Genomic DNA, 72,089 nt, shown 5'->3' on the forward strand with positions numbered 1-72,089 from the left:
AAAGAATAATACAAAATTCACAAAATTATTGCCAGTGGGAAAATAAAGAAACATGAAAATTTATTTTCTGAGGTCAGATTTACCCTGACATCAGTATGAATGGCTAGATAAGAATGGGTAAAGACCAGTGTGCCTCATTAACAGAGACAGATCCTAAGAAACCATTTCAAATTGAATCTAGCAATTTATGTAAAGGATACCACAAAGCAACCAAGAAAAATTGTCCCAGGAATACAAAGATATTTAAGTATTAGAAAATTATTCTAAGAGGTTAGTAAGGAGAACAGGTTAAAAAAAAGAAAAATTATATGATCATCTGTATAAATGAAGCAAACACATTTTAGAAAATTAATCACTTAATAAACCCTCTCACATAATAAACTCTCTCAACAAACTAGGAATAAGGGGAAACCTATATAATCCTGTAAACAGCAACAACAAAAATCCAACCTGGCCACCACACATAATGGTGACAAAATGAATATTTTCACCCTGTGGTGGGGAACAGACAGAGACGTCTCCTCCCATCAGTCCTCCTTGACCCTGTACTAAAAGTTCAGCTTGCTCAGTTTGGAAATAAAATGAAAGAAAGAGCACAAAGTTTAAACAAGGAAGAAGTAGAAGTGTTCCTATCTTCAGATGATTTGAGTGTTTATGGAGAAAAGCCTGAATACATCTAAAACAATCTTTTAAAAGCTTTTTGAAATAATAAGTGAGTTTAGCAAAATTGTAAGGTATAAGATCAATATTCAAAGTCAACTTTATCTCCAATATATAAAAAGAACTCGAAGATGAAAGTCAAAAACGTATCACTTACAATAGTAACAAAAACATGAAATACATAGGTATATGTCTAATGAAATATATACAAAACATGTATGTTAAAAACAATAAACTAATAGTATATCCTGAAAAATGTAAAACATTGATGACACAAATTTAAAAATATATAAAGAAATCACAGCAGTATATAATTTGTACCACCCATAACCTGATTAAAATTTTCATGGAAGGGCAAAATAAATAGACTAACACTTTGGAAAAGAAGAGCAGAGGTGAAGAAAGCTCAATACTCATCCTGAAGAATTCACTAAAAAGCTGCAGTAACTCTGACAGTATAGAATTGACAACATAAATACACAGATTGGTGGAATACCATATTCTTCAGGAACTGGTTTTTCATATAAGAGTCAATTGACAGTTGAAAAATGTGCAAAGGCAAATTGATAAAGGAATCATCCCTTTAACAAGTGGCTATGGAAAAATTAGATATCCACATACAAATGTTCCTTGACTTATGGTGAGCATATGTCCTAATAAGCCCCTCTGACTACAAGTCAGAAATTAGTTGGGTTTAAATTATTGTGGGATCTGCCAAGTGTTTCTCTGCCCTTCATATTGTGAAAATAAGTTTCCCAAAGTAAAGTAAAAGTAAAAGTTAATTTGCTTAAATTTAAGTGATAAAGTGAAATTTTTAGGTTTGTTGAAAGGCAACATATCTTAAGCCAAAGTTAGGTGTCATTCGGGCAAAAATGAAGCAAGCTTATGGTACAACACAGAACTCTGTGCATCCTGAACATTTTTTTCTCAATGGTGATCTCCTTGGAACCACATACCACAGATATAGCCAGAGTCTACTGTATGAGGTTGATTGGTTATTGTAGCTTGTTGGACTACCTATCATTGAAACAGTATTTTTTAAAAAGAATATTTTACCACACATTCATAGCCCAGGAAAAGATCAAACTTCTAGGTATAGTTTCTACAGACTGGGTATTGATCTACAACATAACAAAGTTGAAAATAGCAAATCAAATCATCTTAAATTGGAGCAGTTATAAAAGTATTAAGTATTTGACCATTGATCTGACCACCACATAATATACAGATGTTATCTCAAAATGGATAGACCTAACTCTAAACTACAAAACTGTAAAATTCCTAAAAAAACACATAGCACAAAATATTTGTGACTTTGGGTTAAGATTTCTTACATATAATGTGATCACAACCTCACAAATGTTGTTTCATAAAAATTAAAACATTATGGTCTTGAAACCCATGCGGAGAACAGACAAGTCCCAGACTAAGTGAGAGTAGAATGTCTAACAATGGATTTGTACCTGAACCCAGAATGTACAAAGAACAGACTCTTAAACACTTAAGTTATAAGAAAACATATAGAGACAATTTTGAGAAATAGAGAAAGTACTGAAAGAGGATCCATAACATGTCCTCTTGTACTTGGTGTTTAGAATGAAAAATGGCATGACCACTTTGTGAAATAGTTTACCAATTTCTCACAAAGGCAAACATACCCCTACCATATGTCTCAGCAATTATAGGCATTTATCCAAGAGATAGGAAAAGTTACTTAAACATAAAATCTTCTACAAAAAATATTTATAGTACCATTATTCATAACCATCCCCAAATGGAAATCTCAAGTATGTTTCATCTGTCAAGTGCATAAACAAAACAAATATTCATATATCTGGATATGGAATATTATTTGGTGTTTGAACTAGTGAACTAGTGACAATAAGAATGATTTATAAATGCTTATCATTAAATGAAAGAAGTTATTCTCTGTAGCTTTTATACTGTGTGATTACATTTATGTGTCATTCTACAAATGAAAACAGGTCAGTAGTCCCAATCAAATGGGACTAGGACAAAATTCTAGCGGAACTTTTAAAGTTGATGGAAGTACTTTATATCTTGATTTTGGTTGCTGTTATCTGAAAATGCATGCTTACAAAATTCATAAAAGTTTATTTTGCCCTACATATAATAGCATAGAAAAATTGAAAGCTAAAACTGGGTGTGGTAGAATGTAATTATAATGCAAGCAATCAGAAGGCTGAGATAAGAGTTCTATGAGTTCATAGCTGTGCCTCATAGTGAGAACTTAACCTAAACTAACAAACAAAAACCCAAAGCTATTTGTTTTCAAGCATTATAATCCAAATGATATAAAATAGCATTATAACTTTTAAAATTCCATTGCATTTAAGTAAAATAATTGTCTTTACCCACTAGTAAATCCCAAATCAAAATAATTTGCTGTTTCTATAATGCTATTTAGTTAACAGAGTACTTCTTTAGCTTTCTATTGATTTGTTTCTAATTGCTATATGCACAGTGATTTAAAAAACACAACATGTTAATTCATGGTGTTTTAATGTTCTTCATGTCTAGATGAAGTAAAAATATTAGTAAGGTTGAGTCTCCTGTAGATAATATGGGAGAGTAAAACCGACTTCCAAGTTCCCTTTATCTTCAGAGCTCATATTCTTATCATTTTAAAGCTATAGTTTTATTTATCTCATCAAATTACTTCTATGATTTAATGAAAGCATATTTGTGATAAAAAGGTATCTATTGTGGTAGGAAGAATTCTAAGACAACTGTCATTATCTCTATGCCAATGTTACTTGTGAATACTTATTTGGCAAAAGACATTTTCTACATGTAATTAGGGACCCTAAAGTTTTGACCCAAAATAAGGAGTTTAACTTTCTTGTGCTTACCCTAATCAGGAAAGCTCTTTTACACTGTGCTTTCTTTTGGTATTGGTAAAAGAGGAGGTCAGAAGGTTAGTGTAAAGATGCTATTTCTGGCTTAAAATGGAAAGAGCCAGGGATGAAAGTGACTTCTTAGAACTAAGACTAGCCCCCATTATTTCTTTCCTTCTGTGTATCCTAATGTTTTTGCTTGGAAGCATCTTTTGAGAGTGGTATCAACTCTTTCCCTTCAGCAGTGTTTGAGCAATGGTGAGAATGGTGATTTATTTCTCCTTTCTGGTCCAGCCTCCCAAACGCTGAACAAGTAACAACTCTGTTTTTCACCCTAAGTGGTACACTGGGGAGTTCTGTTTTTTCCTCCAGTTCTGTCTCTCCACTCTTTCCCCCTGTGTCTCACTGTATTGCTGCTTTCTGTATATGATCACCATGTACTAGAAAAATACTCATAAAAAGTCACAGGTGGTAGAGTCAATCTGTGGCCAGTCTCTTGTGTTCTAATATACCATAATAGCTGACACAAAACCATACAGTATTTAATATAAATTCAACTAGTTTTTTGTTTGTTTGTCTTGTTTTTCCTTATTTCAAAATCTAGCATATTCTTTTTTTTTTTTTTTTTTCTTGCTTTCCCAGTGAAGATAACAGAAGCAGATGTCTTATGTCCTGGAGTTTTATTCAGGGAGCATTGCAGTACTTGTTTCCTGTACCATTGTAAAGATTTTCTTTTTTAGTTATTCTGCTGTTTCTTCTTTTCATTGGAAAATATAACAGGTTTTATTTCTTTTTCTGTATTTATAAATTCTAACCAGTGTACATAGTCTATTCTTAGGCAAGGCAAAAAAATATTGCTTCTCAGGGAGACTGAATTCTCATTGCCACTAAATGAAGTTAGGATAAATTAGGAATGATAGTCTCCATATTTTGAATGCCTACTACATGTAAACCACTATTATAAGCATCTATGTTGTCTTGTCCAAGTCTCATAATAGCCATCAAATGAGGAAAAATATTAAATATTGTCTCTCACTCTTCCAAGTTCTGCAAGTTGAACACATGCAGTCTAATTCCTAAAAGCAATTTACCTCCAAAAATCAGCTTGACCAAAATATGCAAGTTTAAATAGGAAATGCATGCTACAGTCAAATGTCTGCCACTGATGTGTGTTTACTTCTTTAAAAAATAATTATGAAAGTAATATGTGTCACTTAAAACATCTAATATTATGAAAGAAATGTGTTAGTGAAAAACATCTAAAACCAGTCTCAGCTAAATACACTATCATGAGTTTATGATTCTGACTTTTTAAAGTTAAGTAAATATTTGCAAAGCTTAAAATTTATCAATAGTCAAGAGAAATCCAGTAAAGTAATTTTGGATAATATTTCCAACATGTTAGGCAGGTAGTCTACCACTTAAGCCATGACTGCAGTCCTTTTTTGTCTTGCTTTTTGCCTAGACAGGCTTGGACCACAGTCTTGCTATTACATGTTTCCTGTCATAGTTAGGATGACAAATCTGCATCACAACATCCAGCTTTTTTCCATTGAGATTATTCTTGCAAACTATTTTGCCTAGTCTGGCCTAAAATGTGATTCTCCCAATCTTAGTTTCAGGCAAGAGTAAAACAATAAAATATTTAATTCTATCAGAATGATTCGGTGTATAAAAAGCCACAAATTTGTTATTTTTAAAGTTTCTCTTAATTCTTCCCTAAGATCATGTAATTTTGTACCTGTTGTGTTTTTCTCTTCCATCTATCATTTTGAATAATTCAGTGATACATGATTCTAATTGGGTTCAAATGGAATCCTCTAGATTAAATGGAATTCATCTTGATTATTTATCTTCTTTGGTGCAAACTTCAAGTTTAAAGCATTCAGTCAGTTATTTTATTATAACTATTACTCTTGTAAATAAGATAATTTATTTTGATAACTTTGATAATTATATTTTACAACTCAGTTAATTAGACCAAAATTACTTATTCTTTAATAGATCCAGCTGAATACTGTTTGTGTAGATTTAAGGAGTGGTTTGCAGATAATTCCCTGGATAAAACTCTCTGCCAAAGTGATGACTGGTGGTTGAAATAGAGTCTTTGTTCTACTGCTAAACCATGAACCTGATACATACCAGATTGAACTATTGTGATTTAATTAACTCAAAATTCATATCGTTAGGGAAAATTGTTTATAATGCATGTGGTAGGCAGAATAATTATCTTCCCAAAGGAGGGACATCCCAAAGATGTCCACCAAGAAATGTGTTTGTTATCTTGCATGCAACAAAAGACTTTGCATATAGACTTTAGGTTGCTAATCAACTGACTTTTAAATAGAAAAACATCCTCATTAATCTAGATGGACCCAATCTAATTACAAAGGCCTTTAAGAAAAGAAGCAGAGCAGAGGTTGAGGGAGATTTGACTTTAAAATGAGGGAACTCAGAGATGAAACATTGCTGATTTGACAATGGAGGTAGAAGATTAAAAGCCAAAGAATGTGGGAAGCTAGTAGGAGTTAGAAAAGTAGAGAGACAGGTAGGCACTTTTTTTTCAGTTTTGGAGTTTGAACTCAGGGCTTGCTTGAGCTTGCTAAGCAGGTGCTCTACCACCTGAACCATTCCACCAGCCCTGGAGGGTGGAGGGTGAATGAATGAGATTAGGGTGAGGGTATATGGTTGATGAACTTCATATACTTATGAAATAAAATAAAGAAATCTCTTGCAATTGCTTCAAGTTGGGCAAGGGAGAGGTCAAGAGGGAGAGACTGTAGTAGTTATCTAACCATTGTGCAATATAAGCCTATTTGGAATTGTTAGAATGAATCCCAACAATACGACAAATATATCTTAATTAAAAGTTTAAAAAAGAAAAGTAGAGAGATGAATTCTTCCCAAAGTCTCCAAATGAGAATGTAGTCTTGAGAAAATACTTTGATTTTAACTCAGTCAGACCTCCTTTAGATTTCTGGTCTTCAAAACAATATAATGATAAATGTATGATTCTTAAAGCCTCCAAATTTTTGGTAATTTGCTATAGCAGCAGTAGAAGATCAATGCAATGCATCCATAATTATTAATGCTTTTATTTTTATGAGTCATACTTGCTAGAGTGGTATTACTGAACTAGAAAGTCTTTATAATTTCTTGATTAATTATGTAGACTTTGCTTTTAAAAACTTTCAGAATATTTGGTAAAGAAATTTGTTAGAAGAATCAGAATGTCACATGACCTTTTGTCATTATAAAACAAGGTTCAGTAGATTTGAGATTGATGCTTTATGATTTGAATAAGAATTCCAAACAAAAATACCTTTTCTCAAAAACAGAGAACAGGAAGGTAATACAGTTCCTGTCAGAGGGTTGGTACCAGTGGGAAGGGAGAGGATATATGGGAAAAGTGGAGGAGGATGAATGTAGATTAAATATTATGTACACATGAATTTAATTGGAAAATGAGACCTGTTGAAACTGTGTATGCCAGGAACAGAAGGGATAAAAGAGAGTAATTGAGGGGATAAATTTAAATATGATATATTGTAAGAGTTTTTGATAATGTCACAAGGTACCCCCAGTACAACAATAACATATTAAAAAAAATAAAGAATTCCCCTTCTTAGCTTCCTTAGATTCACCAACATGTTAGGCCTGAGAGAATTTGTAATGTTTCCGGAGAGCACAATTTCATGATTCTATGGTATTTGTAAACTCAATGAACACATTTTAAACAAAGTTTAAATGACAGGTATTAGTAACTTTTGAGATGATACAAATTTTAAGAAACTTGAACCTCAGATTTTTAACCTTAAATAGTGAAAATCTCTCTCTCTCTCTCTCTCTCTCTCTCTCTCTCTCTCTCTCTCTCTCTCTTTCTCTCTGAAGCACTGGGGTTTGATCTCAGGGCCTCACACTTGCTAGACAGGGACTTTTACTGAAAATATCTCAATTACCAAAATTTTTGTTGTGTTTTACAGTTGTGCTATTATTAATGAGAAAAACTGGAGACATCAGACTTTCTGACTTCAAAATATAGTACAAAACAATAATAATCAAAATAGTATTTCATGACATTAATACAGATTCACATTGAACAAAGGCATAGGATTTGAAGCCCAGAAATGAACTAACACACTATAGTCATTTGATTTTTGTCAAAGGGGCCAAGACACACAATGGGGAAAAAGGGAAAAAGATAATGTCTTCAATAAGTGGAGGTGAGAAAATGAGACAGCCAAAATGCAGAACTAAATCTGAGCCTTCTCTTGTGCTAGGCACAAAAACCAACTCAAAATGGATGAAAGACATAAGTCTAAGATCTTAAACCATAATGCATCTAGAACAAAATATAAGGAAAAATTCTTTGCATTAGTTTTGGCAATGATTGTTTTGGAAATAACACCAAAAGTATAGGCAACCAAGGAAAATTATACAAGCGGGATTATATCAAATTTAACATGTAGAAGATTGAAACTAGATCCCTGTCTTTCATCCTGTACCAAAAATCAACTCAAAGTGGATCAAAGATGTTAACTTAAGGCCTGAAACTTTGAAACAACTCCAGGAAGTACTAGGAAATACACAGGAGTATATGGGTATAGGGAATGATTTCCTAAATAGAACTCAAAAGGCTCAGCATTGAAGAGAAATAATGAACAAATAGAACTGCATCAAGCTAAAGATCTGCACTGCAAAAGAAAGAGTCACTAGACTCAAGAGAATGGGAAAAATTCTTTGCCAGCTATTCCTCTGATAAGAGACTAATATCAAGAATCTACAGGGAACTAAAAAAAATCTCAATCCCCAAAGAATCGATATTCCAATGAAGAAATGGGCATATGAATTAGAGAATGGCATTCTCAAAGGAAGAGGTATAAGTGGCCAGTAAATAAATACATGAAGAAGTGTTGCATTTTCCTGGTAAAAAAGCCATGTAAATCAAAACAACACTTAGATTTCATTTCACCCTGGTTAGAATGGCCATATTCAAGAACAATAACAAGAACAAATGCTAGTGAAGATACAGGGAAACAGGAACTCTCATGCACTGTTGGTGGGAATGCAAATTAGTACAACTACTATGAAAAGCTGTATGGATATTCCTCAAAAAGTTAATGTAGAACTGCCAAATGATCCAGTGATACCACCCCTGGGTATTCACCCAATGAAATGTAAATTAGACTACAATAGAGATACCTGTTCACTGATGTTCATCACAGCACTATACACAATAGCCAAGCTATAGAAACAACCAAGATGCTATACAACTGATGAATGGATCAAGAAATTGTGGTATATATACACAATGGAGTTCTATCAGTCATAAGGAATAATGATATGTGGTTTGAAAGTAAGTGGAGACAATTAGAAGACATCATGTTAAGTGAAGTAAGCCAGGCTCTAAAAGACAAAGGTTGAATGTTTTCTCTCACATGTGGTAGATCCAAAAGACCAGTATATACACAAAAACAAGCATGAACATACAAAAACTCATATGTAGAATATATTTGCAACAATGGAACTATTCTTTGGAACTTGGGGAAAGAGGGAAAGGAAAAGAGAATGGTAAAGCATCAGTAATATCACAAAAAATATCATCTGTGAAGATAGACGATGTGTTGAAAAATGGGAGGTGAGAGGTGAAGGGGTAAGGGAGACTAATGGGTTAAATGGATGAAAAAAAAGCATGGTTACAGTGGGGATACATTGAGAAATCCCTTGAAAATCAAATTAAATATTAATAATGAAAGACAGGACTATAAAACAGGTACAGTGTGAGTGGAAGGTGAATGAAGGAGATTTAGGTGAGTGTATAGAGTTGATGAACTTCATATACCTATGTGAAAAAGAACAAACTTTTTGCAATTGCTTTAATAGGGTTGGAAGGGGGTTGAGGGTGAGAGATGATGAGGGTAATGTAACAAATTTACAATATAAGCCTATTCAGAATTGTTACTATGAATCCCCCCATGTAATGTATATACGCTGATAAAAACTTATTATAAAAAAAGTGTATACACAGCAAAGGAGAAAATCAACAGGCCAAAAAGGCAACCAAGGATATTGGAAAACAATATTCACACAGCATGTATCTGACAAATGGTTACTATATACAATAAATAGGGAACTCAAACAGCTCAATAATGAAGTAAAAACAACCATTATCATCATCATCACCATTTGCCATATCCCATTCAGGCTGTGATAACAAAGTAGCAAATACTGGTGACTTTTAAACTGCAGTTTATTTCTTACAGTTCAGGAGATTGGAAAGTTCTGTGTAAATGTGCAATCAGATTCATTATATGCTGAGGGTCTGGCTTTCTCTGGACTCCTATATGGCTGAAGAGAACTTTTAGGAGTCTTTTTAATAAGGGCACTAATTCCATTTGTAAGAGCTTTACCTCATGATCTAACCACTTCTGAAAGCTTCTATCTGGTAGTAATATCTTCTTGGGTGCTAGGATTTTACAATATGAACTGGTGGGAGAGTACACAGATATTCAGCCCATAGAAAACTGACTTGAAAATGAAACAAAGTAGTTGAATAAACATTACTCAAAAGAAGACATACAAATTGTCAACAAGTATATGAAAAAACGCTCAGCATCACTAATCATCAGGGAATTGCAAATTAAAACTATAATAAGATTTTACCTCACATCTGCCAGAATGACTGTCAAAAAGATGAAAGACAGCAAGTGTTAGTGAGGATGCAGAGAAGAGGTAATACTTGTGTACTGCTAGTGTGAGTGTAAATTGGTACAGCCATTTTGGAAAACCATTCTTCATGAAAAAAACCTATAATTATGCGTGATTGCTTTATTTGACTTCTGTATATTTAGCCAAAAGACTTGAAATCAGCATGTGAGAGAAATATCTGCACCCTCATGTTCATTGCAGCAGTTTTCTAGGTATTCAAAGACAATGTATTGGATAAGCTTAGGTTTCCATCAGTGGGTGATAATGGATTAAAAATGAAGTATAAATACACAATGCAATAATATACCATCTTAGAAGAATACCATGCTATTTGGGATACTGTGCACAGTGAAATACTGACGATGTCACTGATATGTACAATCTAAAAAACAAAAACAAATTCATCTTATGAAAGTAGAGAAGAAATTGGTGGATGCCAAAGAGTGAGAATGGGAAAAAAGGGAAAAGTTGATTAAAGGGGAAATTGTTCAATTGTGGAAAATAAATAAATCCGGGATCTAATGTACAGTGCAAATAGTTGACACTGCATTATATGTTTGAAATTTGCTGAGATGGTAATCTTAAGAATTCTCATGGGCTGGTAGAGTAGCTCAAGTGGTGGAGGGCTTGCCTAGCAAGCAAGAGGCCCTGAGATCAAATCCCAGTATCACCAAAAAAAGAGAAAAGAATTATTTTGGAAAAATCAAGATGGTAGAGAGCTGGTAGGCCCTGGGACCTTGACCTGCATGATTTCAAACAATTACTCCAGATTTTTGTGGAAGCAAGGATCAGCTAAAACACAACACAGAGAATGGCAGAGACCTGCAAGCATCGGAGAGTACCTAGACCCACAATAATACGTACAGACACAGAACCTCTGACTGCCACCCACCCACAAATATCTCTCTCCACCTTAGTGTCTCTGCAACCTCACCATTATGCAATTCAGAGAACCACAGAAAGAGAGCTGCTGCAAGCATCTGGGAAGACTGGGACCCACCAAATACAGGTGGACACAAAATCTCTGTCTGCCACCTGCCTGCTCTGCCCTGTAGCTGATCTGTTTTTAACAAAGTGAATCTGCTAAACTGCCAGACCTCTATGGCCCCACTTTCCTTTCTCTACCCCAATTTTTTCTTTCTCATCTCTTTCCATCTTCTCCCCTTTCCTTCTCACCTTCCTCTCCTCCCACTCCCTCTCCTCCCTCCTTCACTACCTCAACTTCCTCAAAATACACCACTCACAGAATAGTCTGCCAACTTTACATATTACCCCATTCTTCCTTGTTCTTCAGCAATTCCTGACAATAGCACCCTCTTCCACAATGACTGAACTACACCTCAACACATACTAGGGACTTACTAACCTAGAATCCCTATGCCTCACACCCCCACTCAACCCATCCCCCCTTCCTGCCCTTTCCTCCAGTGACAGCTTTTTCAATACCTAAATATTCACCTCTACACAAACAACTGTTATTCCCCCAATCCCATGACTTATAGATAATATCAGCAAGGGGCTCACTACATATTTTGTATTTTGTAGGAAATAACTGGTCCAGAATTGAATCAATGAATTTTTTATTGTTAATTCATACTACCTAGTCAGGGAACAGAAATAACACATCAACCTAGCTAAGCCAGTCATAGGACAGTAATTGAGTCAAAGGGAAAATAACAAGTGATTAAAATCTCCAATTAGCTAACTTATAACATAGGAGCACAACACATTATACAAGCATGGGGAGAAGAAGGAGAACAGGAAATTCTATCCACTGAAAGACTAAAACTTCAGTGGAAGATTTAGTGGGAAATGAAGAAAATTAATACCCAGTTCCTAACCCCAACAGAACAATGATAAGTATCAACAATGAGCTAAGTGATACCCACAAAAAAAGCCCTCAAAGAGGAAATTATGGATGAGATCACTGAGAAATTCCTGGAGAAGCTACAAGACATGGTTAACCAGAAAATACAAGATGCATTCAAGAAACATCAAGACATCACAAATAAAACCTTGAGAAGACACAAAAACAACTAAATAAAGTAAAATAGGACTTGAACAAACACCAAAGTGAAACAAAGGGCACTATAAAAATATGAAATAAAAAGACAACACAAGATATGAAAAAGGAGTTGAACAAAGATATGGAAAACCTTAGAAAAAAATAATCAAACATAAATATTAGAAATAAAAAGTCCCTTTAATCAAATAAAAAATACAGTGGAAGGCCACTCCAGCAGACTAAAACAAGTAGAAGACAGAATCTCAGGGCTCAAAGATAAACTAGATATTAAAGGAAAAACAGAAGGACTTTTAGTCAAACAACTCAAGAGTTATGAAAGGAATATGCAAGAACTCAGCAATTCCATCAAAAGATCAAAACTGAGAATCATGGGCATTGAAGAAGGAGAAGAGGTGCAAGCCAAAGTGATACATGATATATTCAACAAAATAATAGCAGAAATTTTCCCAAATCTTGAGAAAGAGCCTCCAGGACACAAGACAGACTTGAGCAAATAGAACCTCCCCATGGCATATTAAAACAACCAGCACAGAGAAATGAGAAGAATACTGAAGGCTGTAAAAGAAAATATATATATATATATATATATATATATATATATATATATACATATATATATATAAGGTAAACCCATCAAAATAACAGATTTCTCAACAGAAACCTTAAAGAAGGGCATGGAGTGAGGTATTCCAGGCCACTGAATGAGAATAATTTCAGCCCTAGGATACTATACCCAGCAAAACTATCATTCAAAATTGATGGAGCAATAAAAATCTTCTACAATAAATGAAATTAAAATAATATATGGTCACTAAGCCACCACTACAGAAGATTCTGAAAGGAATCCTACACACAGAAGACAAAAACAAACATAACCATGAAAGGATGGGAACTATTAAACTTCATGAAGAGAACAGACAAGTACTCAGAGAGTAACTCTGAATTGGTTGCACACACTTAAATCCTTAAACAACAAAAACAACTAAATGTGAAGAATCACCTCTCAATACTAAAACTGAAAGACAATGGACTCAAGTCCCCCATCAAAAGATACTATTTGGAAACTGCATTAAATTTACATTAGTCAAATGATACAAAGAACAGAACTTTTTCAAAGGAAGAATTCCAAATGGCTGAAAAACAGATGAAAAAATGCTCACCATCTCTGGCCATAAAGGAAATGTAAATCAAAACCACACTTAAGATTCCACCTCACCCCTGTTAGAACAGCTACCATCAAGAACGCCACCAACAACAAATGTAGGTGAGGATGCAGGGAAAAAGGAGCCCTCATACACTGTTAATGGAAACATAAGCTAGTACAACCACTATGGAAAAATGTATGGATACTCTTCTAAAAACTAGAAATAGATCTACCATACCATGATCCAGCAATTCTACTCTTAGGGATATACCCAAAATAAGTCAGGTTACAACAAAGGAGCTTCAACGCCCATGTTTATTGCAGCACTATTCACAATAACTAAGCTATGGAAATAGCCAAGATGTCCCACTATTGATGAATGGATTAAGAAAATGTGGTATTTATGCACAATTGAATTTTACTCAACCACAAAGAAGAATGATATTTTGTCATTCAGAAGTAAATGGATGGAATTGGGCAATATTGAGTAAAGTTATACAGGCTCAGAAGACCAAAAGCCACATATTCTCTCTCACATGCAGAATATAAACCTAAAACAAAAGCAGCAATATTATGGGACATGGGTCACACTAAAGGGAGGCTGTGCAAGGGAGAGATAGGGTAAGGGGAGGAAACCAAATATTTGAATGTGGTTGATGTGCTCACTGTACAGGAATGAAAATAGGAACTTTAAACTGCCTGGGAAGTGGACTAAAAGAGGAGTGAAGAGGACTAGAAGATGTGAATCAATTTGTGCTGCAATACAAATATGCATGGAAATAACACAAGGAAAAAAATTAAACTGGGAAAAAAAGAATTTTCACCAAACACACACATACACACACACACATGCACACACACCCACACACTCATACCTGTGAGCTGTGTGAGGTGATTAAAAGTTTCCTCATTCAAGATCATGTATGATGGTACATGCCTATAATCTCAGCTGTAGAAGAAAGATTTCAATCAATGATGGCCTGGGCAAAATGTTAGGGAGACCTTATCTCAAAAAATAAGCTGAGTGTGGTGGTGCACACTTGTGATCTCAGGTATGCAGGAGGCTTAGATATCCAAAAATAGCTAAATGAGAAAAGAACTAGGGACTCAAGTGGTAGTGCACCTGTTTAGCATGTGTGAGGCTCTGAGTTCAAATTCCAATACTGCAAAAAAAAATCCTGATTTAACTCTGAATAAAAAAAATGGTTTCCCAATTCACAGTTTTGTCCTTCAACCATACCGTTTTATGAAATGTTAATTTTCTTAATATAAAAAGGGATGTCATTTTTTTCTATTCTTGCCTTGAGTACCACATAATGACTTATTCAGTAAATTTAAGCATTATGGAATTTTTCAGATGGTCCTTTGATAATAAAAATGCATTTATTCCATCTGAGTAAAATAAAATAGGTATACTAAAAAAAGTAATTGTATACAGTATTCCTACCAAGGCAATTTTTAATATATTTGCACTTAGTAAATTTAGCATTTGCCTTATTTCCGTTTAATTGTGTGCCACCATTGTAACTGGCTTAATTTTTCTGTTTACTTTTTGCAGTTTATTGATGAGTTGCTTTGCTGTTGTGATACAACAGAGTCTTGCTGGGATCCTCCTGCCTCAACCACTACAGTGCAGGGATTTCAGGGGTGCACCACCATATGGGATTTGGAGTTGTCTTTTCATACACGTATTAGATACCATGTAAATATCCTAACGTTTGTATTCTAGATACTGTTGAGGGCAAAAGGAATTGATATAAGTCAAACTCTTTTTTTTTCAAGCAGGAAGCAACGTTTTATTGTGCCAGCACAGAATCAGCAGACTCGTGTCCAAAGGCTGAGCCCCAAAAACAAAGGGGTCTCACCTTATATACCCTTGCAAGCACGTTACAGAGCCAATAAAATTAAAAACCAAGGTTTAACCCATATACGGTTCCATACATTTCTATAGGCTACTTCAGTCTAGTTGTTTAGTGCCTTTCTACTCCTAGTGCTTTGTGACCTTCTTCACCTTTGAATTCTTTTTTTTATTGTTTTATTATTCATATGTAAATACAATGCTTGGGTCCTTTCTCCTCCTTGCCCCCAACACCTCCCTTACCACCCACTCCACCCCCTCCTTCTCCCCCAAACCCCCTCCATACCTGGCAGAAACTATTTTGCCATTATGTCTAATTTTCTTGAAGAGAAAGTATAAGCAATAATAGGAAGGAACAAAGGTTTTTTCTAGTTGAGCTAAGGATAGCTATACAGGGAGTTGACTCACATTAATTTCCTGTGCATGTGTGTTACTTTCTGGGTTAATTCTTTTTGATCTAACCTTTTCTCTAGTTCCTGGTCCCCTTCTCTTATTGGCCTCAGTTGCTTATAAGGTATCTGCTTTAGTTTCTCTGCATTAAGGGCAACAAATGCTAGCTAATTTTTTAGGTGTGTTATATATCCTCACACCTCCCTTGTGTGCCCTCGCTTTTATCATGTGCTCAAAGTCCAATCACCTTGTTGTGTTTGCCCTTGATCTAATGTCTGCATATGAGGGAAAACATATGATTTTTGGTTTTTTGGGCCAGGCTAACTTCACTCAGAATGAGGTTCTCCAATTCCATCCATTTACCAGCAAATAATGACATTTTGTTCTACTTCATGGCTGCATAAAATTCCATTGTGTAGAGATACCATATTTTCTTGATCCATTCATCAGTAGTGGGACATCTTGGCTGTTTCCATAACTTGGCTATTGTGAATAGTGCCGTAATAAACATGGGTGTGCAGGTGCCTCTGCAGTAACCTGTGTCACAGTCTCTTGGGTATATCCCCAAGAGTGGTATTGCTAGATCAAATGGTAGATCAATGTTTAGCTTTTTAAGTAGCCTCCAAATTTTTTTCCAGAGTGGTTGTACTAGTTTACATTCCCACCAGCAGTGTAAGAGGGTTCCTTTTTCCTTGCATCCTCACCAACACCTGTTGTTCCTGGTGTTGCTAATGCTGGCTATTCTAACAGGGGTGAGGTGGAATCTTAGTGTGGTTTTAATTTGCATTTCCTTTATTGCTAGTGATGGTGAGCATTTTTTCATGTGTTTTTTGGCCATTTGAATTTCTTCTTTTGAGAAAGTTCTGTTTAGTTCATTTGCCCATTTCTTTATTGTTTCATTAGTTTTGGGAGAATTTAGTTTTTTTAAGTTCGCTATATATTCTGGATATCAGTCCTGAGTCTGATGTGTAGCTGGTAAATACTTTCTCCCACTCTGTGGGTATTCTCTTCAGTTTAGAAACCATTTCTTTTGATGAACAAAAGTTTTTTAGTTTTATGAAGTCCCATTTATCTATTGTATCTCTTAATTGTTGTGCTGCTGGGGTTCCATTGAAAAAGTTCTTACCTATACCTAATAACTCCAGAGTATTTCCTACGCTTTCCTGTATCAATTTTAGAGTTTGTGGTCTGATATTAAGATCCTTGATCCATTTTGAGTTAATGTTGGTATAGGGTGATATACCTGGATCTAGTTTCAGTTTTTTGCAGACTGCTAACTGGTTTTCCCAGCAGTTTTTTTGAAGAGGCTACTAGTTCTCCATCACATATTTTTAGCACCTTTGTCAAAGACAGGTTGGTTATAGTTGTGTGGCTTCATATCTGGGTCCCCTATTCTGTTCCACTGGTTTTCATGTCTGTTTTTGTGCCAGTACCATGCTGTTTTTATTGTTATTGCTTTGTAATATAGTTTGAAGTCAGGTATCATGATACCTCCAGCATTGTTCTTTTGAGTGAGTATTGCCTTGGCTATTTGTGGCCTCTTGTGTTTTCATATAAATTTAATGGTAGATTTTTCAATCTCTTTAATGAATGTCATTGGAATTTTGATGGAAATTGCATTTAACATGTAGATTACTTTTGGAAGTATAGACATTTTTACAATGTTGATTCTACCAATCCATGAGCATGGGAGATCTCTCCACTTTCTATAGCCTTCCTCAATCTCTTTCTTCAGAAGTGTATAGTTTTCCTTGTAGAGGTCATTCACATCTTTTTTTAGGTTTACACCTAGGTATTTGATTTTTTTTTTGAGGTTATTGTAAATGGAATTGTTTTCATATATTCTTTTTCAGTTTGTTCATTATTAGTGTATAGAAATGTTAATGACTTTTCTATGTGATTTTATATCCTGTTACCTTGCTGTAGCTATTGATGATGTCTAGAAGCTTCTGAGTAGAGTTTTTTGGGTCTTTAAGGTATAGGATCATGTCATCTGTAAACAGGGATATTTTGACAGTTTCTTTATCTATTTCTATTCCTTTTATTCCTTCTTCTTGTCTAACTGCTCTGGCTAGGAATTCCAGTACTATGTTGAATAGGAGTGGAGATAGTGGGCATCCTTGTCTGGTTCCTGATTTTAAAGGGAATGGTTTCAGTTTTTCTCCATTAAGTATAATGCTGGCTGTAGGTTTCTCATATATAGTTTTTACAATATTGAGGTACTTTCCTTCTATTCCTAGTTTTCTTAGAGCTTTTATCATGAAATGGTGTTGGATCTTATCAAAGGCTTTTTCTGCATCTATTGAGATGATCAAGTGGTTTTTGCCTTTGCTTATATTAATGTGGTTTATTACATTTATTGATTTTCGTATGTTGAACCACCCCTGCATTCCTGGGATGAAACCTATTTGGTGTGGTGAATAATCTTTTTGATGTGTTTTTGAATTTGGTTTGCCATTATTTTGTTGAGGACTTTTGCATCAATGTTCATTAAGGAGATTGGCCTATAGTTCTCCTTTTTGGAGGTGTCTTTACCTGGTTTTGGGATAAGTGTAATACTGGCTTCATAAAGCTGGCAGTTTTCCTTCCCTTTCTATTTTGTGGAACAGTTTAAGAAGGGTTGGTATCAGTTCTTCTTTAAAGGTCTGATAGAATTCAGCAGAGAATCCATTAGGTCCTGGACTTTTCTTTTTGAGGAGACTCTTGATTGCTGCTTCAATTTTATTTTGTGTTATAGATCTACTCAGGTGATTAATTTCCTCTTGGTTCAGTTTTGGATGATCACATGTATCTAGTAATCTGCCCATTTCTTTAAGATTTTCAAATTTATTTGAATATAGGTTCTCGAAGTAGTCTCTGATGATGTCCTGGACTTCCATGGTGTTTGTTGTTATCTCCCCTTTTGCATACCTGAGTCTACTAATTTGGGTTTTTTTCTCTCCTCATTTTAGTCAGGTTTGCCAGGGGTCTGTTGATCTTGTTTGTTTTTTCAAGAACCAACTTTTTTTTCATTAATTCTTTGTATGGATTTTTGGTTTCTAGTTCATTGATTTCAGCTCTTATTTTTATTATTTCTCTCCTACTTGTTTTGGGATTTGCTTGTTCTTGTTTTTCTAGGAGTTTGAGATGTATCATTAGGTCATTGATTTGGGATCTTTCAGTCTTTTTAATATATGCACTCATGGCTATAAACTTTCCTCTCAGGATTGCCTTTGCTGTGTCCCATAGATTCCGGTAGGTTGTGTTTTCATTTTCATTGACATCCAGGAACTTTTTAATTTCCCCTTTTATTTCATCAATGACCCATTGTTCATTAAGCAATGAGTTATTCAGTTTCCAGCTGTTTGCATGTTTTTTTGTCATTATTTTTGTTGTTGAGTTCTAGGTTGTTTGCACTGTGATCAGATAGAATGCTTGGCATAATTTCTGTTTTCTTATATTTGCTGAGGCTTGCTTTGTGCCCTAAGATATGATCTATTTTAGAGAAGGTTCTGTGGGCTGCTAAGAAGAATGTATATTATGTAGAAGTTGGATGAAATGTTCTGTAGACATCAACTAGGTCCATTTGATCTATTGTATATTTTAGATCTTGGATTTCTTTATTGATTTTTTGTTTGGATGACCTACCTATTGATGATAATGGGGTGTTAAAGTCTCCCACAACCACTCTGTTGGAGTTAATATATGCTTTTAGGTCTTTCAGGTATGTTTGATGAAATTGGGTGCGTTGACATTGGGTGCAAATTGGTTGATAATTATTATTTCCTTTTGGTCTATTTCCCCTTTTATCAGTATGGAAAGTCCTTTTTTATCTCGTTTGGTCAATGTAGGTTTGAAGTCTACTTTGGCAGAGATAAATATTGCTACTCCTGCCTCTTTTTGGGGGCCATTGGCTTGGTAAATCTTCCAGCCTTTCATCCTAAGCCTATGCTTATTTCTGTCAGTGAGACGGGTCTCCTGTAAGCAACAAATTGTTGGATCTTCCTTTTCAATCCATTTCATCAAGAGGTGCCTTTTGATGGGTGAATTAAGTCTGTTAACATTAAGTGTTAGTACTGATAGGTATGTGGTGATTCCTGTTATTTAGTTGTCTTAGTTGTTTGAAGTTTTGATTGTGTGTACCTAAGTTGAGGTTACTCTCTACTTTCTTGCTTTTTCTTTTCCTGTAGTTTGGTACTGCCTGTCCTTTCATGGTTATGTTGAGTTTCACTTTCTGTGTGCAGAATCCCTTGAAGAATCTTTTGTAGTTGTGGCTTTGTGGTCACATATTGTTTTAGTTTCTGCTTATCATGGAAGACTTTTATTGCACCATCTATTTTCAGTAATAGTTTTGCTGGGAAGAGTATCCTTGGGGTTGAAGTTATTTTCATTCAGTGTCCAGAAGATCTCACCCCAAGTTCTTCTTGCTTTTAATGTTTCTGTTGAGAAGTCTGCTGTGATTTTGATGGGTTTACCTTTGTATGTTATTTGTTTTTTCTCTCTTACAGCCTTCAATATTCTTTCTCTGGTGTCTGTATTTGTTGTTTTCATGATAATATGCCATGGGGTAGATCTATTTTGGTCTGGTCTGTGTGGTTTTCTGGAGGCCTCTTGCATCTGTATGGGAATAGCTTTCTGTAGATTTGGGAAATTTTCTGTTATTATTTTGTTGAATATATTATGCATTCCCTTTGCTTGCACCTCTTCTTCTTCAGTGCCTGTGATTCTCAGGTGTGGTCTTTTCATTGGGTCAGTGAGTTCTTGCATTTTCTTTTCACACATCTTGGGTTGTATAACTAATAGTTCTTCAGTTTTTCCTTTAATTACCATTTCATCTTCGAGTTCTGAGATTCTGTCTTCTGTTTGTTCTATTTTGCTGGATTGGCCTTCCGTTTTGTTTTGAAATTCTGTTTTGTTCTTTTTTCTGAGGTTTTTCATATCTTGGGTGGTTTCCTCTTTAATGTTGTCTATTTTCGCCCTGAGTTCATTTATCTCTTTATTAATCATGTTCTTTGTTTCACTTTGGTGTTTATACAGTGCTTCTATGGTTTCTTTTATTTCTTCTTGTGCTTTTTCAAATTCTCTATTTTTGTTGTCTTGGAATTTCTTGAGTGTCTGCTGTACATTTTGGTTGTCCATACCCAGTATCATCTCTATAAAATTCTCATTGATTACCTGTAGTATTTCTTCTTTTAAATTATTCTTGTGGGTCATTGGGTTCTTTGGCATAGTTTATCTTCATTTTGTTGGAGTCTGGATCTGAGTATCTGTTCTCTTCATTCCCCTCTGGTTCCTGTACTAATTTTTTGCTCTGGGGAAACTGGTTTCCCTGTTTTTTCTGTCTTCCCGACATTGTCTTTGGTGTTGTTATTGTCCCTGTACTGTGTGCAATTAAGTATTTTCTAGCTTGTAGTAATAACAATGGTGATATTTAGAATGGAAGGGTGAGAGGAGAGGGAATGCAAAGAAGTTAAAGAAAGAGGGAAAAATATGTAAACAGAACACCAAAACAAACAAACAAACAAAAAAGTTTCAAAGATATAAACAGGGAGAGATAGTGTACTGATCAACAGTGAGCTGAACCAGCATTAGAGAGACAGAGAAAGGATTGAGAAAAAAGTAAATAAAATAAACAAATAAATGAATGAATAAATAAAATTTTAAAATCTCCAAGTTCAAATGCAATAAAATTTCAGTCTTAATAATTTTGGTGTTAGTCCCTCCACCTCCAATCCTGGAGATGGTGTCTCAGAAGTAGTTCTGCTATTGTCTCATCAAAGGGGAAAAAAAAAATCAAAACAAATAAAAAAAACACCACAAAGTGTCCTAAGTTCTAATGCAATACAGTTTTAGTATGCTTTTCACCATGCAGGTGTAGTTCGGTTGTTGTCTCATCAAAGGTAGGGAGAATAAAGGGTCTGGAGACTGTTCTGTGAATGGTATCTGAGCCTGCAGCTCTCCTGAATGCTGCTGTCAGCCTGCTATTACTGGAGGCTTTATTTATGCAGATCTCAGGAGTGAGCTTAACGCTCACCTAGCCCTGTAGGCTTTGTTTACTTAGAGTTCTCCTGGGCGCAATCTGCTGCTACAAGCTTTCCCCTTTCCAAGCACACTGGGGGAGGTGACACTGCACCTGCTTTCTCAGGTCTGCATGTTTATTTGCACTTCACATGGGAAGTGGGTCTTCCCCCCATCCTGTGGAGTTTTCCTCCTACTTCTGCTTTTACAAGTTTTCCTGCTCCTGATTGCTGGGCATGTGCTGCTGCTCCTGCTGGCCGGAGTGTTTGTTTACAGCTCACATGGGAGGTGGACCTTCTCCCCTCTCCTGTGGAGTTTTCTTCCCTCCACCCCTCTCACAATCTTTCCTGATCCTGGTTGCTGGGTGAGCACCCCCACCCCTGCTCCCTCCGGAGCCTCTCTGGCTTGTTTATTTACAGTTCTGGGAAGGATTCCCCTCTCCCCCTCTTTAGAGCTCAGGGCACCCCACCCTCTTTGCCAAGTGTCTATTGTTCTTATTTCTTATTACTCAGTTTCTCTTTTTTCCCCTGGTGGGGGTCAGTCTGTCCAGGGGGCTATGCTGATCTGGCCCAGGGTTGTCTGTGGAAATACCGTGTACCACTTAGCTCACCTTGTCTGTGTCTTCCCAAGCCGTCTGGGTATGGGCAACTGGTGGCTTGGGGGCCCTCCTGGTTTCCCCATTTAATGTGAAGTGGAGATTCCTTAAACTCTTAATATATATGTAACTCTGTAACATTATTGTTTTGTACTAGCATATTGCCTTAAAGGCATGGTATTTAACCAAATTTATCATTTCAGCAATGGATGATAGTAAGTATTCATGTAATTCTAAGACAATAAAATGGTATTTACCTTTGTTACTAGTAGTAATTATGAGTTATATCATATTATTTATGTGTAGTTCCTGAATAGTTGGTGAGTTTCTTCATAAACTGGAAATAATGTGTCCATATTCCTATTTAACACCTTTTAGAATAAGGGGTAAGGAAAGAGGTAATGGAAATGGTGATAAAAAATAAATAACCAATATTCAGTACAAGCCTTAGGTAGATGAAAGGTAAGAGTATTAAAATGTGAAGATCTTTGTTTTGAGCAATGAGGTTTATAAAGTTTACAATGCATGTAAAACTGAAAAGAAAATTTTGATTTCTTCCTCTTTGAAAATGATGTAGTTATTTAGTGTAAATGGAGAAAAAAGTACATAGGCAGAAGATTCATTAAATTATTTTGCTCAGGTAGATTGCATGAGTAAATACCATATCTGAGTATTAAAGCACAGCAGATTCCATGGCCACCTGACTGAATGACTAGGTAGCAAAACTGCTCCACAATCCATAAAATGCATGTCTCTAGCATCCCGACTGATGAACCAACTTACAGACTTATCATCTGTATTTCCTTAAAAAACAAAATCTGGAGTTCTAGGTATTGATACATATTTTGATTTTGTGGTTTTAATTATATATATTTTTTGTATGTTGTTTGTGAGTGACATGATAATATAACATGATACTAAATAAACTTTTCAGTGCATCACTGAAATTGACTGGAACCATAAAATGCCACAATATTTGGTACTAAAATAAATTATAGGCTTTAAAAATAATATTGTTGCTACCTCATTTCTCCTTACATTAATTCAAAATTCTCTCATTCTTAATTAAGTCTATATGTTCTAAATCAGCCTATACAGTTAAATAAGAGGACATAATCAGAGATCCAAGTATATTATACTTTAAAGTATAAACAGTGAATTTTAGAGTTAATATTTTAATATATTCAAAATAGAATATTTAATAACAGTGATTTTTAGCCAAAAGGTACTTCAACATCAAATCAGCATATAGTTTTCATAGCTGGAAAAAAATACAAGCTCAGCAATGTCATCTGCCTTGTCCAAGGTCAACTCAGAAGAACTGACTTAACATTTTCTCATTAATATTATATGTGAACTTTATTTTAAAAAATACAATATAAGAAGTACTGAAAGAATAAAGAGTCTAGATAATTATTATTAGGACTGGAATGTGTTTGTGCATGCATTTGTGTTTGCACATATATGTTTAAATTATATATAAGCACACATAGATATATGTAATTTAAAATTGAATTTGATATGAGCCCAATTCTGCAGCACACAATTATTTTGCACCAGGTTGCTCTCTTTCATTTGATTCATTATTTTTTAAACTACTTTCATAGTTTATTGGAAGATGAATAGCATTGCTTATATTTGTGGACAATTCTAGAGAATCTGAAATCATTTTATTTTGTTGTGATGTTAACTTTTTAATAAATTTTTGACAAGTTATTTATTTTCAAAGCTAGCACAGTATGTTATCTTGTTTCTGTGTGTTTAATAATGGCTCTGTGCATACATTACATGAACTGCATTTGTATTTAGGTAACATTAGCTAAATAATGCAGAGTCATGTAGAAGTGTGCACTAACACTTAATTAACTTTTTTATAAATCTCAAAGTAAATATTTACATATCAGCATCAAAGCCAAACGACCTGAAATCAAATCCTCATGAAGCCTAGTATTAGAAAACTAAGGGGTCATAATCAGGAGAAAATTTGAAACATATTCAGAAATGAAGTCAAAATATATATTCTAGTTCATAACTGCCTAAAGGAAAGTGGAAACAAAAGAACCTCCATGTGGCTTCCTAGGCTGAAAGAAGAGGCAGCATCAACAAACAAATTATCTGGAAGCACCAAAATATTCTACTAGAGTTAAAAATAACACGGGTTTATGAAAGTTTCAAATGCCTAGTTGTTAATTTAATCTCTCATAAAAGGCACTCAGTATTGAAGCAAGCAATATTTCAATTTAAACTGTTAAATTGTGAGGAATAATTAATAGAATCTTATTCTACAGTTCTAAGAATACCATCCCACAACACCTTTAAAACGTTAGTGTATGTCCTTTGACATTAGCAAGACTATTCCTGTCAATCTTGTATTATTATAGGTTATCTTACTATTATTTCATTATTTTTAACATTATTATTTTAAGGACTAGTTTTTAAATTTTATTTTCTCTTTTTTACATTTATTTACATGCATTATTTGCCGCCCCCCCCCCATATTTCCAGGCAGAACCTGTTCTGCCCTCTTGTTCTCCAACTTTGTTAAAGTGAAAACATAAAAGACTATAAGAAAAACATAGCATTTTTGTTAGTTTGAGATAAAAATAGCTACACAGAGAGATTCCTAGTGTTGTTACCATGAAAATGTGTATTGCAACCCATGTTGATTCATCTCTACCAGACCTCTTCACTACTTCTTAGTCCCCTTCCCATAGTGGCATCTGCCAGTTTAAGATTACTATATTTGCTCCTCTACAGTGAGCACATCAGCCACATTCAAGTTTTAGGCTTCCTTCCCTTTCCCTCTTCTTCCCATACATGTTCTGCCTTTAGTGTGTTTCCCATGTCCGATAATATTACTGCATTTCTTTTAGATCTATAATCTGTACTACTTTGGTCAAAGGATTGAAAATTTCATTTCTACAGGATGAGTAAGTTCAACAGATCTATTGTACATCACTGTGATTATAGCTAATAAAATATGCTATATACTTGGAAATCAGTAAGTTCTGAACCACTAAAAATATGGTAAGTATGTGAGGTAATACACATGTTGACTAGCTCAATTCAGAAATTCTACAATGGATACATATATCAAAGCACCATGTTATACACTACAACAGTATGCAACTTCTACTTGCCAATTAAATAAATAAATAAAGTGACTGGAAAAGATATTAATTTTGTTTCATAAAACACTGTAAAACATTCAATCTGAATGAAGTTATTAAAATACATAATATCAACCATATTGGCAGGAAATATCATTTTGTATTTTCTCTTTTATACTTTTTATTTGAATTATTCAAGATTAAGCTTTCAAAGCCAATGATTCATATTCAAATAAAAAAAATCTTCCACTGCTTAACAAAGAACCAAGAATATTTGTAGATTATTAATCAAATACCAGTGAATGAAAGAAGGATTGAAGGAATGTTCACATTATTGCTCTAACATCTTGGGAGTTAGAAAATTTAGGGAGTAGGTAATGATTATCAGTATCTTTTCTGCTATTTCTCCTTCTCAAATGGAATTAAAAATTACTACAAATACGTAAATTTTAGAAACTTGGTAGAAAAATGCAGTTATTCAAAGGGTAGAATGACAGTTTGCTTATGCTTTCACATCACACATACACACAACAGGGGAATGTAATCCTCACCAGAGAAGTCTAAAAAGGGGAAATTAATAGAAAACCAAAAACTGAAACATAATATCCTTCAGAGAAACAGTCAAGCATCCCTGGCAATACTCTCCAGGTATATTCTTATGTACAGAGTTGGTGCCCATATGGACCTATTTATGATGGTACCACTGAACACTTCAGAATGAAGAATGTGGCTGTGGGATAAAACAGCTAATTCTGGGAGAGTGGCCAAAGAAAATAAAATTTCCCTCATGGGAATTGTTGCTAGTGCAGTCCCAGATGTAATAGACTTGCTTAGCTAAAACTTTTCTTAGAGCCAGCCTTTCACCACTTCCCTACTGTTGAAATTTTGTACATTAAATGCACATCTAAACACAAAATAATATTGTAACTACATCTGAGTGAGCTTGTCTTCTGAGGAAAAGTAAGGAATATATAACTTGTCTGAGTTTCCAGTATGAAATTTTATCCATGAATAAAAGAATGCTTGTTAAAGAATTTGTGATATTTATTATACAAATACAGTGGATGCTTGAGGCATGTGTGCTCTACTACTTATTGACTTTGGTAAAATTCTCTCATTAAAAAATAATGCAACAAGGCTGCTGACATACATAATTTAAATTTGTTTTTGAGCTTCAACCTCTAATTACTGTCAAGATGCTGTTTGTGGTACAGCACATTCATATTAATGGATGCCAGAAACTTAATTCTAACATAAACACTTTGTTGTCAGAAAGAAGTGTATAAACGTGACATCTACAGGCTATAGGCCTAAAGTCTAAAAAGTTTTACACTCAGCCTTTCTCTGAAAATTGAGTGCAGGGTAATATACATGCCTCCTAGTAAGTGGTAGAGGCTAATATTCACATTGTCTTTTTTTGTTTTCTTTTATTATTCATACAAGGCTTGGGTCAGTTCTCCCCCCTGCCCCCACCCCCTCCCTTACCACCCACTCAGCCCCCTCCCTCTCCTCCCCAGCCCCTCAATTCCCAGCAGAAACTATTTTGCCCTTATTTCTAATTTTGTTGTAGAGACAGTATAAGTAATAATAGGAAGGAACAAGGGTTTTTGCTGGTTGAGATAAGGATAGCTATACAGGGCATTGACTCACATTGATTTCCTGTGCATGTGTGTTACCTTCTAGGTTAATTCTTTTTGATCTAACCTTTGTCTTTCTGATTCTGTGTATGAAGATCTTTCCTGAAAGACTTAACAAAAACATTAATATTTGCACTGTCCTCCAACACTAAACATGACCCACTAAAGAGTGATAAATTCTTCCCGCAACTACTGATAATTATCATATTAAATGAATCCGTAAAATACTGTGTTCTGTAAGGAATTAAAAAAAAAGTGATGCAAGCCAGCTTCCTCTTGAAAATACATTGACTTGACAATTAAAAATATATACTTTAATTTAAACATATGAGTAAAAATTTTAGGAAAGCTTATAATTTCCAATTCAAATAAAGTGATTATTTTTATTTCCAGTATGGCATATAAAACATGAAATAATGCAACACAAAGCCATGAGTGAATTAAAAATGTGTAAGTGATGAAATTGCAACCTAATTGAATACCTAAGGTATTCCCCAGTACCTTAGGTTTTATGTTCTGCAAAAGTAGAAGTATAACTGGACCTCAATGGAAATATTTTCCAAAGATATAATACAGACATAATTAAATATCTTCTGTTGCATGTGACCTGAAATATTATAGACTTATTTTAAATAAAATACAATTCATTATGAATTTATTCCAAATTCATTCTAATTAAACAAAATAAACAAATATAATCAATTCTTCCAAAAACGTGTCCAAATCTTCTATGAATGATAACCCATAAAAATGGTTGGGGGATAATGAAGCAAATATATCCCACCAGACTATGACAAAATGCAATAATCATACTAGCTAATTTTTGAGACATAAATTTATGCCCTGACTCAAAGTTTTAAATTTGCTGTTTTTCTCTATAATTTATTACAAATTAATATAATAAGCCTTTAACAAGAGTGGCATTTATGAACTATGTAATAGCCATGTAACAAAATTATGTTTGTGAATTTAATTATAGAAACTGAATTCTGAGGTCATAATTATTTACCTTTATATCTCAGCGAGTCTTTCCCAAATTCTCTCTCTCTCTTTCTCACCCACCTTCCCTCTCCTGACACACACACCCAGAAGAAACAAAAATGAAAATGTTTTCCAGGCTTACAAAGCAATCATCTGTTTAAATACAAAATAGAAAGCTTGCACTAATGTTTTTTTCATCCACATTTTAAAAGCTTATCAAATAACTAAGCTCCACAGCTAAGACTGGATACTAGCTAGGGAAGAACAAGGCAGACATGAAGTCAGAATACAGTTTGACTACAAGTTCTCTGGAATGTACTGACTGTCCAGCACCAGCAGTAAGACCAGGCCTTGCTCCTTAGGGATTCTGGAGCCTGCTTGGAGGAACACATTCTTCTATCTGAAAACCAAAAGCAAAATGTTTGTGCCCTTTATCTTAGTGAATTATTTGCAAATGTAGCAGATATACTTAGAAGATTGCAGAGTGGTCATTGAAAAGTTCCTTGATAAGCTTTCTCTTTACTTTTACCTAAAAGTTAGACTGCCGTTTCAACAGATGTTTGAAAAATTTAAGGATTTTCCTGATTGACAAAATTTAAATCTACTGAAAATTTCTCACATACAAATCTTTCATTTTGTTCCATATTGTATGCTTTCTCTGAAAAGTGTAGTAGAAAGCATTATGGTTACTCTCTGAGGTTTTGTTCTGTTAAATGCTAACATATGATAATATACATTCTGGTAAACCAAAAATTGATTTTTATTCCAGGGGCAAGCTTGCTTGTTTTCTGATTATCATACATTGTATACATAACCATAATTTCTGGCAAAATGAAATTCCTTTATCTATGATCCAGGTAAGTGTTCAGTGACAAATACCTCACAGGTTATCAGTAAGTCACTTAGTAGGAAATTTTCCAGAAAGTTAAGTACATTCTTTCAATATTCATAGTGTTCTATATTAAAATAACTGTTTAGTACTTCAGGGTTTATATGCTTACTGATAAGACAACTTTGGATAGAAACCAAATATTGATATAGCAAAGGTATTTTATGTGTAAGAAACAGAAAATGTTCCACTAAAATTCATTTCTTCCACCTTTCCTTTGGCAATTGTAATTTCCTGTCTTTGATTTTCAGCTGGATACATGATGGCCCAACTAGAATCTAGTAGAGTCTACATTTTTAGCTTCCCTTAGTACTTACCATTATTAATTATTATGGTGTCCTAGTTTCAACTAATAAAAGGACATTTTTAAAAGTCCTGGAAGTCAGAATTTTCATCATCATAATCAACCCTCATTATTAAGATATGTAAATTTAGCAAGTTGAAACAAGAGTATGACTGGAATACTTCTGCATATAGTAAAGAAATGAATGCAGCATTAGCTATTTGAATATTTTATAATTTACATTTTTGAAAAAAGTGTTCTTTAATGTTATTCTGCACATGTTACTTATACTTAAAATGCTCTTCAAATACACCTTTCTAAAAAATTTGACACTCTAATGGTAAAATAATAGTTTGTCCAGGAAATTCACTATCACAGAATATGACAACTCCTAATAAAATTATATCTCTTATAAGGTAGAATTATACTGTCAATAGAATCCACATGAAAATCATCAAGTAACTCACTAATAACATTTATGGATTACCAGCTATATGTCAGATCCTCATCACAGGATATTTTAGTTATCAAAAATCATTCTCAAAAAAAAATCATTCTCATAAGGTTTATATCGTCATTAATCCTCTGTTTCTTAGGACCTCCAAGATACAGATATTTGCTTCCTTTAGCTCTTATCAGTCTTTCTTATCCCAAAACATGCTAGTACTGTACAGTATTCCCTCAACTGGTGACACCCTGACATACCCTTATCTTATGCTCACTCCTACTTTCTAAGTTGAAATAGCATACTCAATGCTTGTGCATTATTTGTTGTGCACTAGTTTAACAAAGAAGTTAACTTTTAGGTTGCCTAGATGATAATACAACAGCTTTCTTTAGGATAAATATAAAGGATACATATCTTACTATTTTTTGTGGTTTATCTAGACCATAACTAGTATTTCCATATCATGTCTCATTAATTCTGGAAAGTTATCATGTTATTTGCAAGTAAGTATCTTTGAGAAGTACTGATTCACGCATATTCTGGGGGGAGGAAAAGGGTAAACTGCCCATTCATTTTTAATTAAACTCACTAAGTTTACACATTATAACACAGCTAATCTTTCCCTGAAAGCTCTTCTTCACTGTGGCTTCAGGAAAGGTGAATATAACAGTTATTAAAAAGAAGAGTCAATTAAATCCATTCTTAAAAGTCTGAGTTCTCTATTCCCCAAGAATAATGGTGTCTTTTTTTCATAACTTGAAATTCTAATAGTTTATTCTAGAAAAAAATTCAGTAAACATTCAGTTATGTAATAAGTCCATGACAATTGCTTCTGAAATTGATTTTTATGTTTTACAAAATAAAAAAACGATAAAGAATTATTCATTCTTCTAAACAGGGATGTCACTAAAATACTTTCAAATAGCTACTGCAAAGGTCAAAAAATCAGAACCCATGCATTTCATAATGAGAAACAAATTTTTCTCTAAATATTTGGGAGCAAACAATTCCTTAGAATGTCTTTCAAAGAGAGAAAGACATGGACGTGTGGGCGGGGGGTGGAGGGTCACTGTCTTTATAGTTGAATGCAAGGATTACAAAATTAATTTAATATTGTAGTATTAGTTTGGTAGCTTTCACAAGCCAGAAAATATATGAGATAATATTTTTGTGAGTGAGATTCAGTAATTCATTTTGGGTCATTGGATCCTTAAGTTAGTTTAGCCATTAAATAAATCACGTGCTGAAAATGCACGTCCACAACACAATCATATGTGTATATTTATAGAGATACCTGTTTATATGTATATATACAATATGTGTATATGCCCCATATATATATATATATATACATATACATATTCAAGTATTTGTTAAAGTACATATACTCTCACAAGTCTCAACAACAAATTATGAGTTACAAGACTAATATTTGAAACTAACCTTCACAAGCCATATGTAGAAGTTCTTTGAGCTAATATTAACCTTTAAATAAATAATATTCTCATGGATTTTGCTGGAATATATCTAGATCATTTATTGTAAACATTTAGAATTGATGGCTATGTGAACCAAGATTGTCAACTTCCATAATCCTTAGCTAGAATTTAAAGAAGACACCAAAATACTCAAATATACTACAAAGAATGTTTTTCTACATTGGGAAGTTTATATTTCCAACAATAATATTTCTAAAGAATTTCTAGTATATATTTGATTAAAAATGCATTACCAGGAATTTTTTGCTTTCAGGCATTGAAAACACACTGATTATTTTTAAAGGTGATATTATGTAGGTAAATTTTAACTCTTTGGGAACTATTTCACTTCACCGATGAAGACATTACTTCTGAAAATGACACTTCATGAAAATGCAAGAACTCTATGCATAAGTCACTTATTCCCCATGCACAAGTTTTGATGTTAATCATCACCCTATTTATTTTTGGTGGTGTTGGAGTTTAGTGTATGAGTAGAACTACATTGTTCACAAGTGTAACAACAGTTGATTCATGTATTTCTGCAAAAGAACAAATCAGCATCCTGCAGACATTTTTGCATGGCTATGATCCCTGGAATTTTACAATGCATAAGAGAAATCTGTAAGTATGGAATTCTCTGTGCATTATCTTCTATTTGGAGTTTGCAGTTGTAATAACTAAATCATGGATTGAGTTCATCTACATTTAATTTGTCCAAAATTGTCCCTGGTACCTTACTAACACTGTATACATGTTAGCTAAGTCTCTTCCTCGTATAGGTGGCCTCAACCTTAACTTCAAAATCCCAAACTCAAATGTATGCATCCTACCAGAGAAAGGCAATTCATACCAGAGCCTGTACTGTATATAGAATGTTAAATTACATTTTTATTGTTTCTTTTATTGTGGTAGGGATCTAATACAGGGATTTGAGCATTCTAGTAAAACACTCTACCACAGACCTTATTCTTCCATTCTAACATATGTGATCTTTGTTAGTTCAAACTAAAAGAAAGAAGGGGGTGAATATATACATATAAAAAGAATTCCACAGTGTTCAAAACAGTCTTTTTCACTATAGAAGTTCCTACAATGATTTAGAAAATGAATAGGAACAATCAGAACCTAAAATGTTTCCATACTAAACAAAATGGCATAGAAATATATTTTGGTGCTTCACTGATATGTTGTTTTCTCTTTGTAAATACTTTATTTACTCAGTCCTTAAATATGAAATGAGAGTGGGTGGGGGGGAGAGGGAGGCAGCGGAGTGGGTGGTAAGGGAGGGGGTGGGGGCGGGGGGAGAAATGACCCAAGCCTTGTATGCACATATGAATAATAAAATTTAAAAAAAAGAGAAAAAAAAAAGAACATAATCCCCAAGGGAAAAAAAATGAAATGAGAATATACTATGTGAAAACACTTCATAAATGCTAGACATTAAGCACAAAAAGAAAACCAAAAAGTCTTTCTTATTATCTCTTGTTTTCTCTTCAACAAAATTGGAGAAGAGGGCAGAACAAGTTCTGCCTGGAAGCAAGGGGGGTAGGGGGAAGGGAGGGAGTAGGGGGAAGGTGAGAGAGGTAGCCCAAACAATGTATGCACATATGAATACATGAATAAATAATAAAAAAATCAAAAACAATCTCTTGTTGCCCTACTTTGTGTAATTCTTTGGGAGTGGGTGCATATTAATCTGATATTAAAGCAAATATGTTTCTTACAGAAAATGGTAAAGAAATATTTTACATGAAACAGGTGCCAAAAAGATTGGATAATACATTGGTTTAACCTAGTCAGAGCTCTGAAAAAATGATGAATGAAAATAGAAAGAGAGGTGGGGTAGTCTACAACTAGGAAATAACACATGCACTCACCCAGAAGTATTTGGAACACACTGTGTGGAGAGGTCATGTCAGATTAGTCCATGAAAACTAATTACATGCATCTCTTTCCAACTCTGCATCATTGATGTCATGTTAACTTGATACCATCAATGGTTGTAGGATTTACACCGAAGAAATTATAAATGGTAGAAATCCTGGATTCATTTCCCTATGAAAGCTAGTTGTTAAACACTTTCCATATTACTAATTTGGAAGCCATAAATGAAAAATCATAATATTAGTTAAGTGGGGTGGCACACCCTGTAATCTATCTAAGCACTCAGGAGTCTGAAACAAGAGCATCATAAATTTGAGGCCTGTCTGGTTTACATAGTGTGAACCTCTCTCAAAATAAAAAAACAAAATTGGAATGATATTATGAAATAATAAATTACAAGGGGCCAGAAGAATCAGTTCTTGTCTTAGGAATTTGAAACTATAAGAGTAATGGAAGTCACTGATTGGCTTTTAGTAGGCATGTAACATTATCAATTTACTATCTGAAAATATCATACTAGCTGCAGTAGAAGAGTTGAATTGGAGGGAGAACCCTATACATACACAGGCATCAATCAGGGGTGCACCATCAATTAGATGAAAGGGACTGGTTGATGACAGTAAAGATAAAATGAAGTAAATGGACATAATAACTACTTAGGAGAAACATAGATGGTAATTGCAATGGATTTAATAATCAGGTAAGGGAAAAGAAATTTCCTTCACAATCTGATTGATGACAGTGTTATACACTGACTGAAAAATGCAAGCAGGTGACCAGTCTGGTTGGTGACAGGAGATCATCAATTTGTTTGACATACTGCATATAAGGTACCTTTGAGCTATGTCAGGTGTTGCTGAATAGGTTGTCACTTTGATTTTTCATTCTTTGCAGATCTTAAGAGAGACAGACTATCTGGAGAGGTTCAAGCAAAAGAACTATTGCAAGAAACATTGTCAATTTCCTGGAAATCCTCTATTACTTAGGAACTATATAATTTTGATACTTGAAAGAAAATTGATTATTAAAGTATTATTTTGTAAACACACATTCAGAGGAAAAGAGGGAGGAGATAAATTACCCTTTATTTTACATGACCATGTGACCATCTATACAAGAGACTTGATTACCAGAAGAGAGAAGGCTAGACTGGGTGAATTCTATCAGATTTTTGAAAGCATAGTCCATTTAAACTGCGAAGAAGTCTTATAATCTGCTTTAAAGCAAAATTATCCTTGAAATATTCAGATTCAGCAGTCAGAAATGATATCATTCTTGCTTGGAACATAGCTTAATAATTGATGATAAATATTTTCTTATCCTTTTTCCATCTTCATGGGTGAATATAGTATTTTGCTTTGCTGTATAAAAGTACAGAAAAAAAGTTTATATATGATGTATGACATTTTACAAATACTTAGTCCCAGACACCTTTTTATAAGGGAAAAGTATGACATTCCATTAAACTATAATAATAGTTATACTTATGAAAAACTGTGGGGAGAATCCTTAAGCCATCTAAAACCAGTAATTTTCATATGATCCAGCAGTTCCACTACTGGATATATACCTAATGCAAATTAAGTTAATATATTAAATAGATATCTGTACTTCCATGTTTATTGCAGCATTATTCAAAATAACCAATTTTCAAGTCAACCTACATGCCTATCAGTGAGTGAATGGATAAAGAAAATGAATCGATAAAGGAAACAATTAATTGGATTTCATTGTGTGTGTATACGTATATGTGTGTGTGTAAATGTATACACCATAGAATATAATTAAAATAATAAAATGGTGTCATTGGCTACAATGTAAAGGAACCCTGAGACATGGTATTAGGTGAAATACACCACTAGGTTTTTGTCACGATCTGATTTGACTCACGTATGAAATCCAAAATCACTGATCTCACAGAAGTAGAGAGTAGAATGTGGTTTTCTGAAGGGTGGGATGTTTGGGGTAAAATTGAAGTGATGTTGGTCAGAAGGTATAAAATTTCAGTAAAGAGGAATAGGAATAAATTCACAAAATTTATTGTGCAACATGGAAACTACAGTTATCAATATGTAGAGTTACTGAAAAATACTAAGGTAGTGAATGTGAAGCATTATCACAAAAATAAAACTTGTGTGAGGTACTGCATATATTAATTCTCTAGACTTAGTCATACAAAATTAATATATGATTCAAAACATAATTTTATACACAATAAATACACACAATTATATCTGTCAATTTAATAGTAAATAAATTAATAATCCTTGTGGTGGTTACTGACCATTTAAACCAAATTAGCCAAGCAGAATTCTGTGTCAGTCATTCTGTGTCATGCTTTATGTTCATTCACTTCCTGTGTAAATGTGTCTTTGGACAAGAAAGACAACTGAATAATATGAAATGTGAGGAAGGACTTCTAGAGAATAAGAATAAGAATGAGAATAAGAATTAGAAGGAAAAGAAAGAACAAGACTTTGAGAACTTTAATTAATTGAGCAACATATATTTATTTTATACTTTTCATGTATGTTCCACATGATTTTAAATATTTTGATATCTGAAGCCATATACGTTTTTAGAAAAATTGAAATCAAAGTAGATTAGTGAAACCCACTCATCATGAAATGATATTAAGAATTCACCACATGCTCCGTTTTATTCACTTAAGTTATTCATTATGATATAAGCATAGTCATTGCTGTTTAATTCATCCTTTGAAAAGAGCAGTCTCTTATTAGTTCATCACTCCTGCTCTGCTGGAATGAGCCTCAGCAGAGCTGTTGAATTGCCATTTATGTGTTACTGATATTGCTCTTAAGAGGAGGAATAAAAATATTGCTATACGTATTCTGCACCATAAATTGTTCATGATTAGTACAACATGATGCTCTTTACTTATTTAATTATTATCCTGAAAGTACAATGAATTATGTGTTAGTCTGATTTAATAATCCCTGTTTAAATTTGCCATGTGAAGAGTGAATTAACATGAAACATTCAAGCAGATTTGATTTTACAGAACAAAAACATATTTCACCATTTATATGAGCTATTTTTTACTCATCATCAATTGTTTAAACGATATTCCAAGGGAACTATTGTGAAGAACATAAGACACATTCCAAAAAGACTTTTATTGAATAGAAAAACATCTTTCTAAAATATTTTATTGGGAAAAATTATCAAAGCAAATTTGCAATAAACTGACATTTAGTTACAAGTAATTAGAAAAGTTAACTTTTTTCCCTATTTCTGAATAATAATAACACATCCATGCATCATTGATTTTTATCTCCTTTTCTATTAAATTATGGCTTGAAGGTTCCACACACTAATAGGTAAAGATGCAGATATGTTCTATCTTTTGATGTATGAGGAAGTAGAATTTGTCTTAGTTAACAAGAAGCAAAATGCTTGTTAACAATATTTGGCACATTTTAAGATATAATTATACATCATTTATATAAATTGGTGTGAATTTTCTTTAAATAAACTTAGGCTCAATATTTTATATTAACTCATTCGATTTGAAATTCATCAATCTTATCCAAATTTTATAAGCATGACTGGAAACCATCAAACTAGATTTTATTCTCAAAATCAGATTATTTTAAAACAGAGTTGATAACCTAAAACAAAGAGCCACCTGAATAATCTGACAATCTCTGTGAGACAGCACCTCAGCACCATGTTACTTTTAGTATTTTCTCAGTCCATTAAGTTGAATCGAATTTTCTTGGCCCTATGTTACAGAAAATTCTGCTCCCTCCACCTTCAAGTATGTCTAGTTTTTATTGGATCCTACTCAGGGTTTAGTATAACTATCTTTGAATAAAAATGGATAAGACTGTGAGTAATGCAGCAATTCATAAGAAGTATAAGTCACAATTTTACTTCAAGTATATAAATGTGTAAACTGGTAGAATTCTACAAATTTCATTTAATAATCAATAAACTATCTTATATAAAAAGATATGTACTTAAAGAACTCTTTTGTGATATTTCATCAGAAGTAGAGGTGTTTTTTTTTAAATAATTCCTTTTCTAACTTTTATTTATTTTAGGGAATTTAAGAATTTTTAAAATCTATCCTTCACAAAATTATTTATTTGAATAGATTTAGTTTTTTTTATGTAGATATACTTTTAAAAGGATTCTGGGTTTATATATGTGGTTATATTTAATAGTCTTTCTTTATATGAAACATTAATACATCTGTATCTCAGGAGAATAATACGTAAATATTTAGACTGTTGACCAAGAATTTTCTTCCTTCCTTCCTCCCTTCTTTCTTTTTGTGGTTGAAAACTTAGAATTGGATAAACTGTCTTTGCCAATTTTTAGCACACAATACAGTATAATTTACTTTAAGCACAATGTTGTATAACAGATCTCTATCTTGCATTACTGGAAATTTCCACACATTGAACTGCTGTTTCCCATTTTCCCCAATCCTCACTCTTGCAAGCACCAGTCTACTCTCATTTCTATGAGTATAATTAACTTTGTTATCTATATCATAAAAGTAGAATAATAGACTATTTCTCCTGTGACTGGCTTATTTCCCTTTTGATGGCTTTTTTTTTTACTTTACCATGGTACAAAAGTGGTACACATTAAGAGAATTTTGAATTTTGGTCTTTGCCTGTGTTAGAGGTATGCAGTAAGATGCTCTAAATATTCTAGGCAGTGATTGCTAGCCACAGCTCCTAGTTGGCCACATTATCACAGTGGAGAAGAAGCCATACTCTACAGCAAACTGTGTTGCTAAGCTACAACGTTTGGTAGGTTAGGTGTCTCAGATGCATGTTTGACTTATGATATTCAACTTATGATGGGTTTATCAGACCTTAATTTTATCAATATAGGGAAGTGTCCTTAGTGGATAAACACTAGAGACAACAAAAAACACCTTCTAAAGTGCCCATCCTTCCCCACCCCCACACCCAGATCAAAGGAATATCCAGACCCAAACCTATATACTGGTAGTGCTGGTATCAAGAAACACTGCTAAATTGAATAAATTGTGAAAATATGGAGGCTTGAGAAAAATTATATCTTTTCATGGAGACTTCATCAGGTTACACTGAAACGTAGGTAACTGCAAAATCAAAAAAGAGATATTAACTCCAAAAATTCTATGAGCAGGAAACTGATGAGAAAATTACTTGGCTCCAAACACATGCTGCTTTTTATGAAAAAAGAAAGTGAATCAGAGAGTGAAACAAAACACAGGAGGCAAAGTCTAGAATCATGGAGAATTCTTCACTTAGCTTAAGACCTAAATCATGGAAATTCCAATATTCACTGTACTGAATTTCAAAGATGGATCAGTGAATTCTTTATTTTCTCCATTTTTACCTTTAATGGACAAAATCCTTTATGTTCTCTATCCTGCCTATTCCCCCCTTGTATGTTGGATGTGTTGGTTTTAGGTAACTTGTCTCAATACTTTAGGACCCTTTTCTCAATGTGGATTTAATTTATATGTCAAGGTTCTTAATTTTGAGTTGATACTATAATGGAGCACTTGGAGTCTTTTGAAGACTCAGAGATAGTGAGTTTATTGTGCACAGGTGTGATATTAATAATTAAAAGACAGAAGATGGACTGTGACAGTCAGCCTTCAAGATAATCTCCAATGTTTCCAACTGCAGTTATTCATAGCCTTTTGAAATTATGCCATGTAATATCAGGTTCTATTTTTATGTTACACATCAATTTCAATTTAAACAATTATACCAAAACCTGAAGCCTAAAACAACACAAACATTTTTATCTTAGAGTTTCTATAGTCAGGACTTGGGCACAACTTTGTTGGCCCTTTGCTCTAGCATCTATCCAAAATCTGTAATCTAAGTGGTGGTCAGGGTTGTGTGGCATTTCAAGGCTTGACTTTGGAAGAAGCCAAATCCAAGCTCATTACAAGGTAACTGGCAACACTTTGTGCTGCAAGTTTTGTTGGGATGAAGGTATCTGTTTCTTTCTGGAGTTCCTGTCATCTCCTTTCCAGATCTGTCTCACTTCAAAGGAGTTGTTCAGCTTAGAATTTATACAAAGCGTGGCTAAAAAAATCCAGACTCCACAACAGATTAAATAGATTAAAATCACAGTTCTGCCAGTTAGTAGCTGAATGTTTTGAAATGAATTATTTAAATAGCTTAGGTCTCAACTTTTTCATCTAAAAATAGTTATAAGTATATACTTCAGGGAGATGTTATGGGAATTAAATATGCTCATGCAGTTAAAGTGTTAATACCAGTGACTGACACTTATTAACAGACACATTGGAGCTAACCTCTATATTACTATAATCATTCAGTATAGAAGAGAAAATATTAAAAGAATTAATTTATATTTTAAAATTCATCTTTTTTTCAGTACAACAAAACTAGAGTATGCACAAAAATTCATGAGGTACTACACAATTTTAAATGATAAAACAAAGAACAGCCTCAATATTATTCCTTCCTACTTGACAAGTTATTTCAAATTGACAAGAGTTAATTTCAAATTTTAAAACATAAAAGTATGCTATTTACATAATCTTTTTATTACCAGCTAGGCAAAAATGACAAAAAGAACCAACCATAGTTAATATACTATACATACATATGAAGATGAATTGTTTAAATTACATAGCATTTACATATTATCATTTAATGCCTGAAAACTGCTAGAGTTAAGAACATCAATAAAATAAAGAGTAACTGTAATTGATGATATAGACAGTGAAATTCACGTTTTATCATAAGCAAAGAAACTATCTCCAGAATCTACTGCTAGATTACACTAATGGCAGTGACTTTGTACTGCAATAATTTACAACAAAATAGATTTTATGTGAAATTATAAATTTTTAAATTACTAAGCATTTCATGAAATATAGAGTAATTCTGCACTAATGACTGAAATAAAATTCAAATTTCGTTATTTATGTTCACTCATGGTAGCCTGTTCATAATTATAATAACATAACATCCTAATATCAATACTGTATAGCCAAAATGATTACTCTTACTTATAGGGCTAGAAACTTCAAAACACATTATTTTTACATATTATTTTTCAAACTTTATTCCACATATTCATCATCTCAAAAATAGATACTGCATATTTAATGAAAACATTGTCTAAGATTAAAATAGAAAAAATTGGTTTCTTCATGCTTCAGACCTTATTTTGTTAATTTTTAGCCAATCCAGAATTCCTGAATTCTCTCTGTTCTTGGAAAATGTCCAAGAACAGAGAGGACCCAGGAAGAACCAATGTATTATGAACACTCAGTGCTCTGAGTTTGAATTTTCTGATTTTTCTAAACTACACCAGAGGACGGTGGACAGTTTCTCTAAATTATAGCATTTATAATAAGGCAACTTATAATAAATTCCTATGTGTCCTCCCTTTGCCAGTTTCCAGAATACTTATTTTTCAATATCCATTGTTCTATATGTGAACCTCTCATTTACCTCTACTGTTGACATAGTCACATAGTGTTCTGATTGACAAGTAGCCATAAAAAGCCCTACATCACTGTACACATCTACAGAGAGATAAATAGATTGATAGTTCTTGGCTTGCATTTGATCATTCATCAGTCATACTTTTAAAAATATTGAGAACTCTTTATTCCTAAGCAGTAAATATGGTACGCTGACTATAGTTCCAAATACATATGATACATAAATTTCCATTGCTGAAGCTAGCCTGGACCATAATTCTCCTATTTATACTTTCTGACATAACTGGGATGACAGGCATGGACCATCACGCCCAGCATTTTCTTTCGAGATGAGGTCTTTTAAAGTCTTTTGCCTGAGTAACTGTGATTCTCCTAATCTCAGCTCCATTACTGCTGGGTGAGAGATGCAGGTCACTATTCCCAGCTATGAACGTTTTACCTAGATTGTCCTTGAACCATGATCCTCCTGATCTCAGCCTCCAAAAGTTGGTAGGACAACAGCCATCAGCCACTGTTCTCATCCATTTTTAAAGACCTTAACATCAATCAATTACCAGTATTTCAAAGAAAACCGCAGTTGTTATCTCTCAGAGAATGGTTTGCATGTATCAATTTATATTCCCACCAAAGGGGTAGCAGGACACTTTCTTCAGAGTGTCTCTATCTCTCCCTCTCTCCCTGCTTCCTTCCCTCCTTCTCTCCTCTCCTTCTTTCTCTCTCTCCCCCCTCTCTCCCCTCCCCTCTCTCTCTCTCTCCTTTCCCTCTCCTCTCCTCCCTCCCTCTTTTCCTTTCTTTCCTCTCTCTTCTCCACTGAATTTGGAAGTTTATTAGTCCCCCAATTTGCATGTCTAGAACATGAGCATTGCTTTGCAGAGATTTTGTCATTTTACAGATCTTACATGCATGTAGTCTTCAGTGAACTAGACCTTTGATCTGCTTGTCAGAAATATAGTTAGCTTAGTATGAATACATGACAAATACAAAATGATGTCTTTTTGCTCGAATAATTTAATCAATATTGGATAATCTTCAGAGAAGAGAGCTTTTACTCTTTGCATGAATTATTCCTAAATACTATAATTTTATAGCTACTGTAAGTGGAAATTTTTGGATTGATCCTTCAAACAGTTTACTGTTGGTATATACTATTAGCTTTTATATGTTGGGTTTTTATCTTGTGACTTACTGAATTTGTTCATAAGTCCTAACAAGTTTTGGTGGATTATTTAGGTTCTATATATATATAGGATTAAGTTGTCTTCAAAAGGTCAATTTAACTTCTTCCTTATTTGAGTACTTATTATTTCTTTCTCTTGCCTTATCACTCTGGCAAAGAACTGCAGTACTGTGTTCAAAAGACATGGTGAGAATAGGCATTCCTGTCTTGTTTAGCATCTTAGAAGAGCTGTCAACTTTTTCCCACTAAGTGTGATTTTAGCTGTGGGTTTGTCATATTGGCCTTTACTGTGTTGAGGTATTTTCCTTCTATAAGGAATTTGTTTATAGCTTTTGTCAGCAAAGGATGTTGAACTTTCAACAAGTGCATTTTCTGCATCATGATTATCATATTTTTCACCTTCATTTTGTTAATATATCACATTTATTAGTTTAAGTAGATTGGATCATCTTTGTGCCCTTCAGTTGAATCACACTTCATCATAATAAATGATCTTTGTCACACATTGTTGAATTTGGTTGAATTTTTGGAGGACTTTGTTTATCTGGGATCTAAGTTTATCTTGTATATTAGTCTGTAATATTCTTTTCTTATAGTGAAATTGTCTTCACTTGCTATCAGAAGACTATCTGGCCTCAAAATAAGTATGGGGTTATCTCTTCTTCAACATATTTGAGGACAAATTGAGAAGGATTGGTATTAGTTCTTTAAATGTCTTATAGATTTTCTGCAATAAAGACATCATATTCTAGACTTTTGTAAAAAACTTTTTATGTCTTACTTGATCCTTTTACTCATTGTTGGTCTGTTTAGTTTTCTTCATCGTTCAGTCTGGCAATGTTGCATATTTACTACAAGAACTTATCCATTCTTCTAAATTATTAATTTTATAGTGTTCTGATTCTTGTATCTATGTGACAATGGTTTTAATGGCTTCCATTTCATTTCTGATTTTCTTTGAATCTTGTATGATTTTTCTTAGTAAATATAACTAATCATTTGTCAGTATTACCTTTTAAAAGGTCTGAAACTCTCAGCTCATTTGGCTGTATTTTCTATTGTTTTTCTTTTTCTTTCTTTTTTTGTTTTTACAGTACTGAGTTTTGAATCCAGAGCCTTGCATTAGATAGTACTCTGCCACTTAAGTCATGTCCAGGGTCCTTTTTTGCTACTTTTAGTTGTGTTTTTCTATTTAGAATCTAGTGTTTTTGCCTATGGAGTGCCTCATAGTTTTACCATCATCCTCCTGTGTATCTGGAATCTCATATTCAAGCCATCGTCCTGTTTATTTGTTGAGTTGGGATCTCACTAACTTTTTATGGACTGTCCCTGACCCACAATCCTCCCAGTTGTGCCTCCCAAACTTCTGGGATTATAGGCGTGAGCCACCACACCCAGCTATGTTTTTTCTAGTTTCTATTTCATCTATCTTTGTTCTGATATTTATTATTCCCTTCCTTTTACTAGTTTGGGCTTAGTTTGTTATTATTTTCTAATTCCTTGTGCTGCAATATTTGGTTATTTACCTTTTTTTTTAATGTCAGCATTTATTGCTGTGAACTCTATTAAGACTGCTTTTGTTTTATCCTCATTGTTTTGGTACATTGCATTCCAATTTCCCTTTCCTTCAAAACATTTTAACTTCCATTTTAATTTCTCCTTCGATCTATCCATTATTCAGAAAGACATTCTGCGAATTCAACAACATTATGAATTTTTTGAAGCTCCTCCTAATTTTGATTTCTAGTTTCAGTTTCATTATGATCAGAGAACACACAACATAATTTCAGTCTTTTGAAATTTGTTTGTTTTGTCTCTAACAAATCTACTCTGGAAAGTATTCCATGTATACTTGAAAAGAATGTGCATCCCACTGCCTTTTGATGAAATATTCTGTATATTTGTCTCAGATACATGTGGTCTGAAGTCCAAAACTGGTCAAGTCCAATGTTTTCTTATTAATTTTCTAGCTGGGTAATCTATTCATTGTTGAAATTAGAATACTAAAGCCATGTACTGTATTCATCTCTCTCTCTTTTGATCTGTTGATATTTGCTTAACATATTTAATCACTCTTATGTACATATATCTGCAATTATTATTTCCTCTTAATAAATTGACCACTTATTGCTATTAAATTTCCTTCTCTATATGTGCGTGTGCATGGAGGTCCTTACTGTTTTGTAATTGCTGCCTGATTTGTCAGCTATAAGTGTTGCTACCCCTGCATTCTTTTGAACTCCATATGCAAGAAATATATTTTCAAATAGAGTGCCAGTGGTTCACACCTGTAATCCTAGAAATTTGGAAAGCTGAGATTGAGAGAATCATGGTTCCAGGTCAGCCTGGGCAAAAAAGCTTGTGAGACCCTCATCCCAATGGAAAAACAAACTGATCATAGTGGTGCATGCCCATCATCCCAGAGATGGTGGGAAGTTTAAAAATATTAAGATTGTGGTCCTGGCCATCCCAGGCAAAAAGTGAGATCCTATTTCCAAAATACCCAGAGCAAAAAGGACTAGTTGTGTGTCTGAAGTGGTAAAGTTCCTGCACAGCAAGCATGAAACCCTAACCTCAAGTTCCTGTTTTTTTGTCTCAAAAAGTGAAATGAGATTCTGGAATATAGCCTAAATTTGCACCTTGCTTTCTATCCATTTGGCCACTCTATGACTTAGCTGGAGAATTGAATTCATTCACAATAAAAGTAATTCTTGAGAGGTAAGTACTTATGACTGATCTGTTTATTATCTTCTGGTTTTCTCAACCCTCTGTTCCTTTCTTTCTTGAATACTGTCTCTTTTCTGATTTGACTAGTCTCTATTAGTGGTATGTTTTGTTTCCCTTTTCTTTTTCATATCACGTGCAGCATTTTGCTTGGTGGTTACACTGAGATTTACATAAAGCACCTTATGTAAATCTAGTTTTCTTGGTGGAAATACACAGTACATTAATCTAACATCATTCTATTTTTTATCCGACTTTATTTCCTATAAGATTTAAAAAAATACATAAATAGTTATGAATTTGTTCTGCACAAAATAGATAAAATGAGGGTAAAATGGAACTGCATCAATACTGTATGGTACTGAAATTTTCTTGATATCAATTAAAATAGATACTTAAAGGTTTAGATGTTTAATGTACTCTCCATTGTAACATCAAAGAAAATATTTTAAAAATTTATGAAAGAAAGTCAGAAGCAAGACAAAAAAGTTATAAAAAGTCAACAAAACACAACAGAAGGCAGTAATAGACAAAATGAAGATAAAGAAGGTATTACACAAAATAAATTACAAAATGGTAATTTCTTATTAGTCATTGCTTCAAATACAAATGGATTAAACTCTACAGTTGTAAACAGAAATTGGTATAATGCATGTTAAAAACATGATCCATCTCTATGCAGACTCTGAGACTCAATTTAGATTAAAAAACACAATAGAGTGAAAAACAGAAAAATATTCCATGAAATTTATAAAAGAAAGAGAGCTTAATACTAATTCTAGGCAATATAGATTTTAAATCAAAAACTGTCATTAAAAAATTATATATTGTTAAAAGGGTCAACGTATCAAGAATTTCTAAAAATTAACCCCCGTATTCTCTCCTGTGTATTGCTGGTGGGGAACTAAAAACGTAGTAGCTATGGAACCAGACTGGCTGTTCTTTGAAGAGGCATTGAATTGCCAGATGGTTTAAAAATTCCAATCATAGGTATATATGCAACTTACTTTAAAGCAGGAACCCAGATTTACGTTGCAAAATTCTTCATAGTATTTTTGACCTTCCGAATGAAAAAAAAGTGCAAAACAAAAGGTGAATGGAAAAAAATATGGCAAATAGTCTTATTTATGGGGGAAAATCAAGAGTCCCCAATGATGCCCCAACCTGCAGATAATTCCCAAGCTATCTGTGCATTTTTCTATGCACACTTATAATAGTTTTATGTATAAATTATGGACATTAATTAGCAGTAATAATAATAAAACAGAACAATTATAACAACACACCATAATAAAAATTATGTGAATGTGGTCTCCCTCAAAATATCATGGTGCACTTCCACCTTTACCTTTAGAAGTACTGTACAGCTTCTTTGTTATTCTGAGTTACCAGAATAGCTACTCTTGTGCTTTGGAGCCATTACGAAGTAAAGCCAAGATTACTTTCTTGAATTTCTTGACTGAACTGTGATACTGTCATAGTCAATCTGATAACTGAGACAGCAGGTAAATGATGAATGGACAGGTAGCATAAACATACAGTATGGTTATGTTTGATAAAGGAATTATTCACTGCTCAAACTGAATGGATCAGGTTGGCATGAGATTTCACCACACTACTAAGAATAGTGTACAGTTTAAAACGTATGAATTATAGATTTCTGGAATTTTTCATTTAACAGTTTTGTTGAAACTGATAGTAGATAAACTATGGAAAGTAAAACTGCAGATAAGGGGGACTACTGTGACTATGTGTGATGAAATATGGTTCAGTACATGCTAAACTATAAAAACACTATGCCAAGTGCAGTAAGACAGGAACAAAATGTTAAGCATTATTGTATTAGTAATATGATAATTATTAGTAATATACATAACAGGCTAGTTTACAGAGACATAAAGTAGATTAGAGTTTGTTAGGGACTGTGGGACAAAAAAATGGGGATTTATTGCCTAATAGATTTTCTGCTTCTGATGATGAAATGTTTTAGATATAGATAGCAGAGATACTTGTTTAACTTGTCAATGGAACAATATTGAATTGTTCACTTATTATTAAAATGGAAATTTTTGTTATGCATAATATGGAGCCCAATAAAAATTAACTGAGAAAACATCTCCCCTTAGTCAGGCTTATGGAGTATGAGACCAGCAATGCGTTAGTCAAGTTCAAGTTTTTTTCAATAGCCTTGAAAAGTTTCAGATAGGTCCTTGATTGACCTTACTTGGGTAATGTGGTTAACCCTCAAACAATCACATTGATCCTGGGAACTGGGTATTCCAACAGCACAGGAAGTTCTCATCACCAAATCTATAGTGAGAAGAGTAGATTCTACTACCTACAAAGCTTTATCACACACACACACACACACACACACACACAAACACACACACATAATTAAACATAAAAGTAAATTGTAGAAAAATTAAATCTTAAGAAGTATTGAAAATTGTGATAGTTCTAAAATTATTTAAGTGATAGTGGACTTTGAGCACATGATAAAAGTGAGAGCACACAAGGGAGAGGTGAGGATAGGTAAGACACCTAAAAAATTAGCTAGCATTTGTTGCCCTTAAGTCAGAGAAACTAAAGCAGATACCTTAAAAGCAACTGAGGCCAATAGGAAAAGGGGACCAGGAACTAGAGAAAAGGTTAGATCAAAAAGAATTAACCTAGAAGGTAACACCCACGCACAGGAAATCAATGTGAGTCAATGCCCTGTATAGCTATCCTTATCTCAACCAGCAAAAACCCATGTTCCTTCCTATTACTGCTTATACTCTCTCTACAACAAAATTAGAAATAAGGGCAAAATAGTTTCTGCTGGGTATTGAGGGGGTGGGGGGGAGAGGGAGGGGGTGGAGTGGGTGGTAAGGGAGGGGGTGGGGGCAGGGGGGGGTGAAATGACCCAAGCTTTGTATGCACATATGAATAATAAAATTAAAAAAAATGATAGTGACACATATTCTCAATCTATCATACAATGAAATTTCTAAATGTTATATTCACTAGCTGTCTTCATTAATCTCTTATTTGAAGTAATGTGATGACATAGGGATGGTTAAATGTTAATTGACAACAATTTTGTGGTGCTTAACACAATTTAGATGATTATATTGCTTAGCTACAGAAATCAGAATTTGTCTTTACTTTTTAATGACTCCTTCCTTCAGAGATGTACATTCTTATACATCACTGCACTCTCCCTTAACGCTTCACATTTAAGAAAAGTCAAGCTCAGCAGGAGAACACTAATTTTTTCTGGAAAAATGTTTTACTGAAAAAGTTCATTTAATTTTCAAATACTGTTAAAGAGGTGGAAATAACCATCCTTTTTAGAATTCAATTGGGATACCTAAAGCACAATAAGAAAATCTATTTGGAGCTTTTTTTCATCCACAACATGACCTTCCAAAAAATGCACTTACCTCAGCTTCCACAAGCATTGTAAGACCTTGAAAGTTAAGGGTTTTAGATCAAGCTGGAAAGGGAAGGATTCATAGGCAGAAATGATCTTGACATCCTCCAAATCATGTTATGTCATAATATATTATAGTATTATGTTCAGGTTAAAGTAAGATTACTGAGATGTTTGATACAATACAGAAAAGAATATGCATCTCTACATGATGCTATAGTAAATGGCATAAAGCATTAAAATAGCTATGTGAAACTAAGTTTATAAAAGGTAATTTACAAAGTTGGCAGACAGAAAATTTTGCATAAGTTGCTCACATATTATAAATGCCACTGCCAGATGAATGCAAATGTAACTTTCAAAGGATTAGTTTTTAAATTATGTGACAGCTGTTAGAGGAAAATGTTATTTATCTGACACCTGAACAGCACAATTTACTATTGGTATACTCTAGTAGTAGTTAACATATGTTGACTTTAAGTAGTGCCCTGCTTCTCTGTGCAGTATTTAGACTTAAAGTATTTCCATTAATGAAATTCAACTAGTGAATTCAATTACAAAATGACTCTTAAACCATATCTATAACTTTGTGGTCAGTAATACCTAATAGTCCTATAAGAAAAGATGTAGCTTGAAAACTAATAATGGGGTGTTTTTGCTAACATATAGATAGTTACATTAATCTGGATGATTGAGGTTACTAATAAGAAAGATCCCATAACAAGAATAATGAAACAAAATTTAAGTCACCCTAGTTTTTATTTATAATTCCGAAGTTCACACCTACTTAGCCAGCAAATAAATGGTACCCTTGTGGTAAGAAAATTTGAGTACAGATTTGAACTCCTTGAATTCCTCTCCTGAAGTAGTTGATACAGTAGGAGTTTTTGCTTGCATTTTTTATCATTACATATCGGGTTATCAAAGCATGGTGTGCAGGCAAATATTTCCATCTTGTAAGTAACTGAGGAGCAGAGAGAATTTATTCTGATTCCCCTACACAGTAATAGCTCATGGTTCATAGTTCTAGATTATCTTCAAACATTTTGAGAGTTGAATTTGACAAATCCATCAACACAGGAGCAGAACAACATTGTTATTATGAAGGAAAAAATTCAAGTTAGCAAATATAATCCCAAAGCATATTGATAAGTCTGTTTCACACTGTCTACTTTGTTGTAGTTTCTTGGACTTTGCTTAAAGTTTGCTAAAAAACTTCACATCCTGAAAAGCTGAACAAAACTGAACAAGGAAGTTCCTTCAATATTGTTTCTCTCCAAATTGCCATTATTTTTTTCCCAATCCAGTATTTAAAATATCCTAGTTGAAGGATCTGATTCTAGGGAATACTGTGTATAACTTAAATGAGACCTCTTAAATATTAAGATTTGTGGATAGATATCATTTAATTATAGTCAATACATATTTTAGGTATGTTTCCTTTTAAATGTTTTCTAAAATAAACTATGCATAACAAAGAGTATATATGGCATATATGGGGAAACAGTAAAACCCTGTCTAACCATAACTTCAGCTTAAAACAAAAGGGTTGAACAATTTAGAAGATTCCTGCAGAAGTCACGAACCCTTTTCTGCTCCTTAGACATAACCAATATACTCAATTATCTGATTAAATCATCATGATTTTATGTACATTTAAAACTGTGTCTATCTGTTCATCCCTTAAGCATAAGTTTCATTTTTATATGGCTTCATAGTAATGGCCTCATATTGTATATGTTAATTTGTGAACTGCAACCAAGGTGATGCACAATTCTATGGTTCATTCATTTTCATTGTTATAATAATCCATTGTGTAAACATGTAAATTACTTTTCATTACTACACCAAAATGACTATAAAATTTGCAAAGTCCTACTTAAAATGCAAATGTGAGGCCCTTAGTTCAAAAAGTATTAAGAATTTTAATATGTTGTCAACAGAGTACTAAATCAACTATAAGAGACTTTTAAGTTTGGGCATCTGTATGTGTACAACAGGCCATATGTCTGTGAAGCCAACCCTGATTTTATCATTGATACAAATGGAGATAATTTCTTCATGTTTTTAAAATTACCAGTCCAGCTGCTTCAGACATTGGGTGGAATTACTACAGCGGCTCATGTTCAAGATTTTTTCCAGGATATGTGCACTAGAGTCTGCTCAAAGAATAGGCACTTATTAAAAACTAAAAGCTAGTGGAGGACTTTATCAAAGTTACATGTTACATTTCCACATGTTACATTTTCAGTACACTAGTGACATTTCCTTATTGCACATAGTTACCAATCTATTGCATGCTTGATGATTTGCAATAGTTTCCCTTTGTGATTTTCATTCGCAAATTAATAAAAAAACCTTACCCCCTTTTCATTGCATGTCCTGATGCTAACTTGATTGGAATTTCATTGAATCTATCAATGTAAGGAACATTGACAACTTTACAATATGTTTATTTGTAGTCATTGAACATTGTACGTATTTCCATCTTTAGTCTTTTAAATTTCTGAAAATTATATTTTACAATTTTCAGTACAGAATTCTTATAGAATTCATTAGAAATTTCCCCAGTACTTGATAATTTTTATATTAAGATTTTACCTACTTTACTTATTTTCAGTGTAATGCTTTTCTGAGTAACATTCTGCTAAAGAATAAAAGTGAAGGTCATCTTTTGCTGCTCTGATGTATCAGTTTTTCAAAGATAGTCAATATTTTCTGTTTGCATTTTCTGAATCCTCTATGTTCTGAATGTATGACATCATCATTACACATTTTACTTTCTAATCTATTAAGTTTATTTCTGAGAGATCATTGATTATTAGGTGTAATAATCATAAAGCAACCTAATCCTAGCTTATAAACTGAGTTCCTCTTTGACTCTTTCCATATTTCATACTTTGCTTTTGAAAGCACTCTTCTCTCTTGGCAACAGTGCACCTTCCTGGGCCACTTCTTCCCTTTCAGAATGACATCAGAAAATCACTTCTTTGATGAAAGTATTCTTCTAAGTTTTACCTGGAAGTTTTGCTTTTTTTCAATAACTGGCCTTAGTAACTCCCTAGCTTGAAGTGTTATTCCTAGTCAATAACTCTATTTTTAACCTAACATTCAGTTCCCAGTTACTTTCCATATATATATATTTTTTCACACAAATTGTCATACGACTCAATGACTAAAATCACATTTTTTACATTACTTGTATGGTTCATGGTATCAGTTTTGTTAAAAGTGTGAATGTTAAAAGATTCAACTGTCAGAAAACAACTCTTCGAGTGTGGTCCTCTCTCAACTTGTTTGCAATATTTTTGTCAGGAAAACTGCTACCTCATGATCATTAAGTGACAGATTCATTGATTATTTTCACTGCCCTCACAGTAGCAGATTCATTACTAAAAACAAAGTTAGGTAGCTTATTAAATAGAAAGTAAGAGCTCCAGGGCTAGTGGAGTGCCTCAGGTGATAGAGTTCATACCTAGCAAGCTTAAGGCCCTGAGTTCAAACTCCAGTACTGCAAATGAATAAGAAAATGAATAATAAATGAATAAATGCTCCAAAGAACTCCAAAAGGGTCTCTATTCTCACATTCTGTAGGAGTTTCCTAGTCTCAGTGTCCTGCTGTGAGGCATCTATTTTCTTCCCAGTATGTATTCCAGCATTCCATACATTTTCCAATTGATTGTCTTCTATGTTGATTATAAATCAATCCTAGGAATTCTAGGGTCTGAAAGTCCAGCAAATAGCTAATGAAAAGCAATAGCAAGCTTTAAGCTGTTAGGATGAATGATAAGAACAACAAATACTTGTGGAAATGTTTATAATACTGCAAGAAACATGAGGGACTCTTTGTATATATTAATTTATTAAAACTTCACATAGATCATGATGATTTTGTAATTATAGAAAAGGAAACTAGTTTAAAGCTAAATAACTCATCCAAGATAGCTTACAGTGTGAGTCACTTGGCACAAAACTGGAAGTTCCAAGCTTATGAATTTAAATGGTCTACTTTGTGTCTCTTTTTCAACATAAAGAAATTCATGGTGACAGAAGGCTGCAGATTCATCTAATTCAAGAAAACATTGAAAAAGAAATACAGTCCAAAGAGCTTTGAAACCATGCTCCCTCAGTGTATGAATCCCAAAAGAACTTCCACAATTCTGATTGAAGTTTCTTTGAGAACTAAAATTCCAAACTAGGAATCTATATAAAATTCAACATCTTTGTCTATTTCTGCAACTATTCAATATTTATGGCCCATATGTCTTTCCTCTTTTATCTCAAATCTGTCATATTCTTTTTTATTATAATTTCACCACTTTTCGATTTGAGAATAAGTGAATCGTAGCTAGATAATTTGAATAATAGCAACAACTATATACATCTTTTTCATTCATAAGCACAGAATTATTAATTACAATAGTGAACTAAACTTTGTCTCCCAAGTGGAATTTATTTTGTTTATCATTTAGAGGAGATAAATCATGCTTACAAAAATATTAACAGGTTATCTCGATTATAAAAATACTAGCATAGGGGAAAGGAGAAATATTTCATATACACCAAAAATATAAAAGAAAGGAAATAATAAAGGAGCCCTCCAAATTTGGAAAGCATAAATAAGACTTATAACTTAAGTGAATTAAATATACAATAGTAAGTCATACTATTATTTTTCAAAATTATGTTTACCTTCTCCAGAAAAATTGTATTTCTCTGTCCCATTGTTCTCAAATTATTCTTGTTACTTGCCTTATTATTGAAATATAAAAACAAAAGTGATACTTTTATGTGCATTTTTAGGAATCAGCACATGGTTAAACCTGATCAGCTTTCTTTCTTTCTTCCAACTAGAAAGGCAAAGTTCATGATAAAAAAAATAATGGACAACATGGATTAATGAAGGTGATCCACATTGCTTCCCTATAAGCATGTGACACAAGACACTGTTGTTGAAACCCACCTAGATTTTTGTATTGTTTTTTGGGACACACAATTTATCTTATCCAGAAAGACTGAATGTTATCTAGAATTTTTTTATCCAGATTAATATAATACCATCTGACATATTCTATGGAGGATTTTAAGAAACCTATTTAATCACCTTTTATTTACTCAAAGTTTTTAGCTATACTGTATCCATCTCTGTTGTTGGGATGGTATACAAAAGGGAGAGAAATTAAAAAAACTCTTCTCATATAATTTATATCTAGGGGAAGAAGGAAAGTAAGTCAAATATTTAAGTGTTGTGGAATTTGAGAAGTTGCTAAACATTGTAGAGTGAAATAAAACAAGAGTTGATGGACTGTTCGGTAGTAAGGATTTGCTGTGGTTGATTTGGGGTAACAATTTTACTGAATTAAGGGAACCCACAAAGACAGTAAAACATTAATTATTATTAATCCATCAGAAGGCACTGACTCCATCTTTCTTCTGTTGGGAAGGAAACCCAGGTGGCTGGGCAATTGACTGGATAATTTGAATTACTAGAGATATGTCTGAGAGGGTATTTGTAGAGAAGATTGCTATATGAGTTGGCAGAGTAAGAAAGCAAGAGCTATTCTCATGGGCAGACACCATCTGATAGCTTGGAGGTACAGATGGAAGAAAAAGGCAAAGTAAAGGAAAATTATTGCCTCCTATCTCCCAGAACTAGGACACCTATTTTCTAATGCCTTAGAATATCAGATCTCAAGCCTTTCCAGCCCTTGGGCTCTGGGACTCATGCCAGTGACCTTGCCCAGGCTCTTAAGCTTAAATTTCAGGCAAAGAGTATCACCATTAAACTTCCTTGGTTCTAAGGCCATTGGTCTAGGACTGAACTACTGAATTTCCTGGTCTCTAGCCTTCAGACAGCCTAATGTGTGAGTTCTCAGCCTACACAGTCAAGCAACCAATTCATATAAGTCCTTTTTTTTTCATGTATCTCTTTATATGTTATATTATTTCTGTTCCAGTGGAGAATCCTGAACAAAAACTGGAAGGAATCAACTTTTTAGATAAAATTCTCAGGGAAAATGTGATTAAGAACTTAATATTTTAGCAAAAGCTTAAGTGACCTAAAAGAGCAAAGCTTGAAAGTATTGTGGAGTGGAGAATTTAGGTAAGAAGAGCAGCCTGATCAAAGATCTTGAACCACAATCTAACTATAGCAAGGAAAACAAGCAGGTGGGTCAGAGTGAGTGAGAGGAGTAAAAGTAGGAGATGATGTCAGAGAAGAAATGTTATTTGAAAATCATGTGAGATTTTCTGATTTTGGCTTTTATATAGAAGGGAAACTGGTAGCTATCAACAAGTTTAAACAAAGGTGCAGCAAGATGCAATCTTTATTGGATGTTGTATTATTGGGGTACTGAGGAAACAAAGTTAAGTTGACCTGGGGGACAATAGTCCAGGGAGGAGAAAATGTGGATTAAACAGGGTATTAACTATTAATAGTGGACATTAGTTGAATTCTGGATATAATTTGAAGACAGAAACAACTGAATATAATGACTAAATAGGAAGAATGTGTAATTAAAAGGGTAACTATTCTCCCATAATGACTAGAAGAATGCAAATGACATTTCCTTAGAAAATGCAAGAGAAGTTGAGGACTTGGATGTGGGGTAAAAATTAGAAGGCCATTACATTAATGAGTATACTGAGTTTGAGATACCTACTAGACATCCAAGTAGTGATATTAAATAACTATTGTTGTGCATGGTCTGAAATTAATAAGAACTGAGCAGGGTACAGATACAAATTTAGAGGCCATTGATATTGATTCTAAAACCATGAAAGGGGTGTCCATTTCTTTTTCTTTTCTTTCTTTCTTTCTTTTTTTTTTTTTCCAGTATTAGGGCTTAAACTCAGGGCCTTCACCTTGAGCCACTCTTCAAGCCCTTTTTGTGATGGGTATTTTTGAGATAGGGTCTCACAAACTATTTGCCTGGGTTAGCTTTGAACTGTGATCTTCCTGATCTCTGCCTCCTTGTAGCTTGGATTATAGGCATGAGCCACTAGTGCCAGTCCATGGAATTACCACATACCTGTCAATATTAACACTGAATGTTAATAGACTGAACTCCCCCATCAAAACACACCCTTTGGAAAACTGTATTAAAAAGGAAGATCCCAAAATCTGTTGATTATAAGAGATCCATCTCATTGAAAGAAACAAGCACTGGCTTAGGGTTAAAGGATAGAAGATTTACCAACCCATGGCCACCTAAAACAGGCAGGAGTAGCAATATTTATCTCAGACAAAGTAGATTTAAATTTACATTTATCAAATGAGATAAAGAAGGACACTCCATACTAATAAAAGAAGAAATACACCAAAAGGAAATAACAATTATCAACTGCATGCACTGAAGGTCAGTGTACCCAATTTTATCAAACATACCCTGAAGGACCTAAAAGCATATATAGACTGCAACACAGTAGTAGAGAGAGACTTTAATACCCCACATCACCAACAGATAGGTCATCCAAACAAAATAGCAATAAAGAAATTCTAGAACTAAATCACACTACAGATCAAATGGACCTAGCTGATGTCTACAGAATATTTCATCCACTTCTACACAATATACATTCTTCTCAGCAGCCCATGGAACCTTCTCCAAAATTGATCATATCTTAGGGCACAAAGCAAGCCTCAGCAAATATAAGAAAATAGAAATAATCCTATGCATTCTATCTGACCACAATGCATTAAAACTAGAAATCCACAACAAAAACAGCAGTAAAAAACATGCAAACAATTGGAAGTGAACAACACATTGCTCAATGATCAATGGGTCATTGATGATATAAAAGAGGAAATTAAAAGGTTACTGGAAGTTAATGAAAATGAAAACATGAGCTTACAGAACCTATGGGACACAGCAAAAGCAGTCTTAAGAGGAAAGTTTATAGCCATGAGTGCATATGTTAAAAGGACAGAAAGCTCTCAAATCAATAACGTAATTCTACATGTCAAACTCCTAGAAAAACAAAAACAAGCAAAAACCAAAACAAGAAGAAGGAGAGAAATAATAAAAATAAGGGCCAAAATTAATGAAATAGAGACCAAAAAAAAAAAAACAAAAAAACAAAAAGCTGGTTCTTTGAAAAAATAAATAAGATTGACAAACACATGGCAAATCTGACTAAAATGAGGAGAGAAAAAAACCCAAATCAGTAACATCAGATATGCAAAAGGAGAGATAAGAACAAACACCATGGAAATCCAGGGAATCATCAGAGACTACTTTGAGAACCTATATTCTAATAAATTTGAAAATCTTGAAATGAACAAATTTCTAGATACTTATAACCATCCAAAATTGAACCAAGAGGGCATTAAACACCTAAATAGCTCTATGAAATGAAATGAAATGAAAGCAGTAATAAAGAGTCTCCCCAAAAAGAAAAGTCCAGGACCTGATGGATTCTCTGCTGAATTCTATCAGACCTTTAAAGAAGAACTAATACCAAGTCTCCTTAAACTTTTCCATGAAGTAGAAAGGGAAGGAATACTGCCTAACAAATTCTATGAAGCTAGTACTACACTTATCTCAAAACACATCAAAGAAGGAGAACTATAGGCCAATCTCCTTAACGAACATCAACACAAAAATCCTCAATAAAATAATGGCAAACCAAATCCAACAACATATCAGAAAGATCATTCACCACAAACAAGTCAGCTTCATCCCAGGGATGCAGGGGTGGTTCAACATACACAAATCTATAAGTGTAATACAGCATTTAATAGAAGCAAAGACAAAAACCGCTTGATCATCTCAATAGATACAGAAAAAGCCTTTGATAAGATCCAACACCACATCATGATAAAAGCCCTAAGAACACTAGAAATAGAAGGAATGTACATCAACATTACAAAAGCTACATATGACAATCCTATATCCAACATCATACTTAATGGAGAAAAACTGAAACCATTTCCCCTAAAATCAAGAATGACACAAGGGTGCCTGCCCAATATTCCCACTCCTATTCCACATAGTCCTGGAATTCCTAGCCAGAGCTATTAGGCAAGAAGAAGAAATAAAAGGAATATAAATAGGTAAAGAAACTGTCAAAATATCCCTATTTGCAGATGACATGATCCTGTATCTCAAAGACCCAAGAATATCTATCCTAAAACTCCTAGATACAATAAATAGCTGCAGCAAGGTGGCAGGGTACAAAATCAATTTTCAAAAATCATTAGCTTTTCTATACAACAATGAACAAATTAAGAAAGAATATATGGAAAGAATTCCCATTACAACAGCCTCAACAACAACAACAAAAAAATCAAATACCTAGGAGTAAACTTTTTTTTTTTTTTTTTTTGTTGAGTAAAACATGTATTTGACCTCTGTGACCAGGACTTGCAGAGTGACCCTGTGGTATTGTTTTTACCTGCCTTGTATTTTTTCTCTTTTGGGATTGGCCCTTTAATTTTTCTTTCTTTTTTTTTTTTTTTCATTTTTCTTTTATTATTCATATTGTGCATACAAGGCTTGGGTCATTTCTCCCCCCTGCCCCCACCCCCTCCCTTACCACCCACTCCGCCCCCTCCCTCTCCCCCCCCTCAATACCCAGCAGAAACTATTTTGCCCTTATTTCTAATTTTGTTGTAGAGAGAGTATAAGCCATAATAGGAAGGAACAAGGGTTTTTGCTGGTTGAGATAAGGATAGCTATACAGGGCATTGACTCACATTGATTTCCTGTGTGTGGGTGTTACCTTCTAGGTTAATTCTTTTTGATCTAACCTTTTCTCTAGTACCTGTTCCCCTTTTCCTATTGGCCTCAGTTGCTTTAAGGTATCTGCTTTAGTTTCTCTGCATTAAGGGCAACAAATGCTAGCTAGTTTTTTAGGTGTCTTACCTATCCTCACCCCTCCCTTGTGTGCTCTCGCTTTTATCATGTGCTCATAGTCCAATCCCCTTGTTGTGTTTGCCCTTGATCTAATGTCCACATATGAGGGAGAACATACGATTTTTGGTCTTTTGGGCCAGGCTAACCTCACTCAGAATGATGTTCTCCAATTCCATCCATTTACCAGCGAATGATAACATTTTGTTCTTCTTCATGGCTGCATAAAATTCCATTGTGTATAGATACCACATTTTCTTAATCCATTCGTCAGTGCGGGGTCATCTTGGCTGTTTCCATAACTTGGCTATTGTGAATAGTGCCGCAATAAACATGGATGTGCAGGTGCCTCTGGAGTAACAGTCTTTTGGGTATATCCCCAAGAGTGGTATTGCTGGATCAAATGGTAGATCGATGTCCAGCTTTTTAAGTAGCCTCCAAATTTTTTTCCAGAGTGGTTGTACTAGTCTACATTCCCACCAACAGTGTAAGAGGGTTCCTTTTTCCCCGCATCCTCGCCAACACCTGTTGGTGGTGGTGTTGCTGATGATGGCTATTCTAACAGGGGTGAGGTGGAATCTTAGCGTGGTTTTAATTTGCATTTCCTTTATTGCTAGAGATGGTGAGCATTTTTTCATGTGTTTTCTGTCCATTTGAATTTCTTCTTTTGAGAAAGTTCTGTTTAGTTCAGTGCCCATTTCTTTATTGGTTCATTAGTTTTGGGAGAATTTAGTTTTTTAAGTTCCCTGTATATTCTGGTTATCAGTCCTTTGTCTGATGTATAGTTGGCAAATATTTTCTCCCACTCTGTGGGTGTTCTCTTCAGTTTAGAGACCATTTCTTTTGATGAACAGAAGCTTTTTAGTTTTATGAGGTCCCATTTATCTATGCTATCTCTTATTTGCTGTGCTGCTGGGGTTTCATTAAGAAACTTCTTACCTATACCTACTAACTCTAGAGTATTCCTAGGAGTAAACTTAAAAATGGATGTGAATGACCTCTTGAAGGAGAAATACAAACCTCTGAAGAAAAAGATTGAGAAAGATTAGAGAACATGGAAAGATATCCCATGCTCCTAGGTTGGTAGAATCAACATAGTAAAAATGGCTACACTACAAAAGGCAATCTACATATTCAACTCAATTCCATCAAAATCCCAATGATATTCATCACAGAGATTGAAAAATCTACCCTAAAGTTCATTTGGAAACAAAAGAGACCGCAAATAGCCAAGGCAATACTCAACAAAAAGAGCAATGCTGGAGGTATCACAATACCTGACTTCAGACTATATTACAAAGCACTAGCAATAAAAACAGCATGGTACTGGCACAAAAACAGACATGAAGACCAGTGGAACACAATAGACAACCCAGACATGAATCTACACAGCTATTTGGTTTTGACAAAGGTGCCAAAAATATACGATGGAGAAAAGACAGCCTCTTCAGCAAATGTTGCTGGTAAAAGTGGCTAATCTGTCTGCAGAAAACTGAAAGTAGATCTATATTTATCACGCTGTACTAGTATCAACTCAAAATGGATCAAGGACCTTAATATCAGACCCAAAACTCTGAAGCTAGTACAGAATAGAGCAGGAAATAATCTAGAACCAATAGGCAAGGACTTCCTCAACAGAACCCCAGCAGCTCAGCAACTAAGAAAAAGCATAAACAAATGGGACTACATGAAATTAAAAAGCTTGTACACAACAAAAGAAATGGTCTATGAACTGAAGTGACCACCCATAGAGTGGGAGAAATTATTTGCCAGCTATACATCAGACAAAGGACTGATAATAAGAATATACAGGGAGCTAAAAAAACTAAACTCCCCCCAAATCAATGAACCAATAAAGAAATGGGCAATAGAACTAAACAGAACTTTTTCAAAAGAAGAAATTCAAATTGCCAAAAAACACATGAAAAGATGCTCACCATCTCTGGCCATAAAGGAAATGCATATCAAAACCACACTAACATTCCACCTCACCACTGTTAGAATAGCTATCATCAAACACACCACCAACAACAAATGTTGGCAAGGATGTGTAAAAAAGGAGCCCTCATACACTGCTGGTGGGAATGCAAGCTAGTGCAATCACTCTGGAAAACAAAATGAAGGCTCCTTAAAAATCTAAACATAGACCTGCCATATCATCCAGCAATCCCATTCCTGGGTATATACCCAAAAGAATGCAACTCAGGTTATTTTAAAGGCACCTGCACACCCATGTTTATTGCAGCACTATTCACAATAGCCAAGCTATGGAAACAGCCAAGATGCCCCACCACTGATGAATGGAGTAAGAAAATGTATTTATACACAATGGAATTTTACTCAACCATGAAGAAGAATGAAATCTTATTCTTTGCAAATAAATAGGTGGAACTGGAGAATGTCATCTTATGCGAAGTTAGCCAGACTCAGAAAGGCAAAAATTGTATGTTCTCCCTCATATGTGGACTTTCGATCTAAAACAAATGCAGTAATATTATTAGCCATGAGTCACACACTAAGGACACATACAGGAGGTATAGGGACAGGTAGGAAACCCAAAATTTGAAAGTGTTTGATGTGCTCAATGCTGAAAAGATAATATAGAAACCTTAAAACAACAGAGGTCACTATGGGAAGTTGATCAGGAAGTAGTAAAGAGGTCTTGTAGAGATGAATCAAATTGGCTTGTAATACACATGTACATGGAAGTAATGCTAGGACTCTCTTTGTATAGCTATCCTTATCTCAAACTAGCAAAAATGCTATGCTTTTCTTATTATTGCTTATGTCTGCTCTTCAACAAAATTGGAGAAGAGAGCAGAACAGGTTCTGCCTGGAAGCAAAGAGGGTGGGAGGGAAAGGAAGAGGGCAGGGGGCTTGGGGAGAAATAGCCCAAATAATGTATGCACAAATGAATAAATGAATAAAGAAAAAGAACAAGGTTGTTTTACACTCCAAGCATAAAAAAAGTGATAACCATAATAACAGAAAGGAGTATAGACCAAAAATCGTACGTTCTCCCTCATATTCGGACTTTAGATCTAGGGCAAATGCAGCAATGTGGTTGGACTGGGACCACATGACAAGGGGAGCGCACATATGGGTGGTATAGAAATAGGTAGAAAACCCAAAACATGAAAGTGTTTGATGTCCCCACTCCAGAGGAACTAATACAGAAACCTTAAAGCAGCAGAGGTTATCATGAGAAGGGGATCAGTAACCAGGGTAAAGATCAGTTAGAGATAAATCAACATGGGTCATAACACATGTACATGAAAACAATGCTAGGATATTTCTGTATAGCTATCCTTAACTCAACTAGCAAAAACACTTTGTCTTCCTTATTATGCTTGCTCTTTTCTTCAACAAAACTAGTGATAGAGGCAGAACAGGATCTGCCTGGAACTGAGGGGGAAAGGGGGGAGAGGGTAAGGTAGGGGGACGGGGGGGAGAAGTGACCCAAACAATGTATGCACACGTGAATAAATGAGTAATAAAAAAATGAGTACAGAAAACAAAATAAGTGGCCATCTCATAAAATGCAGAAAATTTTGACCAAAAATTGCATCCATACAAGACCAAATTTTTTTTGGAAAATTCATAAATTCCTTAGTTTAATAAACCATATTTACAAACCTCACAGCTTACATTACATATAATGGTAACAAACTGATATTTCTTCCTGGGGAGAAAAAGTCAAAGCAAGAATATATGTATTTGTGTATTTATTCAACATTTTCTTGGAGTCTGTACTGTGGCATAACAATACAACATATTGTTGTATTGGGGCACATTGTGATATTTACACAAGTTCTTATAATATATCATAGTTCAATTCATCCCCTCCTTTCTTCTCCTTTATCCCTTCTACCTCCATTACTAAAATAGTTTGAACAGGTCTTGTTTTTCCATTTTCATATATAAGTACATAAAATTTCCCTACATTCAGCCTCACTCATACTTTCCTTATGTCTTTCCCACTGCCAGTGGTGCCAATCCCCAGATAGGACCTGTTTTGCCTTCCTGAAATAAAAATTGTTAACTTGTATGGGCCCAATGCCAGTGTACCCAACTTCATCAAACAGACACTACTGGCATTAGGCTTCTTTTTGAATCTGCCAAGCTGATGCTAATATTTATATAGGAATCCAAAGCATCAAGAAGAAAAAAAACCAGTTTCTTAAAAGGTGGACAAATTTGAAGAACTTATACTTCCTGATTTCAGACTTTATACAGAAATACAATAATTAAATGGACCTGGTAAATCAACTACTCATGAGGCAGACAAGAGGATCAGGAGTTTGAGATAAGCTCAGGCAAAGCTAGCACGATCCTGTCTCAAAAAATAGCAAAAGGGCTGAAGTCTTAAGTGGAAGATTACTTACCTAACAAGGGAAAGGCCATGAGTTCAAACATATTATTAGTACCATGAATAAACAAAATGGCAACAAAAACATTATAATAATTAAGACAGTGTGTGGTAATTACATAATAATAGATAAATAAATCAGTGTTAAGTAATTGAGTGTCCAGAAATAACCTTTTATTTTATTGATTTTCAATAAGTATACCAAAACAATTGAAGGAAGAAAACTGTTTTGTTTTTATCCTTAGAATTGTGCTTGGAGAAGTGAATATCAAAGTTAACAAAGACTAAGAATTTAGGCTCTTATGTTGTGTCATATATAAGCAATGGAGTACAGTACCCAAAATGTAGAAAAAAATGCAAAAGAAAAATTTTGTGTCTTTAGATTAGGCTAACACCTCTTATGCTTGATATAAAAAGAAAATATTGATGGATATGAATTTTTAACAAAATATATTGCTTTTGAATATTCCACTAAAAAAGTAACACAAGCCATATTGGAAAAAATGCTTGTAAATCATATATCCAATAGAGGATTTCATCAGAATGTATAAAGAACTCTGCAGCAAACATATGAAAATAATTTAAAACTGAGAGAAAAGCTAAATAAATATTTCACAAAGAAGACATATGAATAGCTGATAAACACTTTAAAAGATGTTCAAGTAGATGCTAATGAAAACCCCAATGAGATACCAATATACATTCACAGGAATGATTGTAGTTTTGTAAGGGTATAGAGAAGTTAGGATAATCGTATATAATTGGTGAAAACATAAAATGGCATACATATTATGAAAAAGATTGACATTTCTTAACAAGCTCACTATGAATTTACAGTTTTTTACAAATGTTCACTACTAGGAATTTACCCAGGGGTTATAAAAATATATCACACAGGGCATGTGCACAATATTTACAGCAGCTGCGTTACTTATATCCACAAAATGGAAAAAGTCCAAATTCCCATTAAATGATGAATAAATGGATAAACAAAATGTACTTTACTTATATAATTAAATACTGCACAGCAAAAAAAAAAAAAAGCAACCAAGAAATGATCTTTCTATAATGTAGGTACTCCTCAAAATCATGGAAAGAACCTAAAGGAAGTCAAATGCTAAAAACTACATATTATATAGTTCTAAATATTGAAACTATTAAGAAAAGGCAAATATACACAGGCAAAGGAGTATCAATGATAGTGTAAGGTTGAGGGCTGATGGAAGGTGTATTAATAAGAAACTGTCACTACAGACAACTTTGGGGTAATAGAAATGTTCTAACATTGGTTTCTGGTGATGATTAAGCAATTCTATAAATTTAATAAAATTGCAGAAAGATAACAGGCAAAGATAATTTGGTGGTGCCTTCTTGAGGAGGTGATAATGGAGGCAGCTAGGAATTGGAAGATAGGAAATATCCAGGATAAGTGGCTGACTGAAAGTAAAAAAACAAGAATTTATAGTGTCAACAAGGCTAGAGTTAGGTGTCGTTGGGAGTGCCCCAAGACCTCTGTTTTTTTGAGGACATCTGTTTGCCTGTATTGAGGAATATGGGGAATACATTTCATTCCACTTGGCCCCTCAGAAAACATTTCCCACCATTCCTAAAGAAATCCTTCCTCTCTCTAATTTCCCTCTCTTTGTTGGTCCAGCCAGCTCACCAATTCAGAGCACAGATTCTGGGAGGCCTTTGCAAGGGCAAACAGAAGACACCAAAGCCTGTAATTCTGTTCAATGAGGGCCTATGGTAGACCCCCATTGCAACAAATATCTAGCAAGGTGGGTTGTATGGGCATACACATGGCCACACATTGTGTTTAATTTAATCCTTCACAATTTCCACTTGAAATTCTGAATTATGTTTGAACCCACTTCAATTTTGTAAGTGAAGTCCAAGGGGCAATAGAAAATGAACTTTTGTAGAAGACAAAAATGCAACATGTTTATCTGCCATCATCATTTGCCCCATTTACCTATCCTGCTTATGATGCCCCATGATCACAAAATTCCAATGAAATCCAAACTACATAAAGTCACAAGCAAGAACAAACTAAGAAAGTTATGTCTGGGTTTGAACAAGCTGGGGAGAGAGGTGTTAACAATTCTTACAGCCCTGAGAGATCACACTCTGTGAATTAGAACTTACAGAGGAAGACAAAGGCATTCTATGGTAATCCACCATAAAACCTTATCATAAAGTGTCTTATTCACATTACCTCTGTTAGCCAATGATTCACACTAAAAATGGTGACAGTAATGAAGACAAAGTTAAGGCAAACTTTTCCTGTCAGTGCTTTGATAGTCATCAATAAATTAAACATGGAGTGTCAGGTAGCACAGAGCATATCAAAAAGTGAAAGGCAGTTGAGTTATTTTTGTGGAATATTTCCATACTTCTGGTAACAACAAAATACATATTCATGTCTTAGCTGAAAAATCATGTAATTTCAGTAATCCTATACTCAAGATAATTGATCTTAATTTGTTTTTGAAACTGACATTACACAAAACAAAATGAACAATAAACCTCATGGTCCCTTTACTTAAAACAATATTAGTTAGCAAATGTCAAAAGTGTTGCAAGTTCAGAAATTTTGGGGAAAGGAGAAAAAAACTTAATTATTTTAGAACTTTGAATGCCAGGACTTTCTCTATAAATTATCATATAAAAGTCTATCCTTTTTTTGTGAATCACACCCAGAAATTATACTGCCAGTCCTAATTACTAGAGGATTTTTGACCAAACTGGCTATACTGAAAAAGAGTGAGGTTTAAAATTTCTACCTTGACTAGAGACTGTACTTTTTGTGCAGTAGAAATCATTAGATTTGCATGGGAACATTTGATTTGCATGTGTGAGTCAACTATGAGACAGTGTTTATGCCTTGGATGTATGTGGTATCTTCCATTTGAAAACTAAATCCAGTTGGTAAATCCTGCCAGTAGGAAACTGTCTTTGTCCTGACAACAGAGCCTATCTTTTCTGTGAAATTGACTGAGACTTTTGAGAGCAACCCTATGGCTTATCATAACCAAACTGCTCTCTATTCACGCTTATCTTCCACCTTTAGTCTGTGATGAGAATACATGGTAGATTTTTACTGAGCTATGTTTAGAATTTGAGTTCTTTCTACTTACTGGGTTTCAGAAGTAGTTTCTCTCTACATATACTTGCAAATAAACTACAGATATCCATGAAAACATATATAATATGCCATATTATAAACATATAAATAATAGATACTGAAAAGGGTAACAACACTATAAAAAAAAGGCAAAGAGAAATAAGGCAGAGATTTAGACAAACCTTAGAAATAGCCAGAATATCTACAGTGTTTCCTATTCAAAATAGATATAATGATTGAAAGACAGAAATTCAATCAAGGTACATTATATGCATGTAGGGAAAAATCACAATGAAACAACTTGCACAATTAATACATGCTAATAAAAAATAAACCACTGTTAAACTCATAGAAAATAATACCTGCAATTAAAAGGACTAGGGCAATAATTGAAACTTGCATGGAAAAATTAACTACTAGGATAAAAATTATTTGAGACATAGACTATCTTATTAATGATCAAACAAAAAAAAAAACACATGTAAGCAACATAAGGAAATTTAAGGGACAACAAAGGAGTTCAAAATTTGCAAACAGACCTAAAATTTTTAAAAAATGTTTGAACTTCAGACTTGGAAGAACAAACCAATCTTTCCAACTTTCTTACTCAATTATTTTAATGGCAGAAATTGCCAAAAGCTGCATGTTTTTTCTCATATGTGGATTATAGACCTAATAAAAATACAGCAACATTATGAAAAACAGGACACGCTATAGGGAGATCATATACAAGAGCCGGACAACAAAAGAAGGAAGAAAGTTAAGAAGGTGAATATGGTTGCAGTACTGTATATACAAGAATGAATATAGAATTTTTAAAACTGTTGAAATCACCATAAGATGGGGACTAAGGTAGAAAGAAGAAAAATAGAGGACATGAACCTATTTGGATTACAATGCACACACACACACACACACACACACACACACATACACACACAAAAATGTCACAAAGAAACTCCCTGAGTCGCTATCTTAAGCTAATAAAAATGTTTTTTTTCTTTTCCAAAATAGGAGAACAGGAGGGTTGAACAGGTCCTGCCTGGGAGTTTGGGATCCAGGAAGAGATAAAGAAAGGGTGTAGGAGGGCGAATAGAGTGGAAATATTTTGTACACATGTATGTAAATGAGAAAATGATGCATGTTGAAATTTTTCCAGGAATGGGGGCAGGAAAACTCACCCTGAATGTAGATGGTGCCATCCCATACGATAGGAGCCTGGATAGAATAAAAGGAGAAGAAAAAGAAAGCCTGCTTCTTCACCAGCAGGAAGTGAGCTAGCATACCATGTGAAACTGCAATCTCTGAAACTGTGAACAAAATAAATACCTACTATTTTAAGTTGTTATTCAGGCATTTTGGTCACAGCAATGAAAAACAAACAGTAAAATACATTATGTTCCCTTATTGTTCCTTGCATTTTCAATCTCTTAAACTTTTTTTCTGCTTCCATTTACCATAAAATCATTTCTGGAATAACAATCCAAATGCTTTGCCTTGGTTCCAAATTCTTTATTTGCTAGCATCTTGATATTCAACTTCTCTTTAGACCAACTTTACTAAAAGATTTTGTAAAATCAAAGTCTCCTAGTCGTCCATTTTCTATGAAATATTTTTTCTCTACAGCGCTCTATACCTCCTATTTTGAAAAAAAAAATCCATGGCCCTTTTGTGTTCTCTGTTGTATTTAATATTTCAATAGCATGTAGGGACATTAAATACTTTGCTCTAATATTTGTTTAAATACCACAATACTAAAATTAACTCATTTTGTACTTGAGGTTCTGGTACTTTTTGTCTTCTTCATAGAATGTCTCCCTCTGCCTTTTTCCTAACTTCTGGTTGTAGCAACCATATTATAGCACAGTTATAATAACCATGTCTTGAACCCTATTTGCTTCTCATTGCATTGACTTCTGTTACAATCAATGGGCTACAAAACTCCCAGCTATATCTCTCCCTCATATCTTTTTGCGAATTTCAGACTACATAAAACATATCTCACTATGGACAGATAGATGGTATAAAATGAATCCATCCAAAACTGAGCTCATAATCTTTGTCTTTCCATCCCTAAAATTGCCCTTCTGTTTCTCTCCCTTATTTATCAGATGACATCATTACCTTAAAGAAATCTAGAAGTTATTTTTGACTCTTTTCCTTCTTTGACTCATTTCCACTCAAGTATCAAATCATGTAGTTTCTGCACTACTTTCTTAAATCAGTCACTGTTTCTCTGTTTTGACTGTTACTTTGCCACCTCATGCCTATCTAGATTATTGTAACAGCATTCTGTCTGGATTCAAGGTTGGTCCCTTCTTGAGAATTCTCTGCCTACTATTTTAGTGTGTGAACCTTTATTTACTTGTTTTGAAACTTTGGTATAATGTTCCTTACTTCAAATACTTAAGAACTTTGAATCTTATCTACCATGTTAGACATGTTCTTCTTGATGCTAAACACTTCTAATGTATCTATTCTGGTTGCCTTCTATTTCTGTAGATATTAAGTGATCATATATCTTTGAGTTTTGATCTTTTTTTCTTAACACATCTTCTTCTTCTACCTTGATACAGCCTATCACTGTCTATACATCTGGCCGTAAAGGAAATGAAAACCAAAACCACACTAAGATTCCACCTCACTCCTGTTAAAATAGCTATCATCAAAAACACCACCACCAACAAATGTTGGCAAGGATGCAAGGAAAAAGGAACTCACATACACTACTGGTAGAAATGTAAACTAGTACAACCACTTTGAAAAACAATATGGAGGCTTATTAAAAAACTAGAAATAGATCTGCCGTACGATCCAGCAATACCACTCTTAGGGACATATCCAAAGGAATGTGACTCAGGTTATTCCAAAGGCGCCTGCACACCCATGTTTATTGCAGCTGTTCACGAAATCCAAAATTCGAAACAGCCAAGTTGCACCACTACCAACAAATGGACTAAAAAATGTGGTATTTATACACAATGGAATTTTACTCAGCCACAAAGAAGAGTGAAATTTTGTCATTCACAAGTAAATGGATGGAACTGGGGAACATCATCTTAAGAGAAGTTAATCAGGCTCAGAATGCCAAAAATTCTATGTTCTCTCTCATAAGCAGATTATAGACCTAAAACAAATGCACAAATACTGTTGGACATGGGTCATACACTAAGGGGAGAATGCATGCAAGAGGTGTAGGGAAAGGGAAGGAAACTTAAAACTTGAAAGTGTTTCATGTGCCCACTGTGAAGAAGCTAATATAGTAATCTTAAACTAACAGAGACCACTATGAGAAGGTGACCGGGAAGTCAAGAAAAGGTCTGGTAGAGATGAACCAATTAGGGTGGTAATACACATGTGCATGGAAGCAATGCTTGGACTCTCTCTGTATACCCATCTTTATCTCAAGACAGCAAAATGCTATGCCTTTCTTATTATCTCTTATGTTTTCTCTTCAACAAAATTGGAGAAGCAGGCAGAACAGGTTCTGCCTGGAAGTGAGGGGGTGAGGGGGCAGGTGACAGGAGGGAAAGATGGCTCAAACAATATATACACATATGAATAAATGTATAAACAATTAAAAATAAAACAAAATAAAAAAGGAACAAAAAATTAATTAGTTGTACTGTAGTGACAAACAACCCAAACTATGAACCAAAAACATTATTTTTTCTCATTTTACGAATTGTCATTATGAGTAAGATTTTGTAACTACTGATTACTTAGACAACTTTGTCAATATATCATCCACTACTACTTCAATTAAAAAAAAGTTCATTATTAGGCATTTTATGTTGCTGGGTTTTTTGCCTTTTTTGTCACTATCTTGAAGAGTATGCTGGGATAAGAAGAAATGCTAAACTAAGTGAATATGTTAATATTCAGGCAAAACTTGATGTCTACAATTTAGATATAAAACACAATTAATGCCTTGGTTTTTATCTTTTCTTTGATGTTATGGTTTTCAACAAGAGAAAAATATAAAAAAATTGACTATAGGTTAGTGCGTAGAATTCTTATCTATTTTTTTCACAATTGATATTAGTACCTGTATTAACTTTTAAAGGTTATTATAAGTATATTTCTTTCTAATAAGGTCAAAAGAAATCCAGGACATCTAAAATAAAAACTTGATTAAGTATGTTTTAAATTACTTTTTTATTATTATTTTATTGCATTTCCAAGGACACAGTATAAAGTGAATTGGAGTGAAAAAATTCAAGTGATCAATATCATCATAACCCAAATTACTCTGAATCATTTGCTCATCTCTAACTATTATGAGCAACTTGAGTTGACATTTTCTATATCAATTAACATTATCCTGAATATACTTCAATTTAATTTCCTCTTAAATACCTTTTTTATATGCCACATGGAACAAGATCCATTGATGTAGCCTTCATTTCCAAGTTTATATGCTTCAATTGAAAGATAATTTAATTGCTTTTCTTAGTGTCAGTTAGGATCCTATTAGAAGTTTTTCATAAAAATATGAACTCAAAAAATAGTTTATAATTCCCTGTGTAGAATTACTTGATCTCCTTATACAATCTTTTTCTAAAGAATATGAACATTTCTGACTTTTCTAACTCATAAAGGAAAATAAATACTGAAAGTCAAAATTCAACTTGCATATAACCATTCTAGGATAGAAACCACCTTCAACACTTACTAATAAAATGTCCCTAGTCTCAGCCTTAATTTGCTCTTCTGTAAGATTTTATTAGATAAGAAAATGTTTTCTCTATACCTATATATGCTATTTTAGTTCATTTATTGAAGCACAAGTGATTCTTTTGACTTCTAAAGCAATACTACCATTCCCTTGTTTTAAAGCTACTCATGGTTTCTTACAACAAACTCTGTAAATATTTCAAATTCTAAATTTCTGCATTCTATGAAAGGAGAAGCAGAGATAATTCCAAGCAAACAGATAAGAATAAGTTAAGGTCATGTGGGACAATTTTGCTTGAGAGATGGAAATTTGGATTAAGCAAATGCAGCTGTAAGAGCAGGTGTGCAAAATTGCAGAGACCATGGGTACAGACCAGTTCATACCTTGGAAGAGATAAGTTTTCAATTTCAGAATAATGGACACTATTAATGTATTTTATGTAGATTACCAATATAACTAGAATTACCATCTTACCTTATTCAAGGTATAGCTCAGAAAACTGACTGTGAGGAGACAAAGAAGGAGTTAATCATTTTGACTTGGAAGGGCTCACACTAAGAGGAATTGTGGATATTCATAAAGGGAACTGAAACAATGATTGACATTTACCAGGAAAATGCAGTAAGTGAGAGTTAATAGTATTTGATATTCTACCACACAGAGATCAGTAACAGAGAAAGATTGACCGTCCAACACTTATCATAGTTTGAATCTGAAAATGGAATTTAAAAGCCTTTTACAAACATCACAAAGTACATTTTACAGTTTTAATATACACAATATTATATACTATTTTGTTATCTCTGAATATTTCAGACATGCAGCTACTTTACAAATCAAGGGAGAATTGTACTTTGTTTTATTCAAAATAAAGCAAAAATGAGTTGCAGAACATTGTTAACAAGTTAATAGTTACTATGAATCTTACAGCAATGTAATTGTTTTTGTTATTCTGTTGAAGCAATGACATCATCAGTACTAAATTAATAGTTTGCAAAGAAAGGCTGCCAATTAAATAGAAAAGAAATATTTCAAAGAATAAATATAGCTACTACGCTTTTAACAATGTCATTGTGATACTTAAGAAAATATTCCAGGGGCTAGCAAAGTGGATAAAGTGGTAGAGCTATTGCCTGGAAAGCATGAGGGCCTAAGTTCAGTAATACCAAAAAAAGCTTCCAAATATAACGTAAAACCCCTCTTATGTTTTTACTTTATAGGATAAAATTACTGAAAGTCTGAAAAAACACGTAATACTGTATAAAAACTAATAAAATCATTCAAAAAAGAAGTTATGAGTAACAAGAGATAAAAATATATGTAAATGCAATGCAATTTATATTGGCAATGCTACATTATCAGAAATACTCATCTGGTAATATAGTCTTAGAAATCCACTTTATAATTAGATACAGTGAATAAAAATTTCCACAGCACATATGTAAAGAAGGCACTCCATTTTCAAATACACTGCTATTGCATCTACTTAAAAAAATCTATGTCTTGAATTCCTCCCTTCCCTTTTGCAGAAAAAGTTTCTTAAAATGTTGCTCATGTTTTTTGGTTGCTCAGTACCCAGTCCCTGTTTCTGCTCTCTTCCCTATAAAATTATTCTTTCAGTAATCTCATATAACCTCATGGCTTTGAAAAAAATAGGTATGTGATTGCTAAATTTATATTTTCTGCCTATACTTCCTCAGTTCATATGCATATATTTACTTCTACACTCGATAGTTACATGTAGTTGGGCAATGTTAACTCATGTTTGTAATTCTAGCTACTTGGCAGGCTGAGAACAGTAGTATTTCACTTTAAGGCCAGCCTGGGCAATAGTTTGGGAGATGCCATCACCAAAATAACCAGGACAAATGAACTGGAGTCATGGCTCAAGCAGTAGAGTGCCTGTTTTGTAAGTGACAAGCCCTGAGTTCAAACCGCAGTCTCATCCAAAAAAAAAAAAAAAAAAAGCCATGTAGCTTGTCTAAACATAAAACTTAAGCCACATGTGGTAGTACATCCCTGTAGTCCCATCTACTTGGGAGGTAGAGACAGAAGGAGAATCACAGTTCCAGGCCAGGCTGGGAAAAGTGAAAAAGAGACTCCATCTGAAATGCAAACTAAAGTATGTGACATGAGGGCATGGCTCAAATGGTAGAGCATTTACTTAGCAATGGAGGTCAAGTTCTATCTACAGTATCAAAAATAACTAACTAAATAAATAAATAAACAAGACCTGTTCAAATTAACTCCTCTTATGCACACATAGTTGCAAAAACACACGGACAATATACAAGCGTGCTCACACACGCATCTTCAGTTAATTTCCTA

Source organism: Castor canadensis, chromosome 10, assembly GCF_047511655.1.
Source record: "Castor canadensis chromosome 10, mCasCan1.hap1v2, whole genome shotgun sequence".
Lineage (NCBI taxonomy): Eukaryota > Metazoa > Chordata > Mammalia > Rodentia > Castoridae > Castor > Castor canadensis.